Source organism: Pipistrellus kuhlii, unplaced genomic scaffold (genome assembly GCF_014108245.1).
Source record: "Pipistrellus kuhlii isolate mPipKuh1 unplaced genomic scaffold, mPipKuh1.p scaffold_m20_p_8, whole genome shotgun sequence".
NCBI lineage: Eukaryota > Metazoa > Chordata > Mammalia > Chiroptera > Vespertilionidae > Pipistrellus > Pipistrellus kuhlii.
The window spans coordinates 11,796,672-11,857,619 of record NW_023425584.1 but is presented as its reverse complement, the minus strand read 5'-3'; the positions used below and the strand labels follow the sequence as shown (position 1 = coordinate 11,857,619).

The following is a 60,948-nucleotide window of genomic DNA, read 5'->3' as shown; positions in this document are numbered from 1 at the left end:
AGGGGCAGGAGGGGACAGCCAATCAATGGTTCACTCTCATCATTGATGTTTCTATCTCCTCTGCCTCTCCCTTCCTCTCTGGGGAAAAAAAAAATCCTATTGTTCCTTTAAGGCCTATATCAAATGCCTTCTACACAGAGATGCACCAGGCACCTGGGAAGAGTGTATATCTGTGTTTTAGCACTGCTGGTCCATGCAGGAGGTGCACCGTGCACTTTGGTCGGTGAATGGGAAGGTGAAAGAGTAAATGAGAGATGATGAACATGGATGGAGGGCAGGGTCTGGGTGAATGCAGGGAGGGATGGGCAGAATGGATGACACCCCAGGCCCTGTGGCAGTGCTGGACCGGGTTCTGCTGGGACTAGCAATGGCACTACAATAGCAATGGGACTGCAGCCAGCACTTCTCTGGGTGAATAACCTCAGGGCTCTGCTCCTCCAGGCCTTGCCCAAATCATAAAACATCAAACACTTCCTCTTCAGGGGCAGGAGGAAGAAGTGGGGTGACTCAGGGGCTGAGCCTCAGCATCTGGGAGGGTTTATAAGCTGGGCCACCAGACCCTTCAGCACCACGAACCTTATTCCTCACCCCTTGCTCCCTGGCCTCCAGGTCTCCCGGCAGCATGGCCTTCAACGGCAAGTACGAGATCGAGAGTGAGAAGAACTATGACGAGTTCATGAAGCGCCTCGGTGAGTGGGGTCCTAAGAACATCTTCCTGGGCTGGTCTGTAACAGCTAGCATTGCTCCAGGAACCCAAATTCCTGGGATAGAATGGGACAGAACTTCATTTACTCATTCAATTACTCCTTCATTTATTGAGCCTTTGTTCCACGTTCTCAGGCTAATAAGAACCAAATAGACTCTTTGGCTTTAAAACCCTTAGGGAATATTAGTATCTCCAATTTACGGATAGAAAACTTGAGGCCCAGAGAAGTGGAGTCACTAGTCCAAGGTTATACAGCTAGAAACGGGTGAAGGAGAGACTTGATTGGTTTATTCATTCCAACATTTATTGAGCACCTACTGTGTTGGCAAAGGCCAACTCACTGTTCCTGAAGGGCCACCACTGCTCTTGCCCAAGATCACGGTAAGTCTCTGGCAGAGGATATTAGCACCCAGGACGTTATGATGAGATGATGAGTGATGTCCCCACATCATGTCTTGTAAAAGGTGACCAAGGAGTTACTTAGACTCAGTTTGATAAGCTCCTTCTTCATTCAGTCATTCAACAAACAAAGGCCTCTTGCTGTGTTAGGCTCTGTGGGCAGAGAGATCAAGGACCCCACGCCTCTTATTTGCTCAATTTGCAGCACAGGTTGTGAGGAACCAATGAGACAGTGGGATTGACAATCCTGCAGAAATCCTGGTGCTCTAAGACTGAGGCAGTGCAGTTGTCAGGGACCAGTGCCTTCATCCTGGTGACAAGAGAGGCCCCCAGAGCAGTGCTCATGTGCCCTGGGGCCTTGGGGAGACCAAAGCCCTTCTGCGTCAATTGCTGGGAGTGGCCCTGAGGCCCAGTGACTTGGCCTCCCCTGCAGCAGACTAGTGAGGAATGAGAAGGGAGCCAGTCCCAGTTCTAGACCTGGTGCTGCCGGGCACCTCGACTGAGATGCCGGAAGGCCCCTTTCCCGCTGTGAGTCCACATTTCCTAATCGGTGAAGATAGTCTTGAAGGTCCCCTTCATTCTAGAACTTTGTGAGCTTGGCAAGTTTCTGTGATAATTATGTTACTATGTCACTATCAGAAGAACTGCTATTATTTATTAAGTATAAACTACATGGCAGGAGTTTATGCGACATATTTTAATCCTTGCACCAGCCCTGGAAAATGGGCCTTATTATATCCATTTTGTGGATGGAAACACTGAGGTTTGGAGAGGTACTTGCCCAAGCTGCAATGGCTCATGGTAGAACTGAAATTTGTGCTTGCAACTGTCAGGGTAGCCTGCCCCCATGGAGGGGGGCTCTTTCCCAAAGCCCCATGTTGTAAGCAGCTCTGACATGGCCCTTCTGCTTGTCCCCCTGGGCCAGGGCTCCCCAGCGATGCGATTGAAAAGGGCCGTAATTTCAAGATCATCACGGAGGTCCAGCAGGATGGGCAGAACTTCACCTGGTCCCAGCACTACCCCGGGGGTCACTCCATGACCAACAAGTTCACCATTGGCAAGGAGTGCGACATGGAGACCATGGGAGGCAAGAAGTTCAAGGTGAGAGGCCACTGGCCACTCCTCCCTTTTTCCTCAGGCCTCCAGCTAACTTCTGGGTCTCAACTATGTCCCATGGGGCTGCTCCTCAACCTGAGGTGTCTTTCTCTAGTCTAGCCTCCAGACACTTGCTGAATACTTCACAATTATTAGCTGGGTTTATGGATGGGGAAGTTGGTCTGAGCCCTGGGGTTCAATAGCGTGCCCAATCACACAGCAGGGGCCGGCCTTCACACCCAGGCAGTCTGGCTCCAGAAAGCATAACTACATTTTATGCTGCCTTCGGGTAGCCTAGAATTGAAGTAGACCCTAGAATCAGCCTCACCTGGGCCTGAAACTGCACTCTTAGGTAGCAAAGAAGTGAAAGGCGGCTGGATGGCTGTTCCCATCCTGCCCAGACTAGTCCTTCAGGTCCCTCAGGTCTTCTACCCATTCTGGGTCCCCTTCGGAGCCCCCCTAACTATGCCCATGAGTACTTTGCTCTTCAAGCTGCCATGTGAACAAGAAGTAGTCATTATATTCATATCCTGCCACTCGGCTCTTTTAAAAATTTAACAATCTCTCATAATATTTTTCTGTGTTTGTGGTACATATCAATTTGTCTTATTCTTTTTAATAGCCGCACGGTATCCTATGGTATGGAAATGCTGTCATTTATTTGACACTCACTCATGACTAGATATTTAGGCTGTTTCCCAGTGGGTAGGCTAGATTGGATAGTTAGGTTGTTTACAGTCACAATCGGCAAGCAACACCCTTGGACAACATCACCCTCATCATGATGATCACAACACACAGTGCCTGACATGTTGTACCAGTAAACACTTGACATGTGCCACATTAAGCCACTTACTCCTCACAATAACTCTATGAAGTAGGTATAGTTACTAGCTCATTTTAGTGATGTACCACTGAGGCACAGCAAGGCTGAGTGAGTTGTGCAGGTGATCTGCACCTTTGGTTTATGTAAGGCACACGAATTCCCAGAGAGGACTGCCGGGGCTGCAGAGAGGACCTTCAGCCCTGAGGGTCTGGCCTGCATTTGCAGGGCTCCGCCCACTCACACTCAGTGCTATGCTTCCTTTCCAGGCGACTGTGCAGATGGAGGGCGGGAAGGTGGTGGTGGACTTCCCCAACTATCACCAGACCTCGGAGATCGTGGGCGGCAAGCTGGTGGAGGTGAGTGTCCTGCCATGTGAACAAGAAGTAGTCCTGCTGGATCCCGGGAGGTCTGGAGTGTTTTTCTGCCCCCCCCACCAGGGCCCCTGAGAGGCCAGCCTCCAGAGCGCCTGGCTTTATAAGAACTTCCTGTGTGCCAGGCCTTGTGCTCTCATTTGATCTTCACAATAACCCTGGAAGGTAGGGATTCTTATCCCCATTTTACAGGTGAGGAGACTGAGGCCTGGGGAGGCTAAGTGATTAGCTGGAGGGCACATAGCTTTTATGATGAAGCTGGGATTTGTGACTCTGGTGCCCAAGTCTGGAAGCCTGTGGGACCTTCCTCCAGGGTCAGTGAGGGGAAGTCCTGGAGAACCCTGCCAGGACCAACATGCTGCTCCGGCTAGATCTTCTGATTTTTCTAGAGAGGCTGGAAATGTGCACTTCTTTGTGAAATATCCAGATTCAATGTTGACAACTAATGAAATTTTAAAAAATATATATTTTATTGATTTTTTACAGAGAGGAAGAGAGGGATAGAAAGTTAGAAACACTGATGAGAGAGAATCATCGATCAGCTGCCTCTTGCACGCCCCCTACTGGGGATGTGCCTGCAACCAAGGTACATGTCCTTGACCGGAATCAAACCTGGGACCTTTCAGTCCGCTGAGTCCCTTCTATCCACTGAGCCAAACCAGTTTCAGCTGTTTTTTAAAATCCTGGCAGGGCCAACACCTGTGGACTGACCCCTCCCATACTCGGTGCTCTGTAAACACAGGTTGAAATGCTGTCCTGGGATGCCCTTCATCTCACTTCCATTTCTAGCACCCACTCCCCCAAACCCGGGGCTCCACCATGTTCCCCAAGGGAGAGAAATGGAGGTGAAGTTAAGAGGAAAGCTTGCTGCTTTCCTGTGAAGAACAACCGCCGACATGCACATCTTAGGACAGCATGTCTCCGTGGCCTTGAGCCCTGCACCGCACACAGGGGCTTCACTGAACAGTATCCTCTTGCCTGCCTCTTTCACAAAACCTTATGCTTCCCGAGGGCAGGGGCCACACCTGCCCATCACCGGGCATGGGTGCCCCACAAACCCCAAATGGTGCAGAGGTTGAGGGTGGCCTCTTGACCTTAGAGTAGGGGTGTCGAACTCAATCAGAGAAGGGGCCAAAATCTAAAATCCAGCCTAAATTGCGGGCCGAATGGTTTACTGAACAGTCATAAACTGTCATTGTGATGGAAACGCAGCAGAGTGCAGTGATGACAGCGCGGTGCGGGCCACATTGCAAGGCCTGGCGGGACGGATTTGGCCCTCGGGCCTTGTGTTTGACACATGTGCCTTAGAGGGATGACTCGACTTCTTTAAACTTCAGTTTTCCCATCGGTACAATGGGGGCCACCTTGCAGAGCTGCTGCGAGGTTTCAGTGGGGTAATGCAAGGGAAGTGACTGGCCTGGTGAACTGAAATGAACAAACAGGTGGAAAGTTACCTGCAAAGAGTCATCTGCTTAGCACCTTTGCTACATTGAGTCTGCGCAGTGATTCGTGTTAGCAACTTGAAAAACAGGCCCGGAGAAGCAGTGCAACTGAGTCATTTCTACTCCGGGTTGAGCCTGGGGGCTGGTCTTCTGTCAGCTGTGCCCCACCGTCACCCAGGGATCCCTGCATTGATGCCCTCTGTCCCGCTGTTTCTTTCAGATCTCCACCATCGGAGGCGTGACCTATGAGCGTGTGAGCAAGAGGCTGGCCTGAGCAAGCAGGCGGGGCTCCGAGGGGCTCCAGAGCCTCCAATAAAGCTGGTCCAAGGGTGGACATTCCGCTCACTCCAGATCCTCTGTGTCTTTGTTTTCTGGAGTCCTGGGGGTAGTTTCTGGCTGGGTGGGGGTGGGAAACCCTTGAGGATGGGTGCACAGGCCAGACCTTGGCCCCAAGATCCCTGTGGGATTTGTGTCATGCCAGAAGGAATCTTCTGTGTGTGGATACCTCTGAGCCTCTGCAAGAGGCCAAAGGAGCACCCTACTGTGGACCCCACACCCCACTCTGCCACCCATCGTGTGGGTGGAGATAATCCCCTAAGGAGACAAATGCCACCTGGGAGGGGTGACACACTGACTCTGCGATGGGCCACTGGACAAGCATATCAGAATTGGTGTGTGGGGAGAGGGAAGAAGGGAGGGAAGGAATGGCATTGCTGCTCTGCTACAGGCTGCACCGCACATCCCTGGCTTTGCTGCTAATTTCCTCTGGAGTCATTCCTTTGGGCCTCAGTTTACCTACTGGTACAAAGGGGGGCCAGGAGAACTGGTGAGAGACTGAGGAAAAATGACAGCCTGTGAGTTGCCAAGGGGCAATGAGAATGACAGGAAAGGACTGGAATGTCATGGTTTGGACTAGTAGCTGGGCAGCGGTGCCTGGGAGAAACTGAGAGGCAGTGGTGGATGGGGAAGGTGGTCAGAGGGTCACTCCGACCCCCTGGTGGGTGCCTGCAGCCCTGAGTCAGAGAGGGTTCCGAGGCAGCATCTGGACTGAGCAGATGTTCCTGCCTGGTGACGGCGTCTGCCAGGCCCTGGGAGTGGAAAAGAGGCCTGCTGGCCTCGAGCAAGACAACCCCTAACCCAGGGCACGGAAGGGCCCTGCATCCCCTCCCACCTTCCGGAAGTGTCGCCACAGCTGGGTACCGCCTTGATCTCTTTTTAACCCCGTATTTTTCTGCACGACAATTCACCCATTTTTACTACAGTGAAAACTGTATGTCACTTCTACACATGAAAAGCCACTGTCATCTGCTATAAAGAAAACTATTTAAAAACACTGAAACCGGGCGATGTTGGCGACCAGCTTGGTTCTCCTGCCTGCTCACAGCTCTGAGCCAAGACCTCCCTTTGTGAACAGGGTGAGAGAGATGTAAAGTTACAGTAGCGTCAAGCGGGAATTTCCCAATGAATAATATTGCAAGACCACTGAAGAGAGAATTACAGTCCCCCACCTTATTCCAAGTAGATGCCTGAGACTGTCAAGTACCGAACCTAGATGATGCCTGAGACTGTCAAGTACCGAACCTAGATGTTCTGCTTTATCCCTATACATAACATTTTATTTATGCCCTAAATAAATTAAAGTGGATAGAGCATCGGCCTGCAGACCGATTCTGGTCAAGGGAATGTTCCTCGGTCACAGGCTCCTCCCCATTTCTCTCACATCGATGTTTCTCTCTGTCTTTCCATCTCTCTTCCACTTTCTCTAAAAATCAATGGGAAAATATCCTTGGGTGAGGATTAAAAATCAAAATAAAATAAAATTGCTCTTTAAAAAGTTTAATTGGTAAACTAGGCACAGCAAGAAATTAATAACAATAGAACCCTTACAATAATAGACTGTAATACAAGTTACGTGAATGTGGTGTCTCTTCCTCTAAAAATTTCTCATTGTGGACTGGACTCACCCTGCTCGTGACGATGCAGCATGATGTGACGCGCTGCCATGACGACATGATGCGCTGCCATGACGACATGACGCGCTGCCATGACGACATGACGCACTGCCATGACGAGATGCGGGGAGTGATGTCGAGCCTTAGGCTACGTCAGACCTCCTGACGACACGTAACCTCTGTGTCACGTCCAAACTGCCAGCAACACTCCTCCTGAGCTCCGGGGCCGTTGTGAAGTAAAATAAAGAGTCCTTGGGCAGAAGTCCTGCGCTCCGGACACGGAAGACCTGGTCACCAGGATGCCTCCCGGCGGCTGCGGGAAGGGCGGGCGCGTGCAGCGACGTCACGGGGTGTAGAAGGGACGATTCACGTTGTGGCCGCAGCCAGTGGGTCTCGCGAGATCTCAGCAAGCTACTCAGGATGGATGGCCCGCAGTTTAAAACAAGAATTGTTTACTTCTGGAATTTTTCATTGACTATTTTTGGAGGTGGTGGGCCATGGGGTCACCAAAACCGTGGAAAGGGGAACTGTGGATAAGGAACTATTTTACTAAATAACGTTTTACTAAATAACTACCGTGAACGAGATGAATTACTGCCCAGCTGGTGTTGCTCAGTGGTTGGGCACTGACCTATGAACCAGGAGGTCACGGTTGGATTCGGGGTCAGGGCACATGCCGGGGTTGCAGGCTCGATCCCCAGCAGGGGGGCATGCAGGAGGCAGGAGGATGATTCTCTCTTATCATTGATATTTCTTTTCTTTTCTTTTTAATATATATATTTTTTATTGATTTCAGAAAGGAAGGCAGGGAGAGAAAGAGAGAAAAACATCAATGATGAGAGAGAATCTTTGATTGGCTGCCTCTTGCACGCCCCCTACTGGGATTGAGCCAGCAACCCAGGCATGTACCCTTGACAGGAATGGAACCCAGGACCCTTCAGTCTGCAGGTGGACGCTCTATCCACTGAGCCAAACCAGCTAGGGCTTATCTCTGATATTTCTACCTCTTCTTTTCCCTTCCTCTCTAAAAGCAATAAAATATATATATTTAAAACCTAAGTAAAAAAAAAAAAAGTGAATTATCTAAATTACCTTCAATATAGAAGTCTCACACATGGGGCATAAGAACTAAGGGTCTGTGCACACATCAGGTGCTTAGTAAGTGCTACTTGGCCTAACATCCTTGCAGCCCGTGTAGTCTACAGCCTGTAATCTCAGGGGCCGACTTCGGCCTGGACAGAGGGCACGGCCTACCCCACTGACAGTTCACCCCTTGCATCCTCCCTCATTCCACCCTGAAGCTTGTTTATCTTTCCAAGAACAGCACTCAGCCTCCCCAACTCACCCACCGCCAGGACCCCATGAATTCCATCATTTTGCCAAGCCTTATTGTTAATTAACTGAACTAGGTAAGCATTAAATTAAACTAGCAGTGCGGACATTTCCCCTCCAGACTGAATAATTACTCATAATGACCTTGGATAATAAGTCTCTACATAAATAACAGCGAGTTAACCATGATTGGGCTAAAAATTGAGAGAGATTGTTTTTACCATGGAAACTGATTCAAGAACAAATTCAAATTATTGGCAGGGAAGAAATTCTCACGTCTGTGTTGTTATAGATTCACACACTCATGGACTAGCAGGACCTCAGAGCTCACCTCGTTTATACTCTGTTTCACAGATATGGCAACCAAGGCTCTGAGAGGGAAAGAAATTCATCTGAGATCACACAGCGAAGAGGGACTCTCTGTGAGTAATGTGCAGTTGGACATCGCTGGCTGATGAAGGCTAGTTTCTGAGTCCAGCTCACGAGGGTAAATGGAGTGAAGTGACAAAAGTGTCCATTTTGCTCACATCGTGGCAGAGAGCGAGTAGAAGGGACGGTGGTTAAGATCTTCGATGATGACATCACATTGCCAGAGTTCGAATCCCTCCTGTGGCACCCAGAAGCTGTGTCACCTTTGGGTAAGTTCATCCATTTCTTAGAGCCTCAATTCCCTCACCCATAAATGGGGATAATAAATGTACTTACCTGATAAAGCGATCATGCTACACTCAGTAACTAGCAAGTAGCTGCTGCCACCACAACCATCATCTCCGTTATCACCACCCTCATTCTCGAGCCGGTGTGATGAAAGGTTTAGGAATGCCTCTTCCATTACTTGTGAGGCACATGGGCAAGCCACTGGGTGGCTCAGAGTCCTATCTTGTCCATGTGTCAAGTGGACTAATCTGACCTTCCCTTGGCTAACAGAGGATTTGCAAGGATAAAGGGCAAAAATCCACGCTAGTGGCTTCCGAAGTTAGAGGAGCGTCATCATTTTGCTGTGCTGTTCCAAGATTTTGTAGTGACTCTCCACTCAGTGCAGGGAGCCTTAACCCAGGCTCTTTATGACCTCCACCCTGACCTTGGGAGCCATCTCTTCCACTCTGCCAGGGCAACCACATTCCTCCTGACATCTAACGGAACAGGGAACTGCCCAAAGCATTTTTATAGATCACCACTAGGTGGCACTCCACCACCCACCTGCTGCCTATGGACACCAAGATGCAAGTGTATTTTGGGGGGGAGTGGGGGTGGAGGTCCGTAAAGGGATCAAGCTGTGAAATCCTAGGTGATTGGGCCTTGGTGCTGGTGTGTATGTGCTATTTGGGGGTAACAAGGCATTGGAGGCCATGTTGCTCGCCTGTCAGGCATATCTAAGTGTGAAACTCTCACTCCTACCACTTGCCCATGGTGAGACCTTGAGCCTCCCTGAACCTCAGTATCCTCGTCTGGAAAATGGTGTAAACTCTAGTTCCCGGTGTTGTGAGGGCAAAATAAGAGTAGGGGAATAAGAGAGCAGGAGGAAAGTGTCATGTACAGGGTCTAGAACATAGTAAGTGCTCAGTAAACAGGCATTACTGGTAAGGGCCCTCCTTTGTTGATTCAATGGGAGGATGGATACATACAGGGTCAGAGCTTTTAGAGCAAACCTGGCTGTGCATGTGTTAAAAAGATAGCCCAACCCCTACCCTAGACCCGCTGAATCAAGCTCTTTAAGGTACAAAGGCCAGGGAGCTATCATTGTGAATTGCTCCTCAACCAGGCGTGACCTTGAGACTGTTCCAGTTTCAACCATTCCATTCTGCAGATGGAAAAACAGACCCAGAAAAGGGAAATGACCTGCCTCCGTCCATACAGCTATGGAGGAGCAGAAGGCCCGACTCCCCACATATACTGCCTGTTGTGTCTCTGGCAAGGTCAGGGGCTTAAAGCAGTTGGGCACAGCTGGCCCAGTAGATGGCTGACCACTCGAGTTCATCTTCCTTCAAAGCTAGAGCTGGGTTGGAAGGAGATGAAGCTCAGAGGCTCACCTGAGCCCCCAAAAGGAGGAGCCCATTTATTCATGTCTCATAGAACTCACTGTTGCATAATGATGCCATATATTCCATGTGTTCTTACTGTAAACCTTAAGTGAAGGCTGATGACCTTCCTGACTGACAATGAGACAGAGGTTCAGAGTGGAGAGGTGATATCTCTCAAGGTCAACTAGCTAAGAGCAAACTCAGGCCACCTTCCACTTCTCGGGCCCAACGTTCTTGTCAATTTGGTGCTGGATGTAGCAAGCTTCCAGCCAAGAACCACTCTGACCTACAATATATTATGTTGATCTTCTATCGCGTTAAAATGTTTTTTAAATTTAAATTTTAAATTAAAAATTTAGATTTCTTAGAAAGTGCAGACTTCCAGTTTTTCTGGAAATCTGAGGCTTGGGCAACTCAAAGCTTATATCCCTGAAAGGTATTATTGGCCACAGCTAAGTAGAAGCCGTATCCTCTAGATTAGGGGTAGGGTAACCTCTTTTCTGTCAAGGGCCACCTGGATATTTATAAATGTAATTCGTGGGTCATACAAAATTATCAACTTAAAAGTTAGCCTGCTATATTTGGTCCAACATTTATTTTATTTTATTTTAAATATTTTATTGATATTTTACAGAGAGGAAGGGAGAGGGATAGACAGCTAGAAACATCGACGAGAGAGTCATCGATCAGCTTCCTCCTGTACACCCCCCACTGGGGATGTGCTCGCAACCAAGGTACATGCCCTTAACCGGAATCGAACCTGGGATCTTTCAGTCCGCAGGCCGATGCTCTATCCACTGAGCCAAACCAGTTTCGGCTGGTCCAACATTTAATCAATTTACTCCTAATGTCTTGGCAGGGCCAGGCCAAATGATTTTGAGGGCCTTATACGGCCTGAGGGCTGGACATTCCCCACCCCTGCTCTGCACGGCCAATGGCTTCAAAACTCCCCACCTGTGACCCACTATGTTGCCTGCCTGGTCCTGGTGAGCATTTGGACTTGAGACTCCTGTCAATGCTACGGTCTTTCTGCTGAAATCCAGGCCACAAGGTCTTCCCTGCAGAACAGAGAATGAGGTGATGGGGGCTGGTAAACTTCCTTTCCAGGTACTCGGTGCCCGGGATTCCCTAAGCCGGTCCCAGATCTCTACCTTCATAGACGGGGAACCCTTCCCAGATCAGAGCCCATTGGGGCAGACCCATGGACCAGCCTGTGGCAGGTGTGCAAGAACCGATGTTTCTGCATTTCCGTCCGCTGGTGAGCACGCTCTGAGAGAATGCCTGCCACTCTAACGAAGGAGCATGAACGCCAGACAACCCCTCTCTTTTATGAACCCATGTTCATTATTCTGTCATGTCTTCCCACTGGGCAAGTGGGACTGCTACGGAGTCTTTCACTCATTCAAAACCCCTGAGGCAACACGGGGCAGCTCCTGACTGCCTGGGTGTGAATGATGGCTCCTTCCCTCACCACTGCCGTCCTCAGGCAAATAACCTCTCCTTGCCCCGCTTTCTGACCTGTAAAATACAGCCAAAAAAGTCCCTGCCTTGTAGGATAACTGGGATGATTACAGAAAAAAGCCAGCAAAGTCCCTAGCACAACAAATGCTCAATAATACCAGCTGCCCAACTTATGAGGGAAGGCGGGGCGGGGGGAGGGGTGAGAGGCATGTGCTGTGGGGTTGGGAGCAGCTGGGGAGAGGTCAAATGGGAAGAAAAGGAGACCCATGTGATACTTTAAACAATAAAGAATTTAAATTTAAAAAAAAAAGAAGCCAGCTGCTATGATTAGTGCTGACATCAACAGGCAGTGATACTCTATATATTCTATTGGTGCTAGATAACATAGGACACAACCATCAGTCAAGTAAACATTTCTAACATGATCATTTCAGAAGCTTTTGCAGCCAGGAAGAAAATTAAAAGGGGATAATGACAGAGTGATTGGGGGGTATTACAAGAGACCTCTTTGGGAGGTGACATAGAGGTTAAAGTTTTTCAACCTTGGCACTCCTGCCATTTTGGGCCTGATAATTCTTTGTTGTGGGGGCTGTCCTGGGCATTGTAAGATGTTGAGCATCATCCCTGACCTCTACTTGCTAACTGCCAGCCATGCTCCTTCTCCAATGATGACAACCAACAAAATACTCCAGACGCTGTCACGTGTCCCCCAGGGAGCAAACATGAGCCCTGCTGAGAATCACTGAAACCAAGATAATCCGGATGTGAGAACAGGTGGCGTTGGAGAGATGGACGTGGAACCGGGAGGACAGGGGAGAGTACAACCTTGACATCGAATGTAAGCCAGGCATTTGCAAGGCTGAGCCAATTCCTTAAAGTAAATATCTCTCTCACATACTGGTCAGGGATTCTGTTTCTCTGGAGAACCCTGACCGATTCCATGGCGGAGCTGGGGTGTCAAGCCTTATTCACGTCAGCTGCCCAAGTCCCCAGAGGGCCAGACCCACCAGCCCCACAGGAGCCAGCTCCGCCTTGGCCCATCCCCCACAAGCTCTCAGCATGAGCCAGACACCCTGGGGCTAAAGTGGAAGGGGGCTGGGCGCAGCTGGCTGAGAGAAGACATCCAGGAAGAGAACTCGGAGACCTAGAGCAGGTGATGTGTTTATTGGGAGACCTTTTTTCTGGGGACCCCTCACAAGCCTCCAGCCGCAGTTTAGACACAACAACTTGGAATCCAAACCAGTCGCACATAAATAGGAGGTTGGCGAAGGAAAAGGAGAAAAAAACAAACGAATGTGCAGTGTCCTATGCGAGTGTGACAACGTGGCAGCGCCATACCCACGTCCAGTCTCTTCTCGACTCGCTTCCACGTGGAGGCCTGTCCTGCTTGGAACATCACCTTCGGACCAGCTCCAGACTCTGCAGCGTGCAAGTGAGTCAACAAACCCGACATGGGTTCTTCTTAAAAAACAAAAACAAACGCTTCGGGGGTCCTTTGCACCTCCCAGTTCTGTTGGGTGAACAACGTGTTCCCCGATCCCAATCCAACAAAAAAACCACACACAACCGTGATGAGTACAAGCCATGAGTCGGAAGAAACACATATTGCACATGGCCATCAGAATGGTCCTGAGAGCCCCTCGCGGTCGACACCCCAATAAGGGCTTCTGATCCAACCGATCATGTGCCTGTCACTGTGGCATCCTTCACGCTCCCACTCCCACCCCCACCCCCCAAATCCAGCTGGCATTAAGTACACGTTCCACATCATTACCCTTTGCTATTAGCCACACTCAAGGCTGAGGCTGGGTTAACCTCACGCACTAGAAGCAGGTAGGAGGAGGTGAGGATGTGGGCTTAAACCTTAGTCTACCTTTCAGCCTTTTACCCCTGGGTGGTTATGGAAGTCCTACAGGTGAACACAGCATCCAGGCTGTGGACTCTTCTGGAACCCAGAGACAGGAAAGTGGCTCTCCCCAGCCCTACGCTTCTGCAAAGGGAGCTCTGTGATGACCCTTGGGGTCAGTCAGCAGCCGGGGGTAAAAGGAACAACCCGGGCGTGGGGACAGGCAGTGCGGCAATCAGCATTGTTTTTCTCCCGAGGAATTTTCAAGTATCACAAAATCCCTGATACAGTATGTAAACAAGACTTCTTACTGAACAGAAGGCTAGGTCACTTCGGGAAGCAGCAGCATGTGAAATGTCCTAAAGGGCGAATAAGGTTTTAGCTTCGACAGTGGAGGTGAGACAGCCGCGGACCATGCCTCAGGAGGCAGACGCTTGGGCATCTCACACACACACACACACACACACACACACAGGCCCCAGCATGGAGCCAGGGAGACAAAAGCACCCGATCTGACAGCTACCAGGGTCCCAAGAACATGTCTGGCTGCCCCTTCTTCAGTGGTGTAGCTGCCACCGGCAACGAGTCAAGGAGTCGCTGATGCTAAACACGGGACATGCCTGCGGACTGGTGTCTGCATCCAGCTCCCAGACCCTCTGCCTCTGGCTGGGTTTCTCCATTCTCCGGGCCCTGCTCCAGGCGACGGCCCTGAGCCTCGCCCCTGCACCCAGGCACGTGTGAAAGGCGTTTTCCAGGGGAGTGCTCTTGGGTGAGGTATCTCATGGACCGTTTTGCTCTGGGTCCGTTTTCCTTATGAAGAGCGCCAGACCCTCTCTGGTCGAGGGCAATGAGTCTCTGCGGGGATGGCCTCCCAGTCCCCTGGCTCCCCTGAGCTTCCCCTCATCAGCGTCGTCTTCTTCCTCTGCCCGGGTCTCCAGGGCCCCCCTATCTGTCGAAACAGCCTGTGGGGAACGCGTGGCTCCCGCTGAAGTAGCTCCTCCTGTAGGCGGTGGCGAGGCAGTGCCTGGGCTCGGCTGTGACGGCCATCTGCATGCTGAGCGAGGCCGGCAGGGGCACGGGGCACACGTCCAGAGGCTGGAGGGAGGGGTACGGGGAGTGGAGGGACGAACTCGTGCCCCCGGAGAGCAGGCTGCCGGAGCAGTGGGCCTGCAGCGAGTCCCGATAGGCCAAGCACAGGTCCTGCACGGGCGTCTGGAACTGGGCCAGGGCCAAGGGCGTCGGCTGGCCGAGGGCGGGGTAGGCGGGGGGCTGAAACAGCATCTGGGTGGGGGCTGGGGATGTGCCGGGCACCATGGCCAACGCCTGGCTCTTGACCGCGACGGCATCCTTGAGGACATTGTCATAGGCTCTGGAAGGGAAGGGCCTGGGTGAGACTCGGTGGGTAGAGGCAGACACCCGAGGGCCTCTACTCGCCTTGCTGAGTGGGATCTGCGTGCTGTTCCCGCCAGGCCTTGCCCAGCCGTGCTCACTGCCTCCAGCCTTGCCTCAGTGACTGTCCCGACTAACCCCAGACCTCAGACCTCAGTGTGGATCTACATCTGACAAAAACCTCTCCTGACCCCTCAAAAAACAAGCCTTGCTGTCCTACAGCCCCTGCATTGCCCCACCTCACACCCCAGGGGATAACTTCCGGGTTACCATCTGGCCCCCACACCGTGCCGAGAGTGACCTTCTGCCCCTGCTCACCCCGCACACCTGGCACAGGGCCCGCCGAGAGGGCAGACCCCCGGTGCTTAGATGAGCACCGCCTCTGCCTTCAAGGCCCTTCCGGCAGCCCCGTCCCCGCCAGGCCACTCCTGAGCTAGCTGACCCCAAGCAAGTTGCCCACGAGGCCTTAGTTTCTCCATCATAAAGGAGCCAACAGGGGCTGTAGCAGGTCTGAGAAGGGGGCCGTCCCAGTGTGACAGCCACAAAGAGGCAGGGCTGGCAGCTAAGAATCCAGAGCACCTGGCAGCACTCAGACCAGACCGCTTCTCTGGCTTTAGCCCTGGCCAGTGTGGCTTGATTGATTGGGTGCTGCCCTGTGCACAAGGTTACTGGTTCCGTTCCAATCAGGGCACACGCCTGGGTTGCAGGCTCGATCCCCAATATTGCTTGAGGCAATCGATTGATGTTTCTCTCTCTGGGTCCCTCTCCCTTTCTCTCTCTCTAAAAAATCAATAAAAACATTAAAAACAAAACAAAACAAAACAAAACAAAATAAAATAAAATAGAAGGCCAGGTTTTAAAACAAGGCCCGGGGCAAGAGGGACTGACATTTCAAAGGAATGAGACAAGGGCAGCCACCGGCAAAGCTTCCCACACGAGGAGACCAAGAGGTGACTCTTAGGGACCTGGCCCTGGGTTCAGTGGGACTGTGCACGTAGGAGATGCTGCCACCTGCAAGGTGCAAGAGGGACTGGGTGCAGCCAGGTCGGACCTTTCGGTCCTCTCTGTCCTGACGTCACCACTGAGCTCGTCCACTCTGATGTCAGTTTCACGGTGCCAGGTCTACAATGCCATTAAAAGCATCTTCTCCGACACACTGCAAGTGTTCTCCCCCGGATTCCCGGGGATCCTTGCAAGGAAGCGGTGGCCTCTTACGTTAAGCCATTCTGGGCTTAGCTGTGGTCAGCTTTGTGGCCACATCAGAGAAAGCAACTTATAATGAGAGTCCCTGAATGTTGATCATCCGTAAGGATGAGTGACAGACACACTGGGACTCAGATCAAAGAGCCCAGACAAGCAGAAGGGCATACACACAACCCCTCTTCTCCCTCACTCCTGGACCTTAAACCTGCAAACCCTAAAGCTAACCCAAGTAAGAAGGGCCAACTCCCCAACCCCAATTCTATCAGGATTCACCATGGCCCACGTTACGTGAGACACTACCCTGTTTCCCCGAAAATAAGACAGTGTCTTATATTAATCTTTTCTCCCAAAGTTGCGCTAGGTCTTATTTTCGGAGGATGTCTTATTTTCGGGGAAACACGGTAGCAGGGAGAAGGGGAACTTACACCAGCAGGATTTCTATGCACGTGCTGAGATGTTCCAGGGAGTAGTTTGAGATCCTCTGCAGGTCTCTGGTCCAGTAGGGAGAAAGCTGAAGGCAAATTCTAGAGGCCCCGACGCAGGCCGCGGCGACCACAGAAGGCTGGAATTTGTAGAAAATATGGTCTGAAAGGGAATCAGAGGCAGTTTGCATTGTAAAGCCAAGCCTGGAAGCCCGGTGCCCTGCCTGCCTTGTGCCCCCTAAATCGGTAGACAATTAGGTTCAAGACTATTCCCTGCTGTGTGCCCTACCCCCCCTACACACACACACACACACACACACACACACACACACACACACGATGAAAAAGTGAGAACAGCATCAAGTTCTTAAATCTTAAGCACCCTGGCTCTCAGTCTGGAATTTCTGATGTCAGCCTAGAGCAGTGATTTTCAAAATGTGGTCCAGGGCTTCTTGGGGCTGCAAGGGGTTTGCTATTGGGCTACAAAACATTTGTCCTTTCTTTGGTTGTTATGGGTGAATGGGATGCCATTTCAGAAGCTAATTATTAAACAACAAAGCCTGGATCCCAGAAGGCACTCAATAAACGTTATGTTGAATAAACAATGTAAGAATGAGTGACTACAGCAGTTTGCTATTCCTCACTCAAATTGGCTTTACTGAAGTATGACTAACAAATAAAAACAGACCACGTAAGGTGTACCCTGTGATGCTCTGGTGCACGAAGACCTCATGAGAATATCTGAGAAAGCTTAACATCCCACTGAGATATTTTGTGACATGGCCTTACCACTGATGTGCAGAGGCAAACTGTTGAAATCCCTACCATGTTCCTGGATGACACTTGGTTATCGGTGCCTTGTCAGGCTGCCTTAAGTTGTTTGTGATTTTCAGTGATTTCAATACTTGCCTGTTTTAGTACGAAATTAGTCAAGGTGGTCTTACGGTTACAGGTACAGTCAGTCGCAGAGTAAGACTCCCCAGGTTCAAATGTTAGTAATGACCCGAGGTAAGTTCCTTCACCTCTTGAGCATCAGTTGAGGGAATGGAATAGCAGAAATGACTTTTATGTGGAGTTGTTGGGAGGTTCGAATGAGATGATGTAGGCAGAGCACTCAAGTAAGGTGCCAGGTACACAGTAAGCACTCAGTTAATGCTGGGTATCACACCTCCTGATACTGTGACACATGACCCATGTTGGTTTGTGGTGGGTTACTGGGTGGCTGTATCAGCTGTCTTTCTTTCTTTTTCTTTTTTTTTTTTTAATATATATATTTTATTGATTTTTCACAGAGAGGAAGAGAGAGGAATAGAGAGTTAGAAACATTGACGAGAGAGAAACATCGGTCAGCTGCCTCCTGCACACCCCCCACTGGGGATGTGCCCGCAACCAAGGTACATGCCCTTGACCGGAATTGAACCTGGGACCTTCCAGTCAGCCGGCTGATGCTCTATCCACTGAGCCAAACCGGTTTTGGCTTAGCTGTCTTTCTGACCCTGTATTTCACCTAATACCTAGACTTTAAGACACTAGGAAGAGTGAGATGTGAATTTAAGTCCCTAAACCAGGTAACTGAATTGCTAGAGCAGATGTAAACACAGCCCCCTCCCCCACCATCTATGTGATACAGCTCTTCCAGACTGATTATCTGCACATCTGTCCTATTTAGATCATCTGCAAGTTGCAGGTTACCATAGAAACATTAACAGGCGACCAGAAGGTTGTAGAATACCAGTGGCCTGTAATAAGCTGCTATTTCTCTTTTACACATGACTGGTAACATTGGGTGAACCCTTGTTCCTTTCCTGTTTATCCCTTGCAAAGTGGGAGTGATCTGGGTGGATGGGCTCTAGTCGGTAAGAACTCTGGATGCCAAAACCGGTTTGGCCCAGTGGATAGAGCATCAGCCTGTGGACTGAAAGGTCCCAGGTTCGATTCTAGTCAAGGGCATGCACCTTGGTTGTGGGCACATCCCCAGTGGGGGCGTGCAGGAGGCAGCTGATCAATGTTTCTCTCTCATTTATGTTTCTAACTCACTATCCCTCTCCCTTCCTCTCTGTAAAAAATCAATAAAATATATTTTTTTAAAAATCAATAAAATATATTTAAAAACAACAACAACAACAACAACTCTCTGGATGGACATGCATGCCTCTTGGTGCCACCTGATCCTGGCCCCTGGGTGGTGGAGGAGGGGCCACAGGTCCCCACACCGGGCCCACCTTGCAGGGTGACCTCTAGGAAGTAGTGGGCGTACTCCTTGAGGCACTCTTTGGTCTTGCGGGCGCAGGTGGTGGGCCAGCTGTGGCAGTGCTGGTCCTTCTGGCTGACGGAGGCCAGGAGGTAGTAGTCCAGGAAGTGGGCGGGCGTGGGCAGGCAGAGGTTCCAGTTGAAGGCTGCCAGCAGCAGCAGCTCCGTGCTCAGCAGCTCCTTCTTGGTGAGGCTGAAGTTCTGGCTGCTCAGGATCCTCGTACTGTTTATCTGCTCCAGCTTGGGCACGTGGTCTTCCTTGTCCTCGAATTTACCTGTGGGAGGAGAAGAGGTCACCGGACCACAGCCTGCACCCAGGAATTTAGTAAAGGTCCAATGTCAAGTGCCTGGACGGGTGCCGGCAGAGAGGACGGAAAACCGAAAGGCCCCGAGGCGGAGGGAGGACGAACATAGACACTGGACCTGTCAAACCTGGGCTCACAACCCCAAGCCACTATGTCCAGCTGTGTGACCAGGCACAGGTGTCTCACCCTCTCTGTGCCTCAGTTCTCTCATCCATAAAGTGGAAACCAGACCTCAGAGACAAGGACAAAACGCATTCCAAATGATCAGAACAGCACATGGGACACAGAAGATCCTCACTAGCAGTCAGCAACAGCGAGGGCCTGAGGAATGAGGTGGGCTCTCCTGTCTGGTCATAACTGATTCCCCCCAGGACTGCTTAGAGGGTCAGGCCATAGTCACAACGACTCTGCAAGTCTGACCCTGCCCTCCCCCCACCGCTCCCCAGATGTGGAAAAGCCCTTCGACAGTTCCCCGTTGTGTAGTACTGAGTTTAAGGTTCATCAGTGGATTTTTATTTGGGGTCCTCTCAGGAACAGAGCATGTGGGAGAGGAGCCTCGGAAAGACTCGTGGGTGGGAGAAGACAGGAGAGGGAAGAAGCCCCAAAGGGTCCTTCATCAAATGCATCACCAGTGGGGTCGCCCGGAGCCGATCCCTACAAGGAGTTCTCAGAAACAATGTACAACCTGAGCCTGGGGCCAGGGAACCCCTGGCGGGCATCCTCCGGACAGAGAAGCAGCCGGTGGCACGTGGGGGGTCAGGCCCACTGAGGGTTGAGGTGCTGGGGCCGTGGGCGGGAACTGGCAGCCTCCATGGGGGAGGCTCTGCAGATGGGGCTGCTGGGGACCTCCCAGTCTCACACCCCTCGCCCTGGGGAAACCGAACACACCTGGCCGGGGCCTCTGTCACTGCAATTCTCTGAAGGCACCAGGCTCTCCTTGCCTCGGAGCCTCGTCTACACAGCCCTCGGTCTGGAGCACCCTTCCCCATCCCCTCCTCACTCAGCCAACCTGGCCTCGTTCTCCACCTTCAGTGTCACTGCCTCCTGGAAGCTTTCCTTGACCACAGTCCCCACGTTCTGCCCGGCCCCCCACCAGACAGGAAGCCCCGCTCTGGCCCCCAAGCCCAACCTCACTGGGCGCAGAGCAGCTGCGGAGCGAGCGGTAGAAGACGCAGCTGCGCTCCAGCACACGCCGGCCAGGGCAGGAGCAGCCAACGTGCTGCACACCTGTGCACAACCGCCAGCGCCGCCAACCCAGTTCTCACGGGGCTCCCGTGTCTCTCAGGGGAGAGGAGGAGGGAACCCCCACCACAGGCTGCCCTGCAGCAGAAGCGACAAGTCCTCAGCAGGGCCCCAGCGATGTCACAGAGAAGCCCGGGTGCCCATCTTCCTGGCAAGCCCGTCAGCACCCACTAAATGGACGAAGGTGGTGTGACACCCACCTCTGGTCTTGGGCATGGAGGAGCCGAGGGAGTGGAATGTACAACACGGGAGGATCAAGAAGACTACCGACAGCTTTTTACTTGGCTTACACCCCATCTCCATCCAACGCACACCTTCCCTTCCCGGACATGAAGGGGCCACTCAAGCAGGCAAAGGAAAGGGCAACGCCACCCAAGGGGAAGAGCCTCTAGTATAGGGGTGTCGAACTCAATCAGAGAAGGGGCCAAAATCTAAAATCCAGCCTAAATCGCGGGCCGAATGGTTTACTGAACAGTCATAAACTGTCATTGTGATGGAAACGCAGCGGAGTGCAGTGATGACAGCGCGGTGCGGGCCACATTGTAAGGCCTGGCGGGACGGATTTGGCCCGCGGGCCTTGTGTTTGACACATGTGCTCTAGTACAACCGAAATCCCAGGGTGGGGCCTGGCCTCAGCCCCATGGCCTCCATCCCAAGCACAGGATCCAGCCACATGGAACGCAGACTCTCCTCCAGCCGGGAGTGTTGGTCCCCTCACCTGCCTTATCATGGGTCCTTCAGAACTCAGTTCATTAAATAAATAAATAAATAAATAATAATACTAGTCTTTATTGGTTTTCAAAGACAGGAAAGGGAGAGAGAGAAACGCATCAATGATGAGAGAGATCATCCGTATGTCCCCGACTGGGGATCAAGCCTGAAATCCAGGCATGTGCCCTGACTGGGGAATCGAACTGTGACCTCCTCGTGCTTGGATGCTCAACCACTAAGCCACACTGGCCAGGCTCCAGAGCTCAGTTCAGAGGCCACTGGATGTCACCAAGGCTCTTCTCACAATCAGACGCTAATTGAGCATTAATAACCCTGAGCAGCAGGTCTAAGCCTCATGAGGACAGGAACCATGTTCCACCCATTCCCTGCTGGGCCCCAGGTCCCAGCACAGTCCCCCACACCCAGGAGGTACCCAATGAGTGTTCACTGAGAGAGGAAGGGCTGTCTCTGGGTAGTGAAATTTTAAGCCATTTGAATTGTCCTCTAATGAGCTCTATCTGTATTCCCTACCTTTTTTTCTTATGATCATGTATCTTTTGTGCAATTTAAAAAGAAACTATATATAAATATATATTTTTTAAAAATTCTTTTGCAAAATTGTAAAGGTTTTCCTGAACCCTGTCCTGAACTATTCACAGGCACTCCACACACAGGAGTTCTTTTCTTCCCAGCAGCAGAAGGTGGCGCGGTGAAGGTCACGGTCCCAGCAGAAACGGGCCCTATGCTGGGGGTGGCACTGCTGGCAGCAATCTATTCCGCCTGGCAGATGCGCTCAATCAGATTAGTGTCCTCCGGGCCCCCGGTGCTTTGCAGACCTTTCAGAGCTCTGCCTGCTCCCCAGCCACCAGGCCCGAGAGGATTACCCTGGAATGGAAAGGGCCATGATTACTGATGAGCCTGACTGCACCTGCTGCTTCCTGAGGACCCACCACGCTACAGGCCAGAGACAGGCAGGGTGTGTGTGTGTGTGTGGGGGGGGGGTCTGAATCCACAGTGTTCTGGCTCTGAACCTAACACACTGAACGCCACAGGCCTTCCCTTCCCACCTAGGAGCATGCCTGGATGCAGATGGAGTGGCCATGTGGAGTGGAAAGAGCCTTCCTGCCCAGCACGCAGGGCTGCCCGGGGTCCTGGGCTGGAGTCTAGGCTGGGCTGGGCACTGTGCTTTGTGCTCCACACCCACTGGATCCTCCCAGGCAGGTTCTGTTCAGAGACACAGAGACAACGCTCTGAGAACTCCGCTCCACATTTGGGAGCGACCTCACAGCCCCTGCTCTTAACTGCCGGCCAGCCGCCCCCAGCTTAGTGATGACTCCCCAGCACCAAGCAATTCACGGCCAGAAAAGTTTATGGGTTTCCTGGAGTTGCATGTGCCTAGCACACATCCCCTCCCCTTCTCCCAGGACTGTGAGTGGGGCCAGTCCTTTGTCCCCAGAGCCGCCACTCAACTGCCTGCCCTGACCGACAAGACACACGGCACAGATGCCTGGAAGTCTGCAGGCAGCCCCCCAGGGCAGCATGGGGGGCAGAAGACTATCTTTCCAAGTCAGACAGGAGCCAAAGACCATCTTCAACTTGTTGGGTGTATTTGGAAAATTTTCAAATCCACAGATAAGGTTTAGGAATTGAGATGACCCTTCAACCCAATTCACTGATTGATTGGTGTGTGTGTGTGTGTGTGTATGCAAATACTGGTTCTGCTCAATCATTTCTAGTGACTTTGCAGATGTGACTTTAGCATCTATCCTAAGGTCATTTTCCTACGTGATTATAATGCTATTAGCAATCCTAAGAACATCAGCATTAATACAATAACATTTCCTAATATTCAATTTATATTTGACTTTCTGCAAGGGTCCCAAATGTCTTTTATAACTTTTTTTTTTTAAATGTCTTATTGATTTTTTATAGAGAGGAAGGGAGAGGGATAGAGAGTCAGAAACATGAAAGAGAAACATTGATCAGCTGCCTCCTGCACACCTTCTACTGGGGATGTGCCCGCAACCAAGGTACATGCCCCTGACCGGAATTGAACCTAGGACCCTTCAATCCACAGGCCGATGCTCTATCCACTGAGCCAGAGCATAACTTTTTTTTTTTTTTTTTTTTAAAGATATAGGATCCAACGAAGCTCACATAGGGTCTTGGATGATGGATGATTCTCATCACTGACATTTCTATCTCCCTCTCTCTTACTCTCTCTGAAATCAATGAAAAAATATTTTTAAAAAACACACATAAAAACAAACAACTCTTTGGATTTCTGTAGTTATCAGAGGGCAGAGGGGTGCTTCCTAATCATCCCAAAGGGGTTACTGCTCATACCTTCGGCAGACAAGACAGATTTTTAGCAATCTGATGGGGAAGCCAGGAAACTACTCCGAGGCCAGCCCCCTCAAAAAGGCTGTTTTACTTTGCGAATGTCTCTAGTCCCATTCTCTGTTTTTCATGTAACTGACTCTGGATGAATCCAGGCCAAGGGTCTTGTGTAAAAAGTAAAAATAAAAATACAAGACCAGAAAACTGGTCTTGTCTTTTTATTTTTTTTATTTTTTTTATTTTAGATGGTCTGATTGCGGACTGCGGGCTTAACCCCCCAGTAGAGGGCACGCAGGAGGCAGCCAATCATCATAGAGGTTTCTATCTCTCTCCCTTCCTTTCTGAAATTAAAAAAAAAAAAAGAGGCAGAGAGTCCACACACCAGGATGTGAGCTGCCCAGGGCAGGGCAGCTGCAGGCCAGGCTCCACCACAGCCCGCAGGCAGCTGAAACCCCAGCAGCCCCAGGGAGGGGACACCTCAGAGGACTTGTTTGTATGCCCCACACAGCACACTGTGCATCCTGGTAACAACCCCGGGGGCTGGCAGTGTTTTCCACATCAATCAGAAGCTCAGAAAGACAGATGGCCCCCTCATCCAGCTGGCTGGTAAGGGACGACGTTAAAATAAGTCTGGCTGTCTGCTCCACGAGGGTGGGGCCACATCTGTCTTGTAGAACATCCCAGATCCCCTTCATCTAGCACAGCCTCTGGCATAAAGTTAATACTTTAAAAATCTGCGTTTTCTGGGTTTTTAAGGGAATGAATAAATGGCTCCAAAAGCCCAGAGTTTTCTAAACCACATGTAGGACATCTCTAATATAGTCACCAGGATCCCTGAAATCCCAGTTTCTCCACAAGGAAATCCCAGGGATGAGGTGTCAGACCAGTTGCAGCCCCTCCCCATGTAACTGCCCTGCTCCCCACAAATACTCTTGTCTTCACCTTGCCCTCTGCTTGGGCTGTAAAGTCATTCAATCCCAGAACTTGTCCACTAAGGGGCTGCATGATCAACAGGGCCTCGTTTCCAATGAGAGAAATGAAGCTGAAGAGTGAGTCTCCACTGGTATACTTCCTACAGTAAAGAATACCCAACTCTGCCCAAACCAGCCTTTTCGTTAAAAAAACAGAACCAGCCATGCCAGTGTAGCTCAGTGGTTGAGTTCCAACCTATGAACTAGGAAGTTGCGGTTCCATTCCTGGTTGGGGCCTGGTTTCTGGCTCAATCCCCAAAAGGAGGGCAGGCAGAAGGCAACTGATGGATGATTCTCATCAATGACATTTCTCTCTCTCTCTCCCTCTCCCTTGCTTTCTCTGAAGTCAATAAAAATATATTTTAAAACACACACAAAAACAAAACAACTCTTTGGATTTCTGTAGTTATCAGAGGGCAAACAAGAGAGACAGATTTTGAACAATCTGGTGGGGAAGCCAGGAAACCACTCTGAGGCCAGCTCCCTCCAAAAGGCTGTTTTACTCTGCGATGCAGCACAGAGGGACAGAGTGCACTCTGAGGATGAGCATCTGGGCTCTAGGAGGCTGGCCACCCACCAGCTGTGTGGTCTGGGGCAAGTCTCCACCTCTGGGGCTGTGCAATGTGAACAGAAGTAGACAGAATTGTGGTGAGGATGGCACCAGGGCTCGGTGTGCTGAGAGGAGTGTGCTCAGCAACCTAGGATCCAGCTCTGCTGTAACTACTATAAACCTCTGCTCAGTTCAGCACCCACTGAGCCATCAGTCACAGGCACAGACAGTTCAGTTTATAGACAGGATTTGAAGTGGGGGAGAGAGAGAAAGCCAGGGACAGAGCAAGCAAAACCTCCAGCTACGAGAGCATTTTCATGGCGGTCTTCATGGAAGGCAAAAAGCTGTGAAGACCAAAGGAGTGGGGAGCAGGGAGCATCTCCACTCTGCCCTGAAGCACCTGATCCAGGAATGACCGAGATTTCTGGCCACCCCAGGGACCTGGAAGTTATGGAGTGTCCTGGAGAAACGAGCCTCCAATCCCAGGCTCAGCTCCCTGCCCTCCTTGGGAAACTAAGAAAAGGCTCCCTTACTGTGCCTTCCTCCTTCCTCTTAACAGTAGGGCTGTCCTGCCGAAACTGGTTTGGCTCAATGGATAGAGCGTCAGCCTGCAGACTGAAAGGTCCCGGGTTCGATTCCGGTCAAGGGCATGTGCCTGGGTTGCGGGCACATCCCCACTGGGAGGTGTGCAGGAGGCAGCTGGTCGATGATTCTCTCTCATTCAGGTTTCTAACTCTCTATCCCTCTCCTTTCCTCTTGTAAAAAATCAATAAAAAATATATATTAAAAACAAACAAACAAAAATAAATAAAAAGTAGGGCTGTCCTGTTTGAGGCTGTATCTCTGGAATCTGGGACACAGCAGTCCTTGACAGATAATGAATGAATGAACGAATGCCCATTTCTGACAGGTTGGATCAATTCCTGAGTACAACGTTGGAAAAAGACTACAGATGAGGTGGCAGGCCACTATTTCCTTCCAGAGGAAGCTGTAAAAATGCCTCCCGGGTCAGAGGTCGCACTCAGCCAGCTGGGCCGCACACACTGGCTTTGAGGGCTTCCCTGTCTCAGGATGCAGCAATTGGTGCGGTGACTTCCCATGGCGGCCCCGCCAAATCGCTGGCTCCTCTGTGCTCCGCTGTACACGGGACCCAGATAATTTCACCGGCTGCCTAAAAACAGGGGCCGTGAGCCCTGGCCTGTGTGGCTCGGTTGGTTTGGGATCCCTTAACCGACCCACTCAGGGTCTGGTTTCTGGAGGAGGCTGCACACTAAAATGAATAGGGAGACTGGAAAAGAGTTAATTTGGGACAAATGGGGGGCCAGGTGGGAGTCAACCTCTAGTGGGAAGACTACCATTAGGCTCTGGCCTAGCTATCCCTTTTATCGAGGCTATGGGATACACCCATTACCCTTAAGCAGCTTTGGGAAACTCCCATAACCCTTAGGCAGGTAATAAGCAGATTATCATATCAGTAAGGATTTACATGATTATAAGATGGGGAAGTTGCTTCAGTTACCATAGTCTCAATTAGATAAGGGGTGGTTGGCTCTGACCTTTCAGAGCTTCAAGGTTGACCAACCCCTTTCTATTAGTGAGACAGTGATTGGTTTCCGGCAGGTTGGTTGGAGTGTGGTCTCATAAACGGGAAGGTTGCAGGTGCAATTCGTCAGGGTACAACCTGGGTTTCAGGTTTGGCTCCAAGCACCTGTCACATAAACAGCTGGCATTGGAGCCAGGGTAGGTAGGGTCAGGGCTCTGTGCGGAGACAGTGTCCCAGATTCCCAAGATGCATCCTCCTGTAAGGAAAGTCACTGCTGGGCCGAATGTTCACGCCCAGCTCTGAGGGGGCTGCTCTGGCCTAGACGGGGCTGTGTATCCAGGAAGAGCAGAGAGCAAGTCCTCTGGGCAGTGCCAAAGGCGTGGGCATCACAGGTCCAGGGCCCCCTTTTCTCCAGCCTCTGCTGGGAGAGGAAAAGGAAGAGAAGAGGCAATCTTGGCCATTCCCGTGAGGTTAGAAGGGGTACCGCTCCAGACATGGGACCAGGTCCTGAGGACTTAAGTTTTCATCCAGGTCAGCGAACGCGGGGCTCAGAAAGCAGAGCCGGGGACCCCCAGCAACCTCTCCACTGCTGGCCAAGTCCTCCCGGTGCGGCCCTATCAGGAAGTGACCTGCTACGGCAACGGCCCCTGTGGTACAGTGGCTGAGAACAAAGGCTCAGGGACAGTCCGGACAGTAAGAGGAGGGGGGAGAAATCAGTCTTGCAAACAAATAAAGCAATACTTTAAAAAATACAATGAAGCTCTGACTGGTTTGGCTCAGTGGATAGAGAGAGCATCGGCCTGTGGACTGAAAGGTCCCAGGTTCGATTCCGGTCAAGGGCATGTACCTTGGGTTGCAGGCACATCCCCAGTGGGAGGTGTGCAGGAGGCAGCTCATTGATGTTTCTAATTCTCTATCCTTCTCCCTTCCTCTCTGTAAAAAAATTAATAACATATTTTTTTTAAAAATACAATGAAATATATGGTATATATTTTCTGCCAGGCCAGCGTGGCTCAGTGGTTGAACATTGACCCATGAACTAGAGGTCATGGTTTCCATTCCTGGTCAGGGCACATACCCTGGTTGTGGGGTCGATCCCCAGGGTGGGGCATGCAGGAGGCAGGAAATCAATGATTCTCTCTCATCATTGTTGTTTCCATCTCTCTCTCCCTCTCCCATCCTCTCTCTGAAATCAATAAAAACACATTAAAATAAAATAAAAAAAAGACTCAGGGACAGCTCCTGATTCGCCATCCTAGCAGTGCACCCTGGGGCCAGTAATCTAACTTACTGGGTCTCAGTTTCCTCCTGTCAACAGGGGGGGGGGGGGGGAATAATATTGCTTACCACGTGGAATTGTTTTGGGGAATAAAATAAGTAAATCCATGCAAAGAACTCAGACTGTGCCTGGCACATAAACACGCATTAAATATTAGCCATTCCATGATCACCGAGGCCAGAATCCGTCCTCCTCCCTTAAACTCTGATTATATATTTAAAAATGTAATGATCTTACAACTAATTTTTCTTTTTCATATTTTTTATATATTCCAATTTTCTACACGGCATAAATAGTAATCTCCCACTGAGAAAAAGGAGTTCAAACTTTTCAGGAGGCAAGAAGCAACTGTTGGGACCGTAGAAGCCAGAACTGGCATAGTGACTCCGAAAGAAGGTTCTGGAACGTGGGTCTGCCCTTAGCCCAAGACGATCCTGGCACAAATCTGCTTTACAAGTGCCCACAGGTCAGGAGGTCTCAGACTTTCCTAGACGAGTTCCAGAAACCCAACTTGTCAGTGACAAAGAAGAAACTTCCTGTCTAGACACTGAAATGCTTATAATTAACACGACGGCTGAGGAGGCAGGGAGAGGCATGCTCCTTGAAGACAGCCTCGAGAATCCAGGCAAACACAGCTACCCTAAAAACAACCCCTCCCCTCGCCTCCCAGGGTGCAACAGGCTGGTGTGCTTCCTTCGGGCCTGAGAGGGGCTTTAACGCAGCCGAGGCTGCCTTGCTGCGACCATCACAACCAGTGCCGATGGGGCAGTGGGTGCCCGGCGAAGGGTGGGCTGTCGTGACCTGGGCAGTGACCTCTCCACCGTGGGTCTCCCAGGGAACAAAGAACCTAACGAATGAGGACGCCAGGGTCCTCCTCCACATCAGCAAGAGCAGGAGAAGGGACAGAAGCAATCCTGGGCGTGCCTGAACGGGGGAGAAGGTCCTACAAGACACAAGCATGCACTACGGAGAGACTTCAAGGTTAAAGCGAATAAAAAACAAACAAAAACAAACACCCTTTGTGAGAACCAATGGAAAGGAAGCCTGAGCTGCTGGAACTCATTCCCTATGAATTCATGGCATAAGTGGGGAAAAATAAAGACTTCTGTGCTGATAAAAAACAAAAACAAAAACAAAAAAACAAAAAAACAAACCCCCGGCGCCAGCAGCCGCACTGCAGGCAGCACGAAGAGCAGGCAGGTGCCTGACGTCAGCGTTCCAGCCGTCTCCCCGCTAACCTGGGTGAGCCAGGCTGTTCTCCCAACAGGAAGGACACTTGGGTTTTTCTTAGAAGGGCAATTACCCTATTCTTGGCCTGGACCCAGAGGCCTGCGGGCAATGCCTGGCTGGAAGGCTGCTTCTTTCGGACGGGGACTTGGCCTGTGATGTGCTCCACTGTCTGCAGGCTCAGCGCGGAGTAGGTACATGGGTGTGAAATGAATCCTCTTGGTTGACCAAGACTGTGTACATTCCTTCCATTCACTGAGCACAGCGTCTGGCATATAGCAGAGGCCGAATAAGTGCTCTTGAATGATTTACCTGTGTGGGGTCAAGGGCTCCTGAACACTGCATCTACAATGAACTCATGCAGGTTAAGACCTCCATCCCCCTACACACACAAAAACAACAACAAAAAAACACACAAAAAACCACCACCCTGAGAGCCCAGAGCCCAGGCTCTGGACAAACAGGTCTGGGCAGCAGACTTGCTAACATAAACTGCACAATTTCTGAGTTTCCAGCCCGGCCAGCTGTCTGACAGGCACACACACAAAATCCTCCCCACCCCCCAAAATAACTCCAGGCCTGCCAGTCTGCAGAGATGGAAACAGGAACTGGAAAATCACCATGTCCTCGCCCGCTGTGCTGTGACCCTGCAGCCCAGGGCCCGGATCTGTGCAGCGTGGCCGTCACGTGATGGACCACCCCGCCCTGTGCTGAGTGACCACCGAGATGCCAGTGAGGAGAAGGTGCCCAACAGTGTTGCAGCAGCTCTCAGGGAAAACAATAGACAATTGGCACGTTACACGCATGCATTCAACGTAAGCCCTATCCTGACTTTGGAAACGTGAAACCGTGGCCTAGGAGAAAAGTATTCCTTGAGGAGGGCACTCTTACGAGAGTTAAAATTTTATCTCCTGCATGGGGACAGCCACATGTCCTTGCAGATTTGGGGTTAATCCTGCAAGCAAATCTCACGCTCGGTCCGAAATACACTCCTGGAAAAGGCCACCCAGTCCACTTGCCCCATTTTCAAGTGCTGCTTACAATCAGTGCACCGGAGGCACCCTGAGCACCCCTGCCTGGAGGGCCGGTGGGCTTACCCTCCCTGGGGAAGGAAAGCAGTGCCCTCCTTCATCCTTTCCACCAGGAGGGATTAAGACTACTTTCAAGTTTCTGAAATCTCCACCCGGTAGTTCCATCCTACACCTCCACTCAACTGTCAAAGAAGCTGCTTCTCAGAGGCAAGCTATCAGATGATCAAAGCCGGGGGACAGAGGGGAAAAGGAGAGGTGCAGGGGGTGGTCCTGGGGCGGGAAGGTGGGTTCCTGGGAGAAAGACAGATCCAGCACACAAGCACCCGGCAGGCAATGGCTTTCGCTGACCCACCCTACGAGATGTGGCTATCATACGTACTTTTTTTTTTTTTAATTTTATTAAATTATTGTCTGTGTACATATTTTACCATTGCCCACCCCCCCCCCATACATACCCACCCTCCCCAGAGTTTTGTGTCCATTGGTTGTACTTATATGCATGTATACAAGTCCTTCGGTTGATCTCTTATCTCTCCCAGATCTCCCTACCCTCCCCGCTGTAATTTTATAGTCTGCTTATTACTTTACTGTCTCTATAGCTATTTTTTGGTTCATCAGTTTATAATGTTCTTTATTATCCATAAATGAGTGAGGTCATGTGATGTTTCTCTTTATCATACATTCTGGTTTCAGAAGCCTTCAGAGCTGGTCTGGGAGTGGATTCCTGGCCTGGACATCGCAGACCGGACGGGGCAGGCAGGCAGAAGGGGAATATGCTCCCCAGGGGAGCACAGGAGAAACGCCACCCGTGGACGCCGGGGAGGGGCCAGGGTGCGGAAGGGACAGCACCCCTCTTCTGACAGTTTGCTGTTTGGGTGGAAGGCATGGCTCCACATCTCCCCAAAATTAAGTTGAATTTAAGAAGAAGAAAAAAAAAAAGGGATCTCATCAAGTGTCGGTTTTGTCGCAACCTCTGCAAGGCATTTTAGCGCTAGCTATCAAAATTTTAAGTGCACACACCCCTGGGTCCAATAGTTCCACCTCTGCAATACGGATAACCCTGAAAACATCAAGGGAAAGAAGCCAGACACAAAAGGCCACATATTGTATGATTCCTTTTTTTTTTTTTTTTTTAAATATATTTTATTGATTTTGTACAGAGAGGAAGGGAGAGAGATAGTTAGAAACATCGATGAGAGAGTCATCAATCAGCTGCCTCTTGCACACCCCCTACTGGGGATATGCCCGCAACCAAGGTACATGCCCTTGACCGGAATCGAACCCGGGACCTTTCAGTCCCCAAGCCTACGCTCTATCCATTGAGCCAAACCGGTTTCGGCTGTATGATTCCTTTTATGTGGAACCTGCAGAATAGGCAAATCTGCACGGGCAGATAACAGATGAGTGGTTGCCAGGGATTGGGAAGGAACAGGAAGTGGCTGCCTAATGAGTCCGAGGGTTCCCTTGGGGTAAGGTGACCAGACGTCCCACTTTTGGGGGGACAGTCCCGATTTTTAACAATTTGTCCCGCATCCCGTGGCGTTTTAAAAAAGTCTCAATTTTTGGAAAGAACTTTTAAATTGTTAAAAATCAGGACTGTCTCACCAAAAGCGGGACATCTGGTCACCTCGCTTTGTAATGAGACAGAGGTGACAGGTGCACAACCATATGAATGTACTAAATGCCACAGAACTATACACTCTGAAATGGTTTAAAATGGTGAACTTTATGTTGTGGTCTGAATTTTACATCAATTAATAAAAATAAAGCTCTGAGCTGTGTGGCCTTGGGCAAGTTATTCAGCCTCTCTGAACCTATAGAATGAGGAGATGACACCACGACCACACAGGCTGCTTGTGAGGATTCCATGTGATACGTGTATAAAGTGATTGGCACAGGAGTGGGTATGCAGGTAGGCAACGAAGCAAATTCGCAGGTACTATATATATATATTGATTTCAGAGAGGAAGGAAGAGGGAGGGAGAGAAAGAAACATCGATCAGCTTCCTCCTACATAGGAAGGTCCCTATAGAGGGTTGAGCCCATAACCCCGGCATATGCCCTGGCTAAGGAATCGAACCATGACCTCCTGGTTCATAGGTTGATGCTCAATCACTGAGCCACGCTGGCTAGGCTCAAATGATCCTTTTAAACAACAACAAATAGAGTTGGGAGAGGGGTGCCGTATGAGATGAAAGATTCAAGGAGTCCACTCGACTTATACTATATTTATAGCTAGTCTGTCCTGAATTAAGTAGGGGAAACCCAAACAATGAACTCAGACATGACAACGAGGTGGCTTTGCCACTGATCCACCCTGGAACAACCTATAGGCCGTTTCTCTTCCCACTTCCTCCCGTAGGCCTGTAGATATGGGGACTGGACCATCCCTGCTTTATGGGGCAGATGGGCCTGGGGGAAGGTGAAAAGGTTCCATCTGTGCAAAGGCCCTTGTCTGGAAGCAACTCTCAAAAAACCTGAGAGCTGACAGGTGGGGCAGGAAGAACGGTGGCTCCTCTTATCTATCTGGGAATTATGGGGTATAGAGTTCGCAGAACTTCAAACGCCTTGCGGCAAGGTGACCCCCCCTTGGGGCTCACAGTCGGCCTGGGGAGAGGGCAGGGAGGAGTGAATAGGATTTCAGGCTGTCATGGAAACTTTTCTTCCCTGGGGCCTCTGAGCATATGGCAGGTGTCCTGAAAACTCCCGTCCCGCCGCCCCAGGCTGGCTGCTGCCCTCAGACGTGTGGGTGGGGGCGTCTGCCTCTCTGTCTGCAGGGCCCCCTCCGTCAGCCACGGCCCCAGCTGCACAAAGAAGTCTCCAGTGTGCGCCTCCTGTCCCCGCTCCCCAGACAGTCGCTGGGGGAGAGCCCGAGTGGCCCCATGGAAACCTAAGTCCCCTGCCCCCGGCGGGCCTGGATGCAGCCCACAGATCACAGCCCGCAGCAGGCCAAAGGCCAGGGCGCAGGCTTCTCCGGGCCGCCTGAAATGTGATGCCTCTTCTGCCCTCGGCTGACAGGGATGTCTCCCACCTCTCCTCCCGAGCCCAAAGGGACCTGCATGTGGACGGGGACTCTCAGGCGGCCAGCAGAGCGGGCTCCGCCAGGCTGGCTCCTGTGTGTGACCGGGGAAACCCAGCCAGCCCATGGCAGAGGGGATCGCAAACCCGGAGCTGTGAACCCAGCATGGCTGGAGGGACGATGAACACCTGCAGGGGGAGGTGCCGGTGTGGAAAACAAGACGCAGTTTTTGAAAGGCCTGGGTGCCCGTGCCCACGGGGGTTCGTGGCAGGCTGCCGGGAGCAGGCAGAGCCTCAGGAGAAACCAGGTGCCGTCTTCTTACGGCAACAGCAGGACCCAAGGGAGGGGGATGGCGCGCAGATAATAAAACAGGACAGTAACATAGTGTGGTGGGAACGGTAAAATCGGATTGAATTTTAAGGAGAAAATACTAGGTGTCCAAGGAGTGTCATGACGGCCGCTGGCCACCTCGGGGCATTTTGCTCCTGTCAGCCACCTTTATCTATATTAAGGGCAACCTGGAGAAGTGTGAAAACCCGGCTTTTTCTTTCTTTCTTTTTTTTAATATTTTTTATTGATTTTTTACAGAGAGGAAGGGAGAGGGATAGTCAGAAACATCGGTGAGAGAGAAACATCGATCAGCTGCCTCCTGCACACCCCCTACTGGGGATGTGCCTGTAACCAAGGTACATGCCTTTGACCAGAATTGAACTTGGGACCTTTCAGTCTGCAGGCCGACACTCTATCCCACATGTGTCAAACACAAGGCCCGCGGGCCAAATCCGTCCCGCCAGGCCTTGCAATGTGGCCTGCACCGCGCAGTCATCACTGCACTCCGCTGCGTTTCCATCACAATGACAGTTTATGACTGTTCAGTAAACCATTCGGCCCGCGATTTAGGCTGGATTTTAGATTTTGGCCCCTTCTCTGATTGAGTTCGACACCCCTACTCTATCCACTGAGCCAAACCGGTTAAGGCTGGAAGCCCAGCTTTAAAGAAACCCTTGTTCCGTTATTTCATTTACCCCATACATATATACTACTATGTTTTTGAGGTCTTACTATGTCTCACACTCCTTTCCCTCCCCGAAACTCGCTGTTTAATAAGGAAGTGGTGTTAATTAAAAGTATATGGCCCGGTCCCTGGACTGGTGGCTCAGTTGTTGTTGTAGGTTCAATCCCCCATTGAAACACATATGGAAAGCAACCGATTGATGTCTCTTTCTCACATTGATGTTTCTCTCTCCCCCACCCCTCCTTTCTTTCTTAAATCAATAAAAATCACATTATCCTCGGGTGAGGATAAAAAATGAACTAAAAAAATAATAAAAGATCAAGATGCTAAAATCCTGATCACTGAGCCTGGTACATTACAGATGCTAAAGAAAATGCTGATGATTATTACTAATAACGTTAGCTCCCATTCAGCTGGGATGAGCAGGGGAGCCGTGCCCAGGCCATGGAAGCGAACAAAGATCTGGGAGCACCCAGGCTCATGGAGGAGGAGGAGGAGGAGGAGGAGGAGGAGGAGGAGGAGGAGGAGGAGGAGGAAGCAGCCCAGGGGAAGAAGCGGTTTCCACGTACTTGCGAGCAGGAGGCAGGAGACGGCCACGGCGTACAGCTGCTTGGATGTGGTGATGTTGTAGCGATCTAGGAAGTGGTCCAGCAGGTAGACTGCCAGGTGCCGGGCTGCGGGGCAGAGCTGGCAGTGGCTGCTCAGCAGCGTCAAGATGTCCACAAAGAACCGCCGGCTCTTCAGGAGCGGGGAGTGGGCTCGGAAGGCAGGCAGCTTCAGTTCCTGGAACGGGCAGGGCAGAGGGGTGGTCAGGGCTGCCTCCCGAGAGCCTGGATGTCCCAGAAAGGGGAGAGTACAGCCTGCCTTCCCGCTGGTTAAAGAGCACCCATACCCTCCATACCCTGTTCGCGTTCCTTCGTGTCCCAGGATGGCAGCCCTTCTATTCTAGGAACTCCTGGATGGAGCCCCACCTGCCCTCACGGAGCACAGGTTCAGAAAGTGCCAGGCACCAGTGAGGAGGCAGCCGGCTCCACCCCCAGGGAAAGGATAACTCCTGGAGACACACAGGCCACAACAGAATGTAGGAGACCCACATGGGAATTCAGGTTCTGCTGCTCAACCAAGCTGTGCCCCCCCCCCCCCCCCGGTCACCTGTCTTCACCCCGTTTCCTCCTCAGCAGCTGAGGTTGAAATGAAACATGCATATAAAGCACCCAGCACACAGGAACCTCTCAGGGTCCACGGCTTGGTTCCCTCTGTGGCTGGGATTGTGAGAGACAATTTTTAAAAAATTCAATATACAGCCCTAGCCGGTTTGGCTCAGTGGATAGAGCGTGGGACTGTGGACTGAAGGGTACTGAGTTCAATTCCATTTAAGGGCACATGCCCGGGTTGCGGGCTCAATCCCCAGTGGGAATCCGTGCAGGAGGCAGCCAATCAATGATTCTCTTTCATCACTGATGTGTCTCTCTCTCTCTCTCCTCTGAAACCAAATATATATATATATATATATATATATATATATATATATATATATGAAAAATTCAACATACAACAGTTGTTAAAATAACAGTACAGTCGAAACCGGTTTGGCTCAGTGGTAGAGCGTCGGTCTGCGGACTGAAAGGTCCCAGGTTCGATTCCGGTCAAGGGCATGTACCTGGGTTGCGGGCACATCCCCAGTGGGAGGTGTGCAGGAGGCAGCTGGTCGATGTTTCTCTCTCATCGACGTTTCTGGCTCTCTATCTCTCTCCCTTCCTCTCTGTAAAAAATCAATAAAAATATATTTAAAAAAAAAATAACAGTACAAAGAACTCCCAAATACTCACGTACAAAAAGCCCTGAGCTGTAGACTTTAAAGGGGTACCTTCCATGGTATGTGAATGATATCTCAGTAAAGCTGCTAGGAAAAGGTAAGACGGACACATCACCCACTTGCAGAGTTTATGGCCCAGCAGGAGAGATGGTGAGCTACTAAGACAATGACAGAATGCCACGCTGGTCCACACGAGGAAGGAAAGCTTGGGCCACGGTGAGAACTCCCGCCTTCTCTGAGGACTGGGAGGTCTACCCTGGGAAAGTGAGGCTGGGGTTGAGATGCATGCTGGGATCTCTCCTCTCCTGGCTGTGCCCCCCGAGAGCCTGAGGCCAGGGCACAGCCCTCTCGGCACCCCAGAACTCTGCCAGGGAAAGTGCTCAGAGCCTGAATTCATTAGCTCCTCGCCTTGTGTTTGCATAGGAAGAACCTGAGTTTGAAATGGTCCTGGAACAGCGCTCCCCCGCCTCCTGCCGGCTCTGCTTCACTAGCAACAGACCAGAGACTGGGAGTCTTTCAGTGGATCCTTCTTTTTATTTTCAACCTTTTATTTATTTACTCATTTCTTTTATAAGCATGGAGAGAGGCGTTTATCCCAGCCTAACTTCTTTTTTTTTTTTTTTTTTTTTTTTTTTTTTAAATATATTTTATTGATTTTTCACAGAGAGGAAGAGAGAGGGATAGAGAGTTAGAAACGTCGATGAGAGAGAATCATCGACCAGCTGCCTCCTGCACACCCCCTACTGGGGATGTGCCCGCAACCAAGGTACATGCCCTTGACCGGAATCGAACCTGGGACCTTTCAGTCCGCAGGCCGACGCTCTATCCACTGAGCCAAACCGGTGCTGGCCCAGCCTAACTTCTTATTGATATACGATTTCCAAGCATTTTCTCCCATTCTGTGGGTTGACTTCTTTGGGTATTCTTCATCTTTCAATATTTGATGAATTTATCCAGCAACCTTGAGACTTCAAACTCCCATCACCCTGGTGTGACTGAAACATGGAGAGGTGCCCGATAACTATCGCCGAGGAACTGAAAGGAGGGAGGGGACGGAGGAGGGAGGGAAGCGGGACTGCCGTGCAGTGGTGAGTACCCAGGGCCTGGGCGCACAGAGGAGGGTGTGGCGGTCTGCAGAGAGCAGCAGGTCAGTGGGGACTCCAAGGAAAGAAGATCTACCCAGCCAAGTTTTGGAAGGCCCTCTAGGACTTGACGTGTCGAGGATGCAGGAAGGAAAGAAAGCTCAGCAGGACAAGCAGGCCTGCAAAGCCACACAGGTGTCCCACCTGGGAATCTAGAGCGCTTGGAACAACCAGACAGGTGGGGTATGCCTGCACAAAGCAGGCTAGGAGGTTGGCAGGGTCATCTGTCCTGTCCTGAAGGTAACAGGGAGCCATCGAAGGGTTTAGAGCAGGCGCAGAGTGGCCATGCACGATCTCTTGGCCAGCCTCCTCCTGGATCACGGCCAGACAGCTAGTAGCAGCAGCAGCCGATGTGGGGCTGCAGCTTCTCCCAACAGCAGTCCGCCTCCCCACCTCCACGAGCTTGCAGGCTACTGGTGTGTTTCCTCTAAGCCCCGAAGGCTTTAAGGCTCCAGACAAGCAGCAACCACAATCACAGATTCCTGGGTTTCGTCCCAGCAGCTCCTGGAAATCAGCCGAGTGACCTTCGGCCTGGCTGCACTGCCCTCCTCGAGCAGGCCGAAGCCCCGAAGCATCAGTCCGATATGCAACAAACATCCTGACTCCCCTCCCCACTCAGCTCAGCCGAGCTGAACTCCTTCTGGATTTTCCTTGGTAGCAGCCGGGGGACAGAGCTCAAAGCAACAACACACTGTCCGTCTTCCCTCTGAACGCTTCCCTGGGGAAAGGCTTGAGCAGATTCTCACCGGAAGCCTCTGGTGCACAGAAGCAAGAGCCATGGACCTCTAGAAGGGGCAGCGATGCATGTCAAGGAGGAGTGAGCAAGCAGGGCTTCCTGGAAAGGCTAGTCTCAGGGGTAAGCAGGATTCTGAGAGCCAGACAGCCGCCTAGGACGCTCTTCCTCCCCATTTCTGCTCTTCCCTCAGGTGCTGGTTTAATTATCTTTCTTCCTAAGAGCAGCGTTCTGACCCCTCCTCACTCCCAATTAGGCCCCTTTGTTCTCTCTCTCAGCACGCTGTTCTCCAATGCCAAATATTTACTTAACGTTTCTCTCCCTGCTTACCGCTAGCTCTGGAGACCAGGGGCCATGCCCATGTTGTGCCTACATATCTAGTGTCCAGGATATGCCTGGCACAGAGGCAGGTGCTCTCAAAAAAATGCCCAAATGTTGGCACCAGGGAAAAAGAATAAATAACCATGAAAAGGCACAAAGGAAATGTGTTCCCAAGTGGGAGAAGCCAATCTGAAACGGTTACATCCTCTAGGATCCCAGTTATAGGACGTTCTAGAAAGGATGCAGACAGCAGAAAGGTCAGTGGTCTGAAGCTGGGCGAGGTGGGGGGGGTGGTGAACAGGCAGGGCACAAAGGACTTTTAGGGAGGGAAACTTCTCTGGATGATGCCAAAAGAAGGGTGCATGCCAGCCAACATTTGTGCAGACCCACAGGATGTGCACAGCCCAGAGTGAGCCCTCAGGTAAACTTAGAGACGATGATGTGTCCATGTAGGTTCATCGATTGCAACAAAGGTACCTCTCTGGTGGGGGGATGTTGATAACGGGGGGGGCTCTGCAGGTGTGGGGGCAGGGGGTGTATGGAAAATCCCTGTACCTTCTGCTCAATACTGCTGTGAACCTAGAAACAAAGTCTATTAAAAAAAAAAAAAAGAATACAGGGGCATCCTTCCTGTACCAAATACCCTCCTCCCCAACATATGGGGGGTGGAGGGGCAGCTTGGCAGAGATAGTCGAGACAGGCATTTCCGTGTTGGAATCTCAACTCCACTATTTACTAGCCTGGGCATGTGAATTCCGAGCCCCAGTGTCTTTGCCTGGAAAACGGGGGCCATGCTGCCATAAATGTGAAGTTATTTGGAAGCACTCGGCAAGCATTAGCGGCCTTTCCCTCAAGCTGGGCAATGAGACCTCAGGTAAGTTGAGTTTTCTGCCTCTCGCAGGCTCTCGGAGGAACCTGCTTTGTCTGGTGGGACCACCCTTTCTCCCTGGAGGTGCACAGCGGGGCCCGGGGACCCCCGCAGGCAGGGAACCCTGCCTCTCCCCTCCGCAGCGCTCCCAAGCCGGAGGGAGTAGGAGCTGCGAGCCTCGGTTCTTCCAGGCTCTCAGAGGAGGGCGATGCTTTGGCACATGGACAGCCACGTGGGACGCCAGCACGCTGGTCCTGTTTTGTTGGAGCGTCCAGCTGGCTCCCTCCCTAACCCAATTAGGGGGGAAGGCATTCATTACAAGGGCTTTGCTCTAGGCAGCCGCCTTCCCCTCAAAGCACTCTTGACCCGAGTCAGCTGGAGGGCCAAGGCAGCCGGGCGCACGAAGCAGCCCCTTCTGCTGAGCAGCCTGGATTCCGGAAACAAAAGAGCAGCCTGCTCGCCCGCCCGGATCAGGCAGGCACTTGGCAGGCACTCAGCAGCCAGCGGGCGGGAAGGGGGCAGGAACCAGCCAGGCAAGGTGACCTTCCTCTCAGCAGGGCCAGGGTCAGCTTCAGTGTGGCCAGCATGAGGCTGCGGGGCGGGCACAGATGAAGAGGGGTGGAGGGGTGGGGGGGTGGATGGGCCGAGGTCTCCTGACTCCTTCCCAGGCTTCAGGCCTTTATCACCGGAGTCACACCGGAGAGAGCATGTGCTCCCAGGTGAGCAGATGACCCTGATGGAGTTCAGGGGTGGGAGTGGCTGGGGGGAGATTCATCTTTTGTGATAGCAGCCGTCTATTTCGTTTTTTAAAAATAATAACAGGGTAGAAAAATTATTGGATACACACTGGAATGTTAGCATCGGTTATCTCAGAGCACTGGGGCCTCGTGTGATTTTTTTTACTCTCATGCTTTTCAACACTGTCTGGATTTTTAAAAAAAAAAAATATTCACTGTAGTATGGGAGGGAGGGAGGGGGGCAAAAAAAAATCCATAAAATATATTTAAAAAAAATATTCACTGTATAACCACTTTATTATGTCAATGACTGTGCTTCCAGTTTGAAAGGAAAAATGGAGAGAGAGAGGGACTAGATATGCACGCACGGTAGTAAGGCCAAACTCAGAATGTATCCGAGATTCCCTGCAAGCCCACGTCACCCCTCCCACAAAGTTAACCCTGGGAGGGGAACCGCCCCACTGCGCGAAGCATCCATCCTAAACACCCATCCGTCAGACCCACAAGACTCGGTTCCGCCCGGAAATACGGGAGTCTTTTTCTTTTTACGAATTACAATATAAATGATGTGTTCAGCTGGCAGATTTTCAAAAGTAGCAAATAACAACCATCACTTCTGTCCCCTCACGCAGAGAGAAGGACTGTCACATGTTATGTGGATTCTTCAGATGCTTCTCTGGGCAAACAGGACGGGCTCGCAATGTACAAGGAAGGGGAGGGACACAGGGGAACGACGTTTCAACAGCTGCCTCGCGCTTCACCGTCCGGCTGTGCCATGATTTCACCAGACCCCCATTCTGGACACCTGGGCTGTCTCTCTTCCTTTGGGTCTCTGTTCGGGCCGCTCATCAGCACCCATATCGCCCCAGAGCCAGCAGTTCATGATGACCAAAGTGTCTTCCTGTTTATTAACTGTTCTTTCCACTCCCCCCAGAATGTGACCTCCACTTCTCTCTCCTGGTCCTGGCTGTACCCCCGGAACCAGCACAGTTAGGGCTACTGACTGACGACTACCTATGAAATGGAGTATTTTGTGGGAGGAACACAGGTGTGACCTGAGTATACACCACCAGGGGGGATCCTCCCTCTGCCTGTGGCCCGCTATGCCCTCTTCCCCTCCCCCCTACCCAGCTGTCTCTCACCCAGCCCTGCAGCCTTCCCCAGGGTAACCCACAGGGTGGGGAAAACTGGCCCCATGAAAGGGAAACCAGAGGAGCTGTTCTGGGGGAAAGGAAGGTGATGGGAGTCAAGACAGGCTAGAGTCCTTCCAGAACCACTCTTCTTGCCCTGGCCAGTTGCTCAGTAGTTAGAGCACCAGCCTCTGAACGGAAGGGCCACGGATGAAATTCCTGGCCAAGGGCATGTACCTCGGTTGCAGGTTCGATCCCTGGCCCCTGTTGGAGCATGTGTAGGAGGCAACCAATCGATGTGTCTCACGTCAACGTTCCCCCCTCCTCTTTCCCTCCCTTCTACTCTCTCTAAACATCAATGGAATAAATATCCTCAGGTGAAGATTAAAAAAACAAAAATAAAAATAAAGCACTCTTCTTGCTGCCCAAGATCTCTCTCTCTCTCGCTGGGAGGTCCAGAGCAGAAAGAGGATGGTCTGGGAGGAACAGCCAAGGACGGGTGAATCACGACCCACACGAAACCCCAAAGCCAGCTACAGACAGAGGGGGAGGGGCCTCCTGGAGGGCTTCCGAGGATACCACTGCCCCCCTCCCTGCCGTGTGGACCTTGGCAGAGGTGGCCAACACTCCACACCTGTGCTGGGCTCATTGTGGCTGGGAGTATTGGCCAGGCCAGCCCAAGTACAGATCAAAAGACCCGAGCCCACAGCCAGGACTGCTGGGCAGAGACCCCGGCCTGTCACTGTTGTAGGACAGAAGGGGGGGAATTCAGCGTGTGCTCTTCACACACAGGCTCTGCTTTGACCCAGGAAACTGAGACACAGAAGTGCAACAGCCATGGTCACATTGCAAGTCGGTGGCAAATCCTGAACTTGGACTTCAGAGGAGCTGGCCAGGCCTGGGGTGTGACAGCCATTCCATAAACGGTGCAAGGCGCACAGCGGAGCCGAGCTGCTCTCCCACCCCAGCCATAGAGAGAAAACCACCGTGCCCTCCTTCTCGGTGCATCCCACCACCGCCACAGCCACGCTCATCCTTCACTGCTGCCCGCTGCGGCCTCCCAAGGGAGGCTGGGCCTCCAGGCACCCGGCCAGCTAGCTGCTTGGGAAACAGCTCCAGGGCTGAGTCTGCCTGAGAACAAAGAGTAGCAAGTCGTGAAGCAACACCACAGGTAACCAAGGTGACCAACAGGAAGTGGAGACTTGCAAATTGAAAGGGAAAAAGAGAGGGGAGGGGGCAGGTGGGTTCCCCAGAGGCCACGGGAGTACACACCTCAGACCTGGGAGTCCCTGCAAGGCCGGAGGATCACTCCCCCCCCCCCCCCCTTCCCCTCTGTGCCCATTGCTTCATAAACCCGGGGAACATTTCCAGTAAAGAATCAACATCTCTGGGGTACACTATTTCAACACGAAGTAAAAAATGCCAGTGACATCCCCTTCTGCTGACGTCCGGCCTGAAGCTTCCTCTAAGCAGAGAGAGAGAAAGGTCGCCCCAAGCCACCAACCACATCTCTCTCACCAGCCCCCTGAACTCAGCAAAGGGAAGGGGGCCCGGCTCCAGACACACCTCATTCCCAGGAGCCAGAGCCTCTGCCAGGCATTCAACTGTGCCCAAAGACACGTGTGCCCACCCCATCGGGAGTCCCCCTCCCACCCATGCCACTGTGCCCCCACAATGCCTCCGTGGACAACACACGGCCTTTTTGCAACCCTCCCCACCCAAGTTCATCACTTCAGCGATGTCCTAATATGACCACATCCGCACAGCTTCTCTGCTGGGCCTGCCCCTCGTTCTCTCACGCCCCCTTTCTCCTCCCCGTTGTTATCTAGGGCAGGGGTCACCCTTCCAGGCTGGTTCCCTTGGATCTTTCCTCCTTTCCTTCCCGGTCATCCTTCCTAAGTTGTGGCCTCGAAAGCTGTTTATCCCACACATTTGACTCCCATCCCCAATGTCCAGATTCCCTCTGATGTTGCCTCCCCGGGCACCTTGATGCTACCATGCACCCCAACCAGGTGAGTACAGGAACCACCACCACCATCCACTAATCACTCCAGCTGGGATTCTGTTCCCCTGGGGATCCAGGGTCCAGGCTTTCTTTAACTGTAGTCAGTTGACCTCAGGCACTGGAGTCTCCTGGGAATTTATGGGAAAATGGAAGCTTCCGCCGAAACGGGTTTGGCTCAGTGGAAACGGGTTTGGCTCAGTGGATAGAGCGTCGGCCTGAGGACTGAAAGGTCCCGGGTTCGATTCCGGTCAAGGGCATGTACCTTGGTTGCAGGCACAGTAGGGAGTGTGCAGGAGGCAGCTGATCAATGTTTCTCTCTCATCGATGTTTCTAGCTCTCGCTCCCTCTCCCTTCTTCTCTGTAAAAAAATTAATAAAATATATATTTTTAAATATATTTTATTGACTTTTTACAGAGAGGAAGAGAGAGGGATAAAATATATATTTTAAAATATGTTTTATTGACTTTTTAAAGAGAGGAAGAGAGAGGGATAGAGAGCTAGAAACATCGATGAGAGAGAATCATCGATCAGCTGCCTCCAGCACACCCCCTACTGGGGATGTGCCCGCAACCAAGGCACGTGCCCTTGACGGGAATCAAACCCGGGACCCTTCAGTCCTCAGGCCGACGCTCTATCCACTGAGCCAAACCGGTTAGGGCAATAAAATATATTTTAAAAAAGAAAATGGAAGCTTCCCTCTACCCCCCTATTAAATTGGACAGTGCCCCCCCCACAAAAAAAAACTCACGTCTTCCCAGGACCTCAGAATATCACCTTATTTAGAAATAGGATCATCACAGATACAATAGGGTTGAAATGAGGTCCTAAACCAATGACTGATGTCCCTATACAAAGGGAAAACAGATGCAGACATTCAGAGGAAAGACAAAGCAAAGACAGACACAGGGAGAAGGCCACATGAGGATAGAGGCAGAGAAAAGGAGTGATGCGGCTACAAGCCAAGGACTGCCAGTGACCACCAGATGCTAGAAGAGGCCAGGAAGGCCTTTGAAGGGAGCATGGCCCTGATTTTGAACTTCTAGCCTCCAGAACTGGGACAGAATAAACTTTGGTTGTTTTAAGCCAGTGGTCGGCAAACTCATTAGTCCACGGGGCCAAATATCAATGGTACAACGATTGAAATTTCTCTTGAGAGCCAATAACCGACTTCTGCGCATGGGCCACTAAGTTTCAACCGCACTGTACGTGCAGGCGCTGGTATTATTTTTTGTGGAAGGGCCATGCTCAAGGGGCCAAAGAGCTGCATGTGGCTCTCGAGCCGCAGTTTGCAGACCACTGTTTTTTAAGCCATCCAGTGTGAGGCATCTCCTTCACTCCCTATTTCCTGATTTACCGAGTCGGACTTCCTGGGCTCCTGTCTGTTCTTTACAAGCCTGATGCTTGACTACAAGCTCTGCGAAGGTTCTGTTCAAAATTTATAGTCAGCATAGCTTAGGTTCTGAGAAAGGTGCGTTAGGCTGTTCTGTCGTTGTGTAACATCATGGAGCGCACGCACTGAACCGAGACGGCACAACTGACGCAGAAATGAGCAACTGCCCGAAGGAGTTTTCTAAGAGCAAAGCTCACTAAAGCTCATCATGCTCCGCAATGGAAAAATCATTTTGCTCCAACTAGCGAGAAACCTAAAATTTTGCACTCCTTTTGTTAGCTGGTCCATTTGACCCTACTTCCTGAAACTCTGGAGTCTCCCTAGTTCCTGCCCTGGCTCAGATGCCATGACTCTGGTTCACTGCCAACACTCAGTCTCCAAGGCCAAGGCCATTTCCCAGTGATCTCTCCCTCCCTCCCTCCTCACACCCTCCTCCATGGGCTCTGAGGATCAGTGCAGACACCCAGGGAGACCCGTCTCCCTCTCCTGGCCACTCACCAGACTGCTGCCCGAAGGTCGCTGCTGTGTAACCGTCAGCGGCTGCCCTGGGCCTGGTGGATGAACCTCCTCCACACCTCTCTCTGACCAGCCAGCTCCTGCTTATCCTTTGTTCGCAGCTCACACAGCACCTCCTCTTTGGAGCTTTTCATACTTCCCTTGGCAACTGGAGGTCACTATTGGTACAGTGGTTATGAGCCCGGGTTCAAATCCTGACCTTGCCCTCTATGAGCTGTGTGGCCTTGTATACATTATTTATTTCTTTACTTGAAGTTCTATTAGCATTTATAAAACACTAGAGGTCCGGTGCACAAAATTCGTGCATGGGGCTGGGGGTGTGTGTCTCAGCCCCACCTGCATACTGTCCAATCTGGTACCCCTCGAGGGATGTCCGATTGCCTGTTTTATTTATTTATTTATTTATTTATTTATTTATTATATTTTATTGATTTTATACAGAGGAAGGGAGAGAGATAGAGAGTTAGAAACATCGATGAGAGAGAGAGAGTCATCGATCAGCTGCCTCTTGCACACCCACCACTGGGGATATGCCCGCAACCAAGGTACATGCCCTTGACCGGAATCGAACCCGGGACCTTTCAGTCCCCAAGCCGATGCTCTATCCATTGAGCCAAACCGGTCCCGGCTCGACTGCCTGTTTAAACCAGCAGTCGGACATCCCTCTCCCAATCCAGGCCTGCTGGCTCCCAACTGCTCGCCTGCCTGCCTTCCTGATCACCCCTAACCACTCCCATGCCAGCCTGATTGATGTCTAACTGCTCCCCTGCCAGCCTATTTGTCCCCAACTTCCATCTTCTGTTGGCCTGGTCACCCCTAACTGCCCTCCCCTGCAGGGTTGATCGCCTCCAACTGTCCTTCCTTGCAGGCCTGGTGCCTCCCAGCTGCCCTCCCCTGCTGGCCATCTTGTGGTGGCCACCTTGTGTCCACATGGGGGCAGGATCTTTGACCACGTGGGTGCAGCTATTGTGTGTTGGAGTGATGATCAATCTGCATGTTACTCTTTTTTTTTTTTTTTTTTTTAATTTTTAAAAAATATTTTATTGATTTTTCACAGAGAGGAAGAGAGAGGGAGAGTTAGAAACATTGATGAGAGAGAATCATCGATCAGCTGCCTCTTGCACACCCCCTACTGGGGATGTGCCCGCAACCAAGGTACATGCCCTTGACCAGAATTGAACCCAGGACCTTTCAGTCCGCAGGCCGACGCCCTATCCACTGAGCCAAACCAGTCCTGGCTGCATGTTACTCTTTTATTAGATAGGATACTAGAGGCTCAGTGCACGAATTCATGTACAAGTGGGATCTAGCTGGCCCACTCCAATCGGGGCTGATAGGGCTGGGCTGGCGAGGGGGGAAGGGGGGTACTCCAAGCAGTTGGCAGGCTGGCTCCACCCCAATCAGGGTAGGAGGCCATCAAAGGTGGGACAGGCCTAGGGGAGGGGCTGTTGGCAGGCCAGCCCCACCCGGGGCCAGCCCTGCACCCTGGTCAAACTCCTAGTTGGACTCCCGGTCAAGGGGAAAATTTGCATATTAGCCTTTTATTGTATAGGACAGTGTTTTTCAACCTTTTTTGGGCAAAGGCACACTTGTTTCATGAAAAAAATCACGAGGCACACCACCATTAGAAAATGTTTAAAAAATTTAACTCTGTGCCTATATTGACTATATATAAAGTAATTCTCTTGAATAGGAATCAAATAAACACAAAGAAAGTATTTTATAATTACTTTATTATGAAATATTAAGTAAACAAAATAGTGAAAAATTATAAAATTCTTGTCTTGTCTGCACCTACGGCACACCAGGCAACATCTCGCGGCACACTAGTGTGCCGCGGAACAGCGGTTGAAAAACGCTGGTATAGGATGCCAGGGAGCAAGGTCTCAAATGACCCAGACATTAACAGTTTTGCAGCCTCTTTTATGCATGTGAAATTAAGGAAGGGACATAAAGAAGATTACATGGAGCCTGGCTGGTGTGGCTAAGTGGTTGAGCCTTGACTGATAAGCCAAGAAGTCATGGTTCAACTCCTGGTCAGGGCAGATGCCTGGGTTGAGGCTCGATCCCCAGTAGGAGCTGTGCAGGATGCAGCCAATCAATCAGTGATTCTCTTTCATCACTGATGTTTCTATCTCTCTCTCCCTCTTCCCTCTGATGTCAATAAAAATATAATTTAAAAAAAGTGACATGGAGATGGGGGAAAGCCAGATGGTGGTGGGGGGTTGGATTACAAGGCAGTTAACAGGAGTAAGTGCTCTCTTGAAGTGTGGTAACATAGATAAACAGAAACACAATGGACAGGGCTTGCTTAAGACAAAGATAAACCTTTTACTAAAAAGTAACATGCCTGGAGCATGACTACCCACCATAACTTGAGTGCTCAGTTAGTAATTTATGATCAGATCACCCTGTGAGGCTAGTCAATTTAGCAAGTCCCATCTGCAGCTTGGTGATAATTACAGTGCCTACTAGAGTAGGTTGTCTGAGGACTTCATTAGTGGAAGGGAATGTATGTCAAGCAAGCACCCATGAATGTGGACAGTAGTCATTTCTATCATGGAGGCCCCCAGTCCTGGTGGAGGATCCCATGGGTCTACAGGTGACATATGGGGCTCAGGAAATGGCTGCTGGAGAAAGAGGCTGCCAGCTAAGCCACAGAGCGGTCTAAGGAAATCAACCAGAACTCTGCCTTCTGCAGACTCACAGCCAGCAATACCCTTAGGCTTCCTCCTTCCTGACCAGAATGCTGAACCCCTTCCACCCCCCACCTACCCCAAAAATGGCCTCCTAACACCTGGGAAGATATTGGTAGTGGTCTGACCAAAATTCCTCCAGAAACTACTTCATGCCCCAGCTTAAGAGTAACCACGAGCCCTGACTGGTGTGGCTCAGTTGGTTGGAACTGGAGGTTGCCAGTTCCATTCCTGGTCAAGGGTATGTGTCCTGGTTGCAAGTTCGATCCCTGGCAGGGGGAATGCAGGAGGCAGCCGACTGATGTTGCACTGTCACATTTATGTTTCTCTCTCTCTCCCTCTCCTTCCTCTCTTTTAAATATCAATAAACTAGCCAAAACCAGTTTGGCTCAGTGGATAGAGCGTCAGCCTGCGGACTGAAAGGTCCCAGGTTCGATTCCGGCCAAGGGCATGTACCTCGGTTGCAGGCACATCCCCAGTGTGGGGGGTGCAAGAGACAGCTGATCGATGTTTCTCTCTCATTGATGTTTCTAACTGTCTATCCCTCTCTCTTCCTCTCTGTAAAAAATCAATAAAATATATTAAGTATCAATAAACTATATATAAAAAAAAGAGTAACCATGCAAAATGAACTCTGGAAGTATTAAGGGGTAGTGGGTATGTCTGCCCCATTTCAGGGGGACAAAACACAAAGACAGAAAAAGAGAATAGGAAGGTGAATGTGTTAAAATGTTCACAATTGTGTACTACACTTGCAAGCTCTTCCATAAGTTTGAAATTGCTTCAAAAACAGAAAGTTGTCACAAAAGGAGAGGCCAACAAGAGATTTCAGCTCAGGGCCAGCAGCTTAACACTCCTCGCCCTCTCCACGGGCCTTCTCACCTCCTCAGTAGCTGCTCAGAGTGCCGGCCCCACTGAAGGGGAAGTTCGTGTTACACCATCACTGACTTCAAGGCTGCTTGCAATATCTCTGACTGCTTGTCGCAAATCAGCTCTGGACGGCACAATGCCAAGGCTCCAGCTCTCCCACGGGAATAGGGGGACCCTGGCCAAGTCCTGGGGCCTTGGAGGCCATTTCTCTATCAGAAGGATGGAGTGGCTGGCAGCCATCCTGCCTACCCCACATGCAAGAACTATTTCGACAGTGAAGTACAGGAAGGCAATGTGCAGGCTGTAAGGCACAGAGCTCAGATAAGGTGTTCATGATGTGCACATACGGATGCTGGGGGGGGGGGGGGGGGGGGGATTTGCTCATATGCAAAGCTGCTTAGACCTGGGAAGATGCAACCCCTGCCTGCCCCTCACGGGTCTGGGAAACGGGATCCAAATGAAATCATCGTATTTATAAGTGAATAATTACTAAATTGTGCTGAGTGCTAAAGGAGCAACCCAGGGTGGTCTGGAACCTGTAACAAGGGGCCCCACCTTGACCTTGTCTGGGACTTGGGGAAGGCACCTTCGAGGAAGTGATGTCTGAGCTGACAGCCAGAGAACAAGCACAGGTTAAAATCCGGCAAGAGCACAGACGTATATATGCCAAATGTTAATAGTGAACTCAAGTTCAATGATACCTTGAAGAAATAAGATGCCAAATCAAGGATAGGACAAATGACCTGGTTTCTCCAAAAATCATGAAAAACAAACTTTTTAAGGGGACGAGAAGCAAGGAGATCATTAGAGCACAAAAGACTTAAGATTAAGTTTTTAAGAATGGAACACATGGGACCTTATCTGGACCATCACTGAACAAACTAACGATAAAAACCAATTTTGAGACTACTGGGGAAAATTAATTACTGTTAATATCGTTAGGTATAATAATGGCATAGTTGTTAGTTCAAAAGAGCCTTTACCCAGGCCTGGCTGGTGTGGCTCAGTTGGTTCAGCATCAGCCCATGCACCTAAAGCAGTGTTTTTCAACCTTTTTTGGGCAAAGGCACACTTGTTTCATGAAAAAAATCACGAGGCACACCACCATTAGAAAATGTTTAAAAATTTAACTCTGTGCCTATATTGACTATATATAAAGTAATTCTCTTGAATAGGAATCAAATAAACACAAAGAAAGTATTTTATAATTACTTTATTATGAAATATTAAGTAAACAAAATAGTGAAAAATTATAAAATTCTTGTCTTGTCTGCACCTACAGCACACCAGGCAACAGTGTGCCGCGGAACAGCGGTTGAAAAACGCTGACCTAAAGGTCCCTAGTTCAATTCCCGGTCAGGGCACATGCCCAGATTTGGGATTCGATCCCCAGTAGAGTGTGTGTGAGAGGCAACCAATCAATGTTTCTCTCTCACATCGATGTTCCTCCCTCCCTCTCCCTTCCTCTTCCTCTAAAAATCTAGCCTACAGAGACAAAAAGCAGAGCCAGACTGCCTGGGGCCAGGAGCAGGATGGGTAAGAGATGGACAGGGGCACTGAGAATTCTGCAGGTGGATGGCAAGGTTCTCTTCCTTGATTACGATGGTAGTTACATGAGAGCAGACATTTGTCAACACTCACTGTACACTCTAAACTGCATGCACACTTAACATCTGTGCATTGGACTGCATATAAATTATACTTCAGTTAAAATAATAAGCAGCTCCACCTAAATGTCCAACAAGATGGGTTAATCAGATCCTAGTGTATCCATACACTCAAACATTATGCAGGATATTGTAGAAGAATAATTACCGACATAGAAAGCTATTTAGTATACACAGTTCGGAACAAATTAAGTTATAATATGCTAAGATGGCATTTTCGTAAAATAAAATAGATATGTTTAGAAAGAAAATGAGCAAAAAGAAATATGCCATTCATTCATTAAATACAAATTTACTTAGTACCTACTATATACCTTTATGGTTACAATGAATAGAAAAGATTTTTTAAAAATCCCTCCTGGTCATGGAGCTTCTATTTGGTGGTTTCATATAAACTATTTAAATTATTAAAATGTAAACATTAAACAAAACCAAATGGTAAAAAGGAAGTGTGTAAATTATACTAATATATGTATTAGAACATGCACATTTGTGTTTCCTTTTTTATTAAATTAAAAAAATATTTTTATTGATTTCAGAGAGGGAGAGCGAGAGAAAGATAGAAACATCAATGACAAGAGAGAATCACTGATCAGCTGCCTCCTGCACACCCCCTACTGGGGATTGAGCCTCCAACCTGGGCATGTGCTCTTGACTGGAATCGAACCCAGGACCCTACAGTCCCCAGGCCAATGCTCTATCCACTGAGTCAAGCCGGCTAGGGCACATTCTTTATATTAGAGAATAACTCCGGGAAGATTCACAAGAAATTAGGATAATGGGAACTTTCAGGGAGGAAAACTAGGGGGATGGGACAGGAGGGGCAAGGAAGCCTATTCACAATGTACAGAGCTTGATTTTTTTTTTTTAAACCAGGTTCTTGAATTATGTATTCTCAATAGACAATCGTTTCTAATGTTCCACCAATGTCTGACAATTAGGAATTGTGTGGAGAAGAATGATATGAAAATGGGTGCGTGGTATACTGCGAAATAAACAGTGTTCTGAGCAAGATACTTTCCAGTGTTACTAAAAAAAATAAAATAAAAAAAAAAAATCCAAAATAAAAATATACTGTGATGAACACCAACCAGAAAGGATATATGCACCCCAATGTTCATAGCAGCACAATTCACCATAGCTAAGACTTAGAAACAGCCTAAGTGCTTATCAGCAGATAAATGGATTAAAAAACTGTGGTACATCTACCCAGGCGTCCTCAAACTTTTTAAAGTGGGGGCCAGATCACGGTCCCTCAGAGAGCTGGAGGGCCGGACTATATGACCTACTAATTCCTACTGTAACACCTCACTGCCCAAAAAACCTGGCGGGCCGGATCAGACTCCTCTGCGGGCCGCATGTGGCCCGCGGGCCGTAGTTTGAAGACCCCTGATACACAATGGAATATTATGCTGCTGTAAAAAAGAAGGAACTCTTACCATTTGCAACAGCATGGATGGACCTGGAGAGCATTATGCTAAGAGAAATAAACCAGTCAAAGGAGGATAAATATCAAATGACCTCACTCATTTGTGGGATATAATGAACAACATAAACTGATGAACAAAAATGGATCCAGTGCCGAAACCGGTTTGGCTCAGTGGATAGAGCATCGGCTTGCAGACTGAAAGGTCCCAGGTTCGATTCCGGTCAAGGGCATGTGCCTTGGTTGCGGGCACATCCCCAGTAGAGGGTGTGCAAGAGGCAGCTGATCGATGATTCTCTGTCATCGATGTTTCTAACTCTCTATCCTTCTCTCTTACTCTCTGTAAAAAATCAATAAAATATATTTTAAAAAAATGGATCCAGAGACATAGAAGCATTGAACAGACGGTCAAACCTCAGAGGGAAGGTGGGAGGGGTGTTAGAGAGCAACCAAAGGACTTGTATGCATGCACATAAGTATAACCAATGGACACAGACACCAGGGGGGTGAGCGCAAGTCCTGGGAGGGGAAGGGGGGGGGGGGCTAGGAGGGACCAGGGAAAGATCAATGGGGGAAAAGGGAGACATATGTAATACTTTAATAAATAATTTAAATTTTTTTTAAAAAAGTACTATGAACAGCCGAAACTGGTTTGGCTCAATGGATAGAGCATCGGCTTGGGGACTGAAAGGTCCCGGGTTCGATTCTGGTCAAGGGCATGTACCTTGGTTGCGGGCATATCCCCAGTAGGGGGTGTGCAAGAAGCAGCTGATCGATGACTCTCTCTCTCATCGATGTTTTCTAACTCTCTATCTCTCTCTCTTCCTCTCTGTACAAAATCAATAAAATATATTAAAAAAAAAAAAGTACTATGAACACACACACACACACACACACACACACACACACACACACAAGAACCTATGCCAAAATGCCAGCAGAGATTCCTTCCAAGTGGGGGAGATTTACGCTCTCCTGTTCGCTGGTATTCACTTTTGTAGTTTCCTGAGCAAACAAGCAAGAAAACACACTTGTGTGTGTGTTTAATAAAAGGAGAAACAAAAAGAGAGAAAAGAGCAGAACCACAGTGTCACCTCCTCCTGCCAGGTGCTCACACACACTGGAGAATGGCTGGCTGCACGCCCCTCACCCAAGGGGCTGTGTGGTTTAGGAAGACAAAGAGCAAGTCAAGGGCGAGGGCACCGTGCCAGCTCAAAGCCTCTAAAGTCCTGCCCTTAGAGAGACAGGCTGCCCCAGCCAACCAGAGCGCCCGCCAAGCCCCTTCTCCAGTGACAACCCAGAGGCCCCCGAGGTTGACGAGCTCCCACACCCCTTTCTCCTGGGACAGCTGGGAGGCAGGTGGGGCAGGGACCACTGTCCCAGGTTGCAGATGAAAGTAAGGCTCCGAGATCATTTGCTTCTTCTATAGATAAGACACACCGAGGCCAAGTCTTGGCTGAGCGTTGTGGGCACACTGAGCACTTTTATTTTCGAAGACGAAGAACTCAATAGAAGATGCCAAGTTCTGGTTCAGTTTTGTCCTCAGTGGTGAAGCGTGGGAGCCGGGGAGTCTCCAAGCTACTCGCCACCTTGAATCATGATATCTCTTCCAGCCTCCCAGCACCATTTCTCACCAATCTTCCACCCTGTCTGTACCCACCTCCAGGGACCGTCCAGACCATCTCAGTAAGTTGGACAGCAAGAAACGTCTCTTTATACCAGAAGCCCCGTCTTCATCTCCAGGAAGACCTGGAGGGCCAGGTGCTTCAGGCCACGTGAGCACCACAAACATAAGGCCTGTCAGTAGGTGAGGGTTTGTCAAAGCCAGCATTTGGGTTTGAAAAGCCCGGATGACACATTCCTGGAACTAAGCGGGGCAAACGCATGCCATCTCCAGTGCCTGGAATGCTTTCTTATGGGTAGAGCTGGTGTATCTTATGATTTGGAAAGAACTGCCCCCTGGGGGTGCATAAATCCAAAAGGAGGGAAAGGGAATAGAAAAATCAATCCAGGAAGACCTAGGCCCGTGGTCGGCAAACTGCGGCTCGCGAGCCACATACGGCTCTTTGGCCCCTTGAGTGTGGCTCTTCCACAAAATACCACGGCCTGGGCGAGTCTATGTTGAAGAAGTGGCCTCAGAAGAAGTTTAAGTTTAAAAATTTTGGCTCTCCAAAGAAATTTTAATCGTTGTCCTGTTGATATTTGGCTCTGTTGACTAATGAGTTTGCCAACCACTGACCTAGGCCAATCCTCGAGCGTAGATCTGGGTTGCCACTTTCTATAAGGAGTCAGATGTTCAGCCTTGTAAGGAGGAAATTCAAGGTATTTAAAGGGAAGAGTGAGAAGAAAAAATGTTAACGTTGGGAGAAATAAAAGGATGTGCAAGCTTTAGAGGTCACTAGAAAATAATGTGGGCAAGGGGTGAAGCTGGAACGAGATTCTATCACATCTAGTTGTCAAAAGTTCAGGCAAGCCCTGGCCAGTTTGGCTCAGAGGTTAGAGCGTCAGGCTGTGGATCAAAGGGTCTCGGGTTTGATTCTGGTCAAGGGCACATACGTTGGTTGCAGGCTCGATCTCCAGCCCCGGTTGGGTGAGTGCAGGAAGCAACCAATGGATGTTTCTCTCTCACATCAATGTTTCTCTATGTGTGTCTCTCCCCCTCCCTTCTACCCTTTTCTGAAAATCAACAGAAAAATAATCCTCAGGTTAGGAATGCAGACTGGTGCAGCCACTGTGAAGGACAGTATGGAGTTTCCTCAAAAAACTAAAAATGGAACTCCTATTTGACCTAGTGATCCCACTTTAGGAATATATCCCAAGAAACTAGAAACACCTATCAGAAAGGATATATGCACCCCTATGTTCATAGCAGCACAATTTACAATAGCTAGGATTTGGAAACAGCCTAAGTGACTATCAGCAGATCAGTGGATTAAAAAACCACGGTACATCTACACAATGGAATACTACGCTGCAGTAAAAAAGGAGTTCTTACCATTTGCAACAGCATGGATGGAACTGGAGAGCATTATGCTAAGTGAAATAAGCCAGGCAGAGAAAGATAAATATCACATGACCTCACTCATTTATGGAATATAATGAACAACCTAAACTGATGAACAAAAAATAGATCCAGAGACAGAGAAACATCGATCAGACCATTGAGGGAAGGTAGGGGATGGTGGGGGTAAGGGGGGAGAGATCAACCAAAGGACTTGTGTACATGCATAGAAGCCTTACCAATAGACACAGACAACAGGGGGGTGAGGGCATGAGTGGGAGGATTCCGGGTGTAATGGGGGAATAAGGACACATGTGTAACAACTTAATCAATAAAGAAATTTTTTAAAAAAAGAACACATTAAAAGAAATAGAGAGTACAGGCAACAGAAGGAGGCCCCAAGGTTGCAAGTCAGAACACCCCACCATGTCCACCACCGGGACAGGCAACAGTAAAGGCCAAATCATTTCAAGGTGAGACACAGGACACACAGGTGAGGCGCTGGGACCCACCAGGACCAATAAGAAAAGCCGTGCAATCAGCCCCTCCCAGTGCCCAGAGCTCTAGTTTCTCAGGATGGTTTTTTTTAGAACCCAGCTCGAGTAAAACCATTGCAATAAACTGAAACACAGACCCTATAGTCACCCATGGCAGCTCGTGTTCCCTGCCTCGTACCTCTATTCTATGATAAAATGGATGTTCTTTTAAATAAATTTATGTTCAAACTCACACCCTCTGGGTCTTAACGTTTCTGACCTATAAATCAGGGTCAATCCCAGCACTGAGGAGTAAGCGATATAATACATATTCCGGTGCTTGGCACCCTTCCTGAAATATAGTAAATGCTCAATAGACAGTAGCCACTCACATTATCGCCACTAAATGTTGTTTTTCGTTGGCGGTGTTTTGGAAGATCTTTGTATAAATTCAGTCGCAAATCAGTAAAAATGTCACTCATCTGTCTGCTGGTTCAAGAAATGTGGTCTCACACAGCTGAAGTTATTTAGGTGTGCAAGGAAGTACACTTCAGGAATAGGAAAAGCACAAATCTGCAAAGCTCAAATCTGGGCAGGGGGAGAAGGCCCCAAGGTCTTCTGTGGCTCCAATCCTGGGAGAAGGTAAACACCCAATGGAGGAGGAGAAACCTGTGGCCCCAGAAGATTATCAGGTTGCCGAACCCGGTTTGGTTCAGTGGATAGAACATCGGTGTGGGGACTGAAAGGTCCCAGGTTCGATACCGGTCAAGGGCATGTACCTTGGTTGAGGGCACATCCCTAAGTAGAGGAGTGTGCAGGAGGATGTTTCTCTCTCATCGATGTTTCTAACTCTCCGTCCCTCTCCGTAAAAATCAATAAAATATACTTAAAAAAATAAAATAATAAATCAGGATGATGTGATAGACTGACAAAGAGGGACAGAATTAGAGGGAAGTAGACTCCAAGTACAGGGAAACAGCCAGTGCAAAGGCCCTGAGACACGAATGTGCTTGACTTATTCAAGGAAAAGGGATCTGTGTGGGAGGGGGTGGGAGGTAAGGTAGGGGAGCAGAACCAAATTCCTCTGGGAAACGTAAAAGTCCAGCAGCCCTCATTCCTTAAGAAAGGTGAGGCTCGCCGAAGCCGGTTTGGCTCAATGGATAGAGCATCAGCTTGGGGACTGAAGGGTCCCGGGTTCGATTCCGGTCAAGGGCATGTGCCTTGGTTGTGGGCACATCTCCAGTGGGGGGTGTGCAGGAGGCAGCTGATCGATGACTCTCTCTCATCGATGTTTCTAACTCTCTATCTCTCTCCCTTCCTCTCTGTACAAAATCAATAAAATATAAATATTTAAAAAAAAAAAAAAAAAAAAAAAAAAAAAAAAAAAAAAAAAAAAAAAGAAAGGTGAGGCTGGTGTGGATCCTGGCTTCCCCCTAGTCTTCACTTTTCTCTCCATTAAGCCAATGTTTCTCAAGAAGCATCTTCTTCGAACAAGGAGAAGCAATGAAGGAGAAAAACAGTCAATAGACTGGGGAAGTAAGACATCATAACCAAAGAAACCCAGGATTTACCCCGTAGGACCAGCTTCAGATCACCGGGGGCCCTGACCATCAACCCCAAGTTCGTTTTCTATTTCTAACCTGAACAAGCCCGTCCTTCCCTCGAGAGAGTGAACGGATCTGGTGGTGCCATGGCAAGGGTGAGGCGCAGCCAATGAGACCTGCCCGCCTTGCTCCTTTGAGTGGCTGGAGGAGAGATAAGCACACACTCACTTACACACAAAAGACAGGATTCTCAGGTAACTGAGCTGGTGGAGTTTTTATATACCGTTCTTAGAAATCCTTCCTGCTGGATCAGGGCAGAGGAGGTCAAAGTCATTCCTCCCACTCTCTCAGCAGCCACCCGAGCCCGTGATAAACAAGGACGCCCAGTTTCCAGGCCAGCCCTCACTAATCCGTTTAGCCACCATCTCTAAAAAAGGACCATGACTGCCTGGTCTACCGCCCCACTGCCCCCCGCTTTTTAACTGAACTGCCAAGACCGGATTGCTTCTCCAGATGCCCAGAATATGCTACCCCTTGTCCATTCTACTCCAGGGAAAAGCCCAAGAGAAAGAAGCAAAGGAAAGTTACAGCCTGGACGAGCAGCACAAGACAGAGATGGACTTAGTAGGTCCAGAAAATAAGAAAAAATAAGTTGGCTGAAAGACAGCTACTTCCAAATGAGGAAAAATCCCTGGAGGGCTGGGGACTTTTTAAGCAGAATCTCATGGACACCAGGTGCAAATGCACTGAATGTGGGGTCTGTTTGTGTGGGGAACCAGAGGCCCCACTGAGAAGACCTCTCCCTCCCTATACTGGGGTGAATGGCGTCCCCCAAATTCATGCCTATGCGGAACCTCAAAATGTGACCGTATTTGGAAACAGGTCTTTTCAGATGTACAGTAATCCGTTAAATTAAGACAAAGTCATGCTGGATTAAAAGGGACCCTATCCCAATGATTGGTGTCCTTCTAAGAAGAGAACACAGACATAGATAGAATGCCACGTGGCAACAGAGTCAGCCACTGCAGTGATAGGTCTGCAAAGGAACGCTGAGGACTAGCATGGCATGGCCATTGGACTTCTAGCTTCCAGGACTGGGGGAGCACACATTCCTGTTGCTTTAAGCCCTCTCGCCTGTGCTACTTTGCACGCAGCCAGCCGTAGGAAACCATCCCCTCCATTTCACACCAGCCCCAGTCTCATCCCAGACCCCAGGGGTGGTAGGCAAGACACATAGGCCATGCCTCCAGCCTCCTTACCTGGAAGTCTCCCCTCCTCAGCCTCCCCCTCCCCAGCGCACTTGTGTCTTTGAGGTGAGGGGAGTACAGGGATCACATTTCACCTGCCCCCACCGGCCCCCAGAGGCCAACTGGCAGGGGAATTTTTGTTTTCTCCTCGCATCCTCTTAGATTCACAGCCACTCCCTGAGATCAGGAGGTCTTCAAGCTTCTTCAGTCCTTCTTTATACTGAATCACTACTTTTACTTAACTTTTTTTTTTTAAGTAATTGCCTTTAACTTGTTTATTGTCGACAGTATTACAGATGTCCCCCATTTTTCCACCTTTTGCCCTCCTCCTCCGCCCAGCAGCCCCTGCAAGAGCTGCTACATCGCGACAGTCAATGGGAAATCAGCATCATTTATCCTATGCAAGACTTGCTAGATACATGTTTTTTAAATCTCACCATGAAATACTTTTAAGCCCATTCATTCATTCAGTCACCTTTGAAAATAACCTCCGGTGGCAATCCTATGGGAAACATCACCTTCTAGAGCGCAGTTACTGTGTCGGCTTTTGGCTGGCTGGGAGCTCTGGGCGGCGAACCAGAAACACCAACTTACCAGGCGCCTCTCCCACCCAAACTCCCCGGGAGAAGGCTCAGGTGAGGCTTCTGTCTTTCCTTTCCTCATCTGTAAACTGGAGCAAAGAAAGGCAACCGGAGCAAAGAAAGGCCCTTGGGGGAACCTCCGTAAACAGAGTCCGGGCGAAAGAGGCTTTGCACCCCCAGCCAGGGAGCCACGCGGGCGGGGAGACTGACCTTCTCGCGCAGGGCGCAGTGGACATCCGAGGCGACGCGCCCTTCCCACCACGGCTCGTCCATACTCGCGTCTTCGGCGCCGCGATCCGAGGCTACTGGGCTCCCAGGGCGCTCCCTGCGTGGACACGGGTTCCCTCAGACGCCGCTCCCCGTCCTGCCCCGCCCCGGGCAGCCCTATCCCCGCTGCCCCCGCCGGGGACCCCTCCTGTCCACCCCGGCGGAGCTGGCGGGCGCCCCCAGTCCCGGGGTTTGCGGTGTCCCTTCCCCTCGGTTGGTGGGACCTGGGGAGGTGGGGGGGAGACCTGGAGCTGTGCAACAACAGCTTGCAGAATTTTTATCTTTCCCTTTTGCAAAAGTTGCACAGCCAAGTTGCCCACGTCGCTAGCTCAGCCGAGGAGGAGGCTGGGGCTCCCGTAGCGGCCACCGGCTCGCAGCTCCCAACTCCTCCCCCGCCGCCCAGCCTTTGTCCTGCTCCCACATCCTGCCCTCGAGCCGGGGCGAGACACTCACGCATCCCTCTCCGGGCGCGGGGTGCTGCGGCGCCGAGCCCCTCCCGGGCCGAGGCGGAGGGACCCCGGCGGCCCGCGCGCGGCTGAGCCCAAGCGCCCCGCGCTCCGCGCTCCCGCCGCCGCCTGCGCCGCCCGCTCGCCCCGCCGCCGCGCCCCCGCGTGCGCTCCTCCCGCCGCGGCTCCGCTCCGGCCGCCCCGCTCCCTCTCCGCCGGGGAACGGGGCCGGCCGCGCGCATGCGCCGCAGCCCGCGCCCCGCGGGGCGGGGGGCTGGGAACCGGAGAGTTTCTCTCGCCGGCGCTGGCTCCGCTTCCTGCCCCCTCCTCCCCGCCCGGGCGCAGCCCGCCCGCACCTCGGCGGGGACTCCCGGGGAGAGGCCTCCTGGGACCCCGCGGGGCCGCGTGGGGAGCGCGGGGAGCGCGGCGCCACCTGCGCGCACCACGCGTGGAGCCCGCGGGCAGAGCCCCAGACAGTCCTGGCTCCGCGTGCGCTGCTCTAGGAAGCCGGGCGTCGGTCGGTTCCACTTGTTCTTTTTTCCTTTTTCTCTTTCTTTCTTTCATTCTCTCTTTCTCTCTCTCTCTCTTCCTTCTCTCCCTCCCTCTTTCTTTTTCTTTCTTTTTCTCTTCTTCCTTCCTTTCTCTCTCTTTCTGTCTGTTTATCTGTCTTTCCTTTCCCTTCCTCCCTCCCTCCCTTCCTTCTTTCCTTCTTTTTTTTCCTCCCTCCCTCCCTCCCTTCCTTCCTTCCTTCTCTTTCCCTCTTTCTCTATCCTCTCTTTTCTATTTCTTTCCCTCTCTCCTTCCTTCCTTTCCTTGTTGACTTTTGGGGGGATGGGAGGGAGACCTGTCCTGCGGTGGGGAGGTAAATTTCCAAACGGACAGTTGGGAAAGGCGGAGAAAAGCCACAATAGTTACCTAGGAGTCCCTGATTCTAAGAGTCTCAGTAAATCAGCCAGTATTCACTGTGCTACTGCAGAGTACGCATCGGCCCGGGACACCGAAGAAGAACCCGCCCTCTGGAGGGTCCGGTGGTGGGAAGCATTGCCTTTTTAACGTGGTTGTTTTAGGAAAAGCGCCCCTTTGAATCGGACCTCTGATGGCACAGCCTCAGCGCCCTCAGGCTGATTGTTCTTTGTGATACTCGGAGAGTCACAGATCTGTTTCAGATCCACCTACCAACTGGGTGGTTCTTGCCAAGTTCCTCACTGTTCTCAGCCTGGGAACCCTCCTGTGTGAAATGCTGCAGATAGCTATCACTACAGGACAATTTCGCGGGAAGGGATAATCGCCATTGGCAGTATAGAACGAACTCTCAGTCAATAGCTGCTACTGAAGAGCCTTTAGTTTCTGACTGGTTTCCTGCAAGCAGATACCCACCTGGAAAGAAATTTAAAGTCACCTTTGGTAAGCTTCAATGGGAGCTTAAACAGCCGTTTTAATGTAAAAAGAAAAATAAGGAACTCTCATGAAAGTGTAAAATACCTAGGAATAAACCTCCTATAAAGGGCAGACTCTTCATGAAGAAATTATAAAAGTTGAAACCCGCCGAAACCGGTTTGGCTCAATTGATAGAGAGTGTCAGCCTGCAGACTGAAAGGTCCCAGGTTTGATTCTGGTCAAGGGCATGTACCTGGGTTGCGGGCACACCCCCAGTAGGGAGTGTGCAAGAGGCAGCTGATGGATGATTCTCTCTCATCGATGTTTCTAACTCTCTATCCCTCTCTCTTCCTCTCTGTAAAAAAAAAAAATCAATAAAATGTATTTAAAAAAAAAAAAAGTTGAAACCCGAGAAAGGCTTGAAGAAATAGAAGTAAAAATAACAACTTCATCCAAATTAACTCTTTCAATCAAATTCTAATGGTAGAAGGTAGATAGGAAAGGGATGACATAACTTTCTAACATTCAAATGGAAGAATATCTGTGAGAAAGGCAACAATATTTTAAAAATAGGAGGATAGACTTATATTACCAAATCCTAAAACATATTGCAAATATTGCAAATATTGAAATCAATGGTGTTGATTCAAGTATAGATGAATGAACATCAGTGGAATAATTGAAAGCTTAGAAACATATACAGCTAACTTTAAAATTACCTGGTAAATGTGGCATTCACATCT

At 50.4% G+C, this 60,948-nt stretch overlaps 2 protein-coding genes and 1 long non-coding RNA gene across 3 annotated transcripts; 2 read left to right on the top strand and 1 right to left on the bottom strand.

Annotated features, from left to right (window-relative positions):
* Positions 1-496: 496 nt before the first annotated feature.
* On the top strand, positions 497-5,189 carry FABP6 (fatty acid binding protein 6). Its single transcript, XM_036425001.1, has 4 exons — positions 497-689; positions 2,031-2,206; positions 3,293-3,382; positions 5,060-5,189. The coding sequence occupies exons 1-4, from the start codon at positions 623-625 to the stop codon at positions 5,111-5,113; spliced, it is 387 nt and encodes a 128-aa protein (XP_036280894.1). The 5' UTR covers positions 497-622; the 3' UTR covers positions 5,114-5,189.
* LOC118711712 lies at positions 4,071-4,909 on the top strand. Its single transcript, XR_004985803.1, has 2 exons — positions 4,071-4,497; positions 4,708-4,909. It is a non-coding gene; the product is annotated as an uncharacterized LOC118711712 (long non-coding RNA).
* Positions 5,190-12,753: 7,564 nt separating the features above from the next.
* CCNJL (cyclin J like) lies at positions 12,754-59,001 on the bottom strand. Its single transcript, XM_036424599.2, has 6 exons — positions 58,836-59,001; positions 58,326-58,440; positions 34,518-34,731; positions 18,688-18,990; positions 16,469-16,628; positions 12,754-14,820 (listed from the first exon to the last, which is right to left on the bottom strand). The coding sequence occupies exons 2-6, from the start codon at positions 58,386-58,388 to the stop codon at positions 14,397-14,399; spliced, it is 1,164 nt and encodes a 387-aa protein (XP_036280492.1). The 5' UTR covers positions 58,389-58,440; positions 58,836-59,001; the 3' UTR covers positions 12,754-14,396.
* Between the last annotated feature and the right edge of the window lie 1,947 nt (positions 59,002-60,948).

Coding starts and splice junctions, on each gene's coding strand:
- FABP6 (XM_036425001.1), top strand. CDS start 623: ATGGCCTTCAACGGCAAGTACGAGATCGAGAGTGAGAAGAACTATGAC. Junction 2,207..3,292: donor TGGGAGGCAAGAAGTTCAAG/GTGAGAGGCCAC, acceptor CTTCCTTTCCAG/GCGACTGTGCAGATGGAGGG. Junction 3,383..5,059: donor TGGGCGGCAAGCTGGTGGAG/GTGAGTGTCCTG, acceptor TGTTTCTTTCAG/ATCTCCACCATCGGAGGCGT.
- CCNJL (XM_036424599.2), bottom strand. CDS start 58,388: ATGGACGAGCCGTGGTGGGAAGGGCGCGTCGCCTCGGATGTCCACTGC. Junction 34,732..58,325: donor ACTGCGCCCTGCGCGAGAAG/GTCAGTCTCCCC, acceptor TGCCCGTTCCAG/GAACTGAAGCTGCCTGCCTT. Junction 14,821..16,468: donor TGCATAGAAATCCTGCTGGT/GTAAGTTCCCCT, acceptor CTTCCCTTCCAG/AGCCTATGACAATGTCCTCA.